At 41.6% G+C, this 72089-nt stretch overlaps 1 protein-coding gene and 1 pseudogene across 1 annotated transcript; both read left to right on the top strand.

Annotated features, from left to right (window-relative positions):
* Positions 1 to 23134: 23134 nt before the first annotated feature.
* On the top strand, positions 23135 to 69883 carry LOC145392247 (DNA-directed RNA polymerase II subunit RPB3-like). Its single transcript, XM_080266711.1, has 5 exons — positions 23135 to 23267; positions 43987 to 44158; positions 62006 to 62186; positions 63665 to 63871; positions 68564 to 69883. The coding sequence occupies exons 1-5, from the start codon at positions 23182 to 23184 to the stop codon at positions 68743 to 68745; spliced, it is 828 nt and encodes a 275-aa protein (XP_080122837.1). The 5' UTR covers positions 23135 to 23181; the 3' UTR covers positions 68746 to 69883.
* On the top strand, positions 65157 to 65761 carry LOC145392041 (DNA-directed RNA polymerase II subunit RPB3 pseudogene; annotated as a pseudogene).
* Positions 69884 to 72089: the final 2206 nt, after the last annotated feature.

Below are 72089 nucleotides of genomic sequence, written 5' to 3'. Positions count from 1 at the left end.
TTTTTTTTTTTTTTTTTTTTTTTTTTTTGTGGCTTCCTCCAGATAGTTTTATTCTGCATACAGTATAAGGACATTTGTAACAATCAACAATGGTAGCATTCCCATCCCCGCACTCACCAAAATCCAACAAGCCTCCAAATTCACGACAAATACCAGACGCTAAGAACGTTCATACATACCTATATTATGAGTAAAAGAATATCCCACTCTACATAACCTTTGTGTTTCGATGGAGTAATTTTTTTAATGGTAGGAGAAGGACCGTAACATCCACTCACTTGATGGGGTGCCACCTTTAGGTACCTCTACACTGTGACGCCACATGATTTCTGGTATTCCAGGAAACCATTTCGTACGCGTGATGGTGGCTGTATAACCAAATGGAAACTAATGGGTGTAAAGGGTCAAGGCACTCCAGCCCGACGTGGTCCATATAGATTAACAACCGATGTACCACGGCTTTATTGCTTACATAATACCGCACAGGAGCCAGCGACTGGTCACTTCCACCATCAATATCTGGGTCGAGTAGCCTTGTCCTAAGTACTTACGTTTCTGATGGGGCAATGAAGGACAGGCTGATAGGCAGAGGGCATCAAAACTTGCATAAAGGGGAAAGGTGCATCTCGTAAACGGGCAAGGAGTAACCCTATGTACAGACTTACTCACTTTATACGTCGGTATCCTTTATACTACTTGTATGTTTTGTCCACCAACTGCATTATTTACTGAAAGACATTTGGTGACGGCCATTTCAAAGCACACATTAACTCTTTCAATGCCTTATTTATTCTAGATACATTTCATTCAGGTGTCTCTTTTCATTATCATTTTCTTTCTATATTTGTTCTTGCCACCCCTTAGACTATGTTTTTCAAATCTACCCCTCGCAGTGAAGGGGTCTAAAAGTTTCCATTCAAAAAAAAAAAAAAAAAAAAAAAAAAAAAAAAAAAAAACTGGTATACATAATATCCTTAGACCATTAGACAAATAGACTACAAATTCCCACAACTTAACAAAATCGTCTGAAGTTGGCTATAGAGAGTTGCCCACACCATTGAGACGGTTAACCCCTTCCATACGACGACGCTTTTTTATAAACCCTTAATTTCCAATATCTAAACATTTCCTTATTCAGCTTTGTAAAGACCCTTCGTGGCAATAATTTCGCCGGGATAAGCAAAGGGCGGATCTCGTAAACGGGCACCGGGTGAACGATATGTGCAGACTTTTGGGACGCTTGGGTGAGGCAACCAAACAACCAAACGTAGCAACCTCGTGTGTGGCTCTCCCCCCCCCCCACTCTCAAATTTTCCTTCCTCTCCTCCCTTACGTATCCCCCTTTTACCCCCGCTTAAATGTGTGTGTGTGTGTGTGTGTGTGTGTGTGTGTGTGTGTGTGTTTCATTTTCTGAATCATTTTCCTTCCTCTCCACCTCCCCTACACCATTCCCTTGTCAGTGAAGCTTAAATCAATCTCTCTCTCTCTCTCTCTCTCTCTCTCTCTCTCTCTCTCTCTCTCTCTCTCTCTCTCTCTCTCTCTCTCTCTCTCTCTCGTGCTTTTTTCCATTTCACCTCTTCCCATCACTACTCCTCACCCTGTCTCGTTTCCAGTCTTTCATATTCCCTCCTCTTCCCCTACTCCTCCCCCTCCTTCTCAGCACCGCTTCAATCTCTCTCTCTCTCTCTCTCTCTCTCCGCAACCATTCATTCAGTCTGTCTCCAAGCAAAACAAAACAAAAAAAACTACCACGCAATGAACTCCTTTCTTTGTAACGACACTGAAAATCCACGTCAAAGTACAGTACAAAATTCAAAGGCACTACGGTCATTAAAGACGTGTCATTCATATACTCCTCCCCAAATTCGCAAGTCAATCTCCCCTCTCTTTTCCGCCTCTGTTGGCAGAATGGTAGCTATAAACGGTTGAATGTGCCGTCAGGTGAAAGAATCCAATCCCACAGTACGCTCTTGTGGGTGATGCCGTCAGCAGGGGGTTCCCATCCCCCTACCTGGCTACGCTTGAGTTTATATATTACGAGGCAGCAGACGACACAAGATGCTCCCAGGATCGTATTTATAGAGGACCCTAACCAATTCTTATCATAAACATATATCCGTACCAGAGCGTTTATTTTCCGTACTTTGTCACTTGCATGTAGATTCTTATATGATTGTGAAATAATTGATAGCTATATGAGTGAAGACAAACTTATATGCAAGCCATTTTCGACACAACTCAAGCGTAGGAGTGTTTATAAATGTGGTCCCTGCTGTCGTCTGCTGCCTAGTCGTTCTGTGCGCGCCAAAAATCAGCCCGCCAAATTCAAAGTACCTAATTTCCTCTTTCCTTATCGCACCACATGCGATAGAAATTCTGTACACCTACCTGATACCTATTTACTGGTGCTATTTTTGACGGTAAGGACGGCGATGCGTGAGGCAGCGACGACGGCAGGGTAAAATAAAAGTGGTATTGATTGGATTAGTGAAGCGTGTGATGGGCTGGTGAAGACGGGACTGTTTGTATCTGAGGGACAGGCCGCGACCACGCCCACCTGCCTCTCTCCTGTCTCCCCACTCCTCAGTCCCCTCTACACCGCAGAAGGGGGAGGGATATGTTGCGTTCATGAAGTGGTTGCATAAACACGATATTCGTTCTTTCTCTGAGGATCTTTATAAGCTTGGCAGACAAAAATTTACGTATTAATAGCCGTTTCATTTTCAGGTATACCTTACTATAAGAGTTCTTCCTCTTTACATATCATACACCTGAAGTCATTACTACTGAATACTAATGAAAGCCGAACGATGGAATTAGACAACTGGAGAAAACACTTGGTAAACACAAATCTGACCATAAAATGAACAATACTTCGGCTCCTATGAGTAACTCAGCTAATTAAAATCGTCCGGAGCAGAATGCTACAGCTGCCCCAACCATAAGATGAATAATGGTGACTTAAAAATCAGGTTCCTCTAACTCCCTCAGCCGAATAAAATCGTCTGGGGTTAGTTGGAATAATGTATCAGGGAACAGGCGACCATAAGAGGTACAGAAAATTATTGAATGATATCAAAATGAACAATAACAAAGAGAATTCAACACCCGCGCCCAACAAAATGTCAAAGGGACGTACATTACATTTGACTTTGACCTTGATCACTGGCCGATTGCTCTCAAAATCGAATTACTGCATTCTTACTTGACCCTTAACTCTTTTACCAACTTTGGTCCAAATCGGATATAAAACGTTTGGTTTGACCTTGCCTTTTGAGCCTGACTTTTTTACTTATTGTTCTTACTAAGGAGTTTCTGAATTTCTTATCCTTTGCTTCCCATCAATCCCTCCAAGTTTGGTTCAGACCGGATAAAAACTGTTTGAATAATAGGGTCGAGGATTTGACCTTGACCTTTGACGACTTGTTCTCAAAACAGAATCCCTTCATCCTTGCTGTTCACAGAACCCTCCTACGAAGTTTGATGGAAATCGGTTGATCATGCCATGTCATCTTGACCTTTGACCAACTGTTCTCAAAAACACTAGGTTAATGTCCTGGTAGACCCTACACTCTTCCACCAAGTTTGGCCCACAGCAGATCAATACTGTTTTAGTTATTTTGTTCTCATTCAGACAAAATGATGGATCCAACTGTGACCTTGCCTTGCCACCTAGACCAGTGACGGTTTATTCCTAGGATCGAATCCTCTCGTCCTTGTCTAACCCTAAATCCTTCCAATACCTTATGTAAATCAAATAAAAACCATTAGAATTCACTTTGCCAAGCGACCTTGACTATTGAATAGTTCTTAAAATCGAATCCTTTACCCTTGCCTTATCCTGAACTTTCCACATTCTTTGGTCCAACTTAGATAAAAACTGTAAGCTGACCTTGCTGTGTCCTTGACCTTTGACCTACGGTTCTAAAAAGCTAGAAGTAAACGCCTGGGCTAACCCTCAACCATTCCACCAAGTTTGGGCCAAATCATATAAAAATGTTCTAGGTATTTTGTTCAAACACAGACACACCGGCCGACTTTCGACCTTTCCCTGTGACCCTCAACTTCGACTGACTGTTCTCAAAACTAAGTTCCTTCGTTTTTGCCTTACCCTCAAACCTTGAACGAAGTTTGGTCAAAATGATAAAAACTGTTAACGTTGACCTCACTAGGTCAAACTTTGACTTAGTCCTGTAACCTTTGTTTTCAGTTTTTGGCTGACCCTCAACATTTCCATCAGGTTTGATGTAGGTTCATATACACGCGCGCGCGCCAACCAAAATAATACCCCTCTTCGCTGTCACCATCGTGGTTGTTGTAAATGAAGAGGTGTATGAGAGTAGGTAAAAGGGAGGAAAGTGTATAATGGAAGGACGACGTATACCTTACAGAACAGGGACAAAAATACCTGGAATACTCCTTTGGTCCTAAGTATACAACAGGATACTCAACCCATTGTATATTTTACCCCCTTCTGGACAACGGCGTCTTTTGTTAAAGTATCTTCAATTTTTTATTAAAGAATTTGTCAAATAACCTTCAATAATCCCTTTAATACTACTAGGGTAATCCCCATAGCAGAGTATATGTATCTGGTAGAAACAAGAGGAAAATAAAAAGGCACTGGAGAGAGAGAGAGAGAGAGAGAGAGAGAGAGAGAGAGAGAGAGAGAACAATCAATACAGAGGCGATAAGATTACACAGAAACAACGACTCAAACAAACCGATATAAATATAAACAAACAAGATCCTTATGGATATACAAGGCACACACACACACACACACACACACACACACACATACATAGACCCAAACCTCAACAATTATACATGTCAGTATGAATGTATTCTGAATGTGTGAATGTGAGGTTAGTAGGCCATTACACGGAACCAAATGGCTTTTGATCACGTGTGTGTGTGTGTGTGTGTGTGTGTGTGTGTGTGTGTGTGTGTGTGTGTGTGTGTGTGTGTGTGTGTGTGTGTGTGTGTGACGTCAGAGACCACTGCGGAGACCCAACTATAGCATTTAATATTGTTGATGACGCGCGTGTGTGTGAGGTCACTAGGCCACTGCAGGGACCGGTTACCTTTCCATCTCCGCTTAATGGTTTTGTCCTTCGTCCACACACACACACAGCTATTATTATTATTTTTCTTTTTTTTTTACTCCTCCACCACTGTGACCTGAATACCACTTTTTAATTTTTTTTTTTTTTCACTGCTAACGATTATATTTAGTTTCAGAGACTTCCATAGAGACTGGAATTAATGGAGACTATTTATATCCCTTCAGTGCAAAAGACCTTCCCCAAAAATTAAGTAAAATAATCGGAGTGTAGATAAATTTAATGTAAAAAAAGTAATGGAATTGAATTTGTTAATATAGAGCCTGTAAGTTACATGTTTTTATTTTTATTAAGCAAGTTCGTTTCTATTTATCTGTACTCATTTACTAACGTAAATACTCATCCAGACTCACTTAAATACTCATCCACACGCTTAAATACTCATCCACACTTAAATTCTCCTTCACTCACTTAAATATTCATCCACAATCACTTAAATACTCATTCACACTCACTTAAATACTCATCCATACTCAAGTAAATATTCATCCACATTCACTTACATATTCATCCACATTCACTTAAATATTCATCCACAATCACTTAAATACTCATCCATGCTCACTTACATATTCATCCACACTCACTTACATATTCATCCACACTCACTTAAATACTCATCCACACTCACTTAAATACTCATCCACAATCACTTTAATACTCATCAACATTCACTCAAATTACTCATCCACACTCACTTAAATACCCATCCACTCACTTCAACACCCATCCACTCATGCCAACACCCATTCACTCTCTTAAATATCCATCCACTCACTCCAGTACCCACTCACTCACATAAATTCTCATCCACATTCACGTCATTACCCACCTACGTTCGCCTGTGTAATCACCCACTCACCTCACGGACTTCTGGCCATTCTCTTCACATGGCTTCGGTTCTTTGAGTAGTATTAAGCTTTTGGTGATAACTGCTGTCGAAACTATGAGGCCATATTCTTGGGGCTTATGAGGCTTCCTAACAACTCTTCCTTAGCGATTTCTTCTACATTCTACACCTTAACATAATTTTGTATGGTATCTAAGCCTTGATTATGCCGAGACCGATTGCATAAATAATACACAGGAGAATTTTAACGTGTCATATATAAAAATAAGTTGGTATGGAAGAGGTGCTAGGAACCGTTCTTAGCCTGAGTTTGAAGGTTTAATAGAAGAGATAAAAAGGAGACGTGGGTCCGTATTCTGGTCCGGCAAGCTCCCTAACATCTTTTCCTAAGCGATTTATTTTGTTACATCTTACCGTCCTCTTCTGTGTTACATAAATATTGCCATACAGTACTTTGTACATATGACGTACAAAAAGATATCAACCAGTCATATCCAAAAACAAATCGCTATGGAAGAGGTGTGAGGAAGGAAGGAAGGAAGTGAGGAAGGAAGGAATAATGAAGAATTACTAACACCATGCCATAATATGGCAATATGACACTGTAGGAGCAGAGGGAAAATAAAGGCCGGGAAGGAACACGGAAATATCAAGGAGAGGTAGAACAGAAGAACAGAAGAGGACAGTAAAGAAAGAAAGACTGTCGCCTCATACGACAAGCAGGGATACTGGGGAAGATTCTTTGCACTCTTTCTCTGGGGGAAGGCGTCAGGGAGCTTTCTTACCAAACGAGTACACAGCCTTCGAATTCCATCCTTACACCCTTCGTGTTCACTCTCACCTTTCCCCTCCTTTCGTCACAGTATATGTAAAATTTCTAAGGTGAATAACTCCAGCCTCATGTCTTGATAATCCATCATCACCTCAAGCACCTCTGGTCAATCTCATTAGGTTAGTTTTTAAAGTCTTGAATAGTAACCGATAATCTATTACAACGTTTATTTTTACAGCTTATAATAACCTTTGGCTTCACGGTGGTGCACAGTGTAATGGGCGGGTAGGGTGTGTATGTGATCACAGGAGAAAGAGGGTGTGGGAGTGATCACAGGGGAAAAAGGGTGTGGGAGTGATCACAGGGGAAAAAGGGTGTGGAAGTGATCACAGGAGAAGAGGGGTGTGGGAGTGATCACAGGAGAAGAGGGGTGTGGGAGTGATCACAGGAGAAGAGGGGTGTGGGAGTGATCACAGGAGAAGAGGGGTGTGGGAGTGATCACAGGGGAAAAGGGATGTGGGAATGATCGTAGGAGGAAAGGGGGCATAATTCCTTAAAATCTAGAACTAAGTTAACTCCATATATAAGTGTAGTAATTCTAAATTCATGTATTTTGTATTTTCACACTCTACCAGGAACCAGTTATCTGCAAATGGGCTAAATTTACTGTGCCGCAAGTCTTTGATAAATTGCCTTTTTAAATGTGCTCTCTCTCTCTCTCTCTCTCTCTCTCTCTCTCTCTCTCTCTAATTCCCCAGTACAGTAAAAAAAAATGTTGGTACCTAAGGTCTCGCTAAAACCCAGGATGCTGATTTGCCAACTGCCCAAAATTACAGCATCAAAATTATTATGGAGAATACGCTGTGATACTTTCGTAACTCCTTCCTGCTCAGATGATAGTCACCTGTAGTTAGAATGAAAGGCGGATTTTACTAGTAACCAAGGAGATGAATTCCTACCTCATAACAGCGACTCAGACTTTCATTCAACCACAACGTAGTAATCAAGGTATGGGAGTGGTCCAGTTCCCTCAGGTGAAAGTAAATTAACCATACCCGTACCTTATTTCAACTTGTAGGTTCGTATTCTCGGCGTCAAGGAAGCTCCCTAACACCTCTTCCTTAACGATTTATTTTCGGATAAGGCTAAGTAATATCCTTTTTTTACAGAATGTATGCAGAGATGGTGATATTGGAATGATTTAAGTAACCCAGAAGACGGCAAGCTGTAATAAGAAAAATAAATCGCTAAGGAAGAGGCGTTACGGAGCATCTTTAACAGACAAGAATACGAGTCTTATGTAGGTAGCTTGTATCGACCATTTAAATCTTTGACCTATCTTCCTCCCTCGACCACTTAAATCTTTGACCTATCTTCTCGACCATTTAAATCTTTGACCTATCTTTCTCTCGACCACTTAAATCTTTGACCTATCTTCTCGACCATTTAAATCTTTGACCTATCTTTCTCTCGACCATTTAAATCTTTGACCTATCTTTCTCTCGACCATTTAAATCTTTGACCTATCTTTCTCTCGACCATTTAAATCTTTGACCTATCATCTCGACCATTTAAATCTCTGACCTACTTCTCGACCATTTAAATCTTTGACCTATCTTCTTGACCATTTAAATCTCTGACCTATTTTCTTCTCGACCATTTAAATCTCAGACCTATCTTCTCGACCATTTAAATGTTTGACCTATCTTCTTGACCATTTAAATCTCTGACCTATTTTCTTCTCGACCATTTAAATCTTTGATCTAACTTCCTCTCTCGATCACTTAAATCTCTGACCTATCTTTTTCTCTCAACCATTTAAATCTTTGGCCTAACTTCCTCTCTCGACCATGTAAATCTTTGACCTATCTTCCTCTCTCTCGGAGTCCAAATATCACACCAAAATATAGAGAGTTAAGTCACTCAGGCAACTATGACTCACTATCACCTCATTACAATTATCTGGAGTAGAGTACAGTACAAGAGTTCTCCCGACCTTGAGAGAGATGATGATACAGTGTTCTTATCCTTTACTCCCTCTCAGATTGCTAGAATCGTCTGGAGTTGGCTGAAATAAAATACAAAGAAAGAACCGACATGAAAGGGGTAATTATTTCAAGTATCCAAGTACATCATTTATCCTTGCGACCTTCAGACTATGTTCAGCCTTGTTTATACTGTCAGACCTGGAGGGGTTAAATAAAGCATTCCTTATCCCTTCAAAGTGAGTGATCTTTCCTAAGTTTAACAGAACCGTCTCTTGGTGGCAAGAATAAGCAAAAAAGTCACTGAACTGAAATTGATACCAGAGTGACATGAAACACCCCCGACTCACCTAATTCACACCTAAGGCTCAGTTCCCCTTCAGTGTCAAAAACGAGTTACCATTAATTCCCTTGCTGAAAGCACTTACACACGCCATCACAGCAGACACAACACTATCACTTCACATACATCACACTTCTTACACATACCCTTCCCGATTCGTACTTCGCAAATACAGTGAAGAGTTAATTCTGGCTATCATTCTCCCTTCAAGGAGAGACAGCGGTCCTGCCATAGACCTAATAATGGGTTGATGCAGACACATATACAAACGGACACCCCCCTCCCTTGCGCGATTCTTTTTTTTTTTTTTTTTCCCTGTACAATGACTTTTGGTATACCCCCTTGTATCCCACACTACCTGACATACTTTATGCATGACCAGAAATAGGCGCAAAATATCTCCCAAATGAACAAGGATTTTGTATTTATATTTGGATGCAACCACTTACTCATGCATTAGTATACAAAGTAACAAAGAGATACAAAAAATTTTAATTTGTAACAGTAAATGAACATAATTTTTAATGAATTATAGGTATACTATAATTCACACTGCCTGTATCTTGAAACATGTTTACATTATGGTGATTCAATCATCTATACAGTAATCAATAATGTGTCAGAGTTAAGCATACGAGTATCATACTCAGACTGTTTTCCCTATTGTTGTCATATTATATTTCAAACAAAAACATTCCTGAAAAATAAAAGCCATATGCTTTAAATGCCTAATATTTTACGCAATTGGGTCTGGTGAATTAATTTCAAGAAGTTGAGGAGTGAACTTCGCATCATGGAGACGCATACATAAAAAGGTGAACACTGTATACCGTTTAAAAAATAAATAAATAAATAAAACACACGCACCAGTACTTTACCTGTTTTCAGCTTTTGTGACTACATTTACGATAATCTCTGAAACACACTACTGAACAGTACTTACCTCAGCTCTTCTGAGACTCCTTCACATGGGGTAGCTAAAGCAGAGGTCTCCAAGCTTCTGCCACACACAGCTGTACAAAAAACTCCATTACACACTAACAAATTTTTTTTTACAGAAATAATTTAGCTATTCAGTAATGTAATACCTGTTCCTATCATCCCTAACCGAGCTAGTGGATCAATGAAATAATGACGCGGCCAGAACGTCGGTATAATGTAATAAAAAGAAGACGGTATTCTGCTAACTAGAGTACTGTACATGCCACTGGTTCTGGTTTTAATATATTTCTCTAATCCACAACCATTAAAATTTTATACTTTTTAATACACACAATCACATCTACAGGCTACTTGAGCACTTACATACAAAAGCACCTTAATAACAACTTCCTACACTAGAGTAAACAAAGGACACACTAATGCCGTACCAGCTTAATAGCTATTACACAATCCAGTTCTGTACAAACTCCATCACTCCAAGGACGTACTTTTTGCTTCTTTTTGTTACCATAAATCGATTTTATTCAGTCCGAGAAGCTTTCTGAACTGGAGTAATTGCCGTAGATATAACCCTGTCACCACTGGGGGTTCTTCTGAAGTATGATAAAATAGTCTGGTGGCTGCAGGAATACCCTGAATCATGCATCGTTTTCGTTTTTAAAGGCTCCAACATGCTTGCATGTGTCGGCCTTGGTCACCTAATGGCGACTCTCCACGCTCCACGATCCATTGCAGCCTCCCTGTTCAGTCCCTAAACCCTGAGGTCACACTTAATGACCTCGTCCCATGTCTTTCTCGGTCTACCCCTCACAACCCCACCCCCAATACTAACACTTCTCACCTTCCTCACCCAATTATCATCCCCCATCCTCTCCACATGTCCAAACCATCTCAATCTACCTCTCTTCATCACAACACCAATACACTCCAGTCCCATCCTACCTCTCAACTCTTCCATCGTAAACCCAGCCCCTCCAGGCCTTGGACGCAGGGACGCACTGCACATCCATCTAATCATTGTCATTTCTGTACGTCTGAGCCGGCGAATATCTTCCTCCTTCACTGCCCAGGTCTCACTACCATACAGCATTACACTCCTAACACATGCTGCATACAAAGACTCCTTAGCACGTAGGGAGAGTCCTCTCAATGTCAGGAGAGTCAAGAGCTCAATGAACTTCTTCCAACCACTTCTCACCCTAGCCACAGAGCTAGGTCCAGCCCCACCTCCAGCACACAACGTATCTCCCAAATAACAAAACTCTTCCACACACTCAAGAGATTCACCAGTAAGTTCAATCCTTTCACGCCTGACAATCTCCACCTGCTCACCCCGACACGCCGTACACATAAAATCAGCATTATCTCGCAGTCTACCTCTGATACCACTACATCTCTTATGCACCCATTTATCACAAACACCGCACAAGATGGAATTAATTCTCACGCCCTTGTGGCAAACTGCACACGGCCACTCTCCCTCGTCTTTGACAGTACCGCCACCAACCTTAGATATCATCACTTTTGTTTTATCTGCATTTACCCTTAAACCCTTGTGCCCCATACAATCTCTCCACTTCCTAAACCTTTCCTCCGCCTCCCTTTCGTTCTCTGCAATCAACACCAAATCATCAGCATACAACAACTCCCACGGGAGTCCGTTTCTAAAGCCACATGAAAGGGCTTCAAGTACCATGATAAACAACATGGGACTCAAGACTGACCCCTGATGCACACCAACATTCACAGAAAACTCATCACTCAAATCTCCATTCACTCTTACCTGGGTGTGAGCACCCACATACATAGCCATAACCACCCTAACCAGCCACTCCTCAAAGCCAAGCTTTCTCATTGCCCACTTCACCACCTCTCTAGGGACTCTGTCAAGGGCCTTTTCCAAATCAACAAAAACAAAATAAAGATCCCTTCTCCTACCAATATATTTTTCCTGAAGCTATCGACCAATGAATATAGCATCAGTGGTCCCCCTACCTGGCATAAACCCAAACTGCATCTCATCAATATTCACTCGTTCTCTAATCATACCTTCTAAAGCTCTCTCCATTACCTTCATTATCTGATCTAAAAGTTTTATACCTCTATAATTTCCTCTTTCCAGGGCATCACCCTTCCCTTTATACACATTTACAATTACACCCTTCAGCCAATCATCTGGGACAACACACTCATAAATAATCCTATTTATCAGGTCAGTGACTAACCTCACCCCTATATCTCTGGTGGCCTTCAACATTTCGGCAGTCAACCCAGACACACCTGCTGCCTTCCCCACCTTCATCCTGTCTATTGCCTCACTCACAGTAGCAGCATCAATCAAAGACTAAGGGTCAGACACTGGATCTGCTGGCTCCAAACCTTCCCTGTCCCAGTCAAACTCCTCATTCAACAACCGGTTATAATGCCCTCTCCATGCATCTTTAATATCCTCACTGTTCACCACTACCCTTCCTTCATCATTCTTCACACACTGCTCACCTATAATATCTCGATTATCCCTCTTCACTTGACCTACCACCCTAAATATCATATTTTTCCTTTCCCCATGATTTAGGTTATCAGGTAATAGTCTCTATGACTCAGACTTTGCCCTGTATACCTCTCTTCTAGCCCTTCGCTTGGCAGCCAAATATTCCTCTTTGCTACCACCCTTCTTCCATTCCCGGAAAAGCCATCTTTTCTCCTTAACTGCAGCTTCTACACCCTCATCCCACCACCAAGTTACTTTATGTCTCGGTGGTCTTCTTGTCCAACCGCATGTTACATCAGTAACTCTCAAGAAATTGTTCTTGAGGGCTCTGTACTGTTCATTAACGCCTCTGTCTACAGCTCCCTGTTCAGCCACCACTCTCCTCAACTCGCTATAGAAGGCATCCCTTACTACTTGGTTTTTCAGCTTCCATATTTTCCTCCTAGGTACATAAGTCCTCTTTTTCATCACTTGTTCTTTAAGCACCATATCACAAATCAATAGTTTGTGCTGCTGCACACACTCCTCACTTCCTATAACTTTAACATCCCTCACTAACCTCCTATCGGCCCTCCTAACCAGAAAATAATCTATCTGACTGCTATTTCCCCCAAGACTCATACGTAATTAACCTACCGTACTGTCTCTTTTCCTAAAATATGTGTTGCACACAATCATGTCCGTTGCCTCCCCAAACTCGAGTATCCTTTCCCCTTCTGCATTCCTTATACCATACACACATCCCACATGCACTCCTTCACAACCTTGTGCTGCTTCACCTACATGACCATTTAAGTCCCCTCCCAAAATCACTATCTCATCATCCCGCATACCACCCACTACACGTATTAAAACATCACAAAATCTACCTTTCTCTTGTACATCCAATCCTGCCTGTGGGGCATATGCCAATATAATCGCAGATATCTTTCTACCCATCATCGGACTGAAATGGATTTAAACAAAAATAACGCTATAACACTGAAGTGCAATACCCAGATATATCACCATGACATTAAGCTCATATTTTTTTTATTTTTTTTTTTCTCTCTCCCTATTAGTCTCCGGCAAACTGAAACACAGCATCTATAATACAAAAGCTCCTGTGCCTCTCTTTCTGAGCATGCGTGCATTGAATGAGCATGTGAATGAATGAGTGGGAAGGGAGGGTGGGTTGGTGGGGGATAGTGGGAAAGCACGTCCATGGCGCGAACAGGTCCACGTGGGATTATAGGTCCATGGGGAATATATCTCTGGAGAACAGAGTAAAAATACGTCCATGCGGGGAAATACGTCCTTTGGGAGAAAAGAGGACCATGGAAAAATACGTATCAGGGTGAAAAATAAGTTCAAGGTGGAAAACTGGCCAATGACGGGGAAATATGTCCATGCTGAAAAATAGGTCCATGGGGAAAACAGGTTCATGGAGGAAAATAAGTCCATGGGGAGAAATGGTCCATGGTAAAATAATAATAATAATAATAGATAATAATAATAATAATAATAATAAAGGTCCACAGGGGAAATAGTCTATCAGCAAAAATAATTCATGGGGATAACTGGTTTATGGGGAATAATGCGTTCCAGGGGCAAAACAGATTCCTGGGGCAAAATCTGTCAAGAAGGGAACAGGTCAATAGGGGAGGAAAGAGGTGGTGGTGGTTGGCACAGAGGGAGGGTGTCGCCGGGGACAGGTTTATGTGACAGTTTCTTTAACATTTACTGCCAAAAGACCCCATCACCTTGCCAGCAATAAAATACACACACACACACACACACACACACACACACACACACACACACAGATCAAATGCGATGTTCTCTGTGGTGTGTCTTAATGAGACCTGATATATCCAAATACCAGTAAATCTTGGTACACGTAGTTCTCGTAAGTCAAAGATGTACTACAAATTTTCACATTTTTTTATACAGTTGGTAATGTAAATTAGGTGAAACTGGCAAATTCAGGTATAAAGGTTATAACTTACGACTGGCACTCTACCAGTAAACTGGCAGGAACTGGCAGATCAGATTTATAGGCTGTAATGGCAATAATTACGGTACTTAACGTTTTTTTTTTTTTTTACACTGATATCTATGGACTTGGATTCTTAACGAATTTTTCTTTTACGCTGCTACTACATTATGGATTTGGACTCTGTGCTTTAACCTTAGGCTATTCAGACCTTTCTGATGCACGAAGGGGTCTTCTTACAGTCGTATGCATGATAGTACAAGCAGGGTATAGCGAAGGTGTCACCAGGACCAGAAGTGTACTAAACAACTGTGCATGTGCGGTCGATGACATCGCGGACGTTCCACCCACCTCAACCTGTGCCGGTCCTTTGTAAAGATGATACATTAAGTGAATTATAAAGCTTAGGGTTCTGCAGGAGAAGAAACTCCCAGTTAGGGGGCAATAAAGATATTATTCTAACCTAACCTACCATCCTTACATAGAATCGGCATAGGGTGAGATGGAAAGAGCGTCCGTGATGTCATCAGCCACGCATGCGCAGTTATCGGTAAATTTCTGATTTACGCAACTCCTTTTCTACTACAGAGGCACTGTTTTACTTGATGTGTGTGTATATGTGTAAAAACAGTATAACTCAGCTTTGATCCGATTTCAACCAAATATGGTGGATATGTTGGTCAGCCAAGGCAAAAACAAATTATTTTTTAGAACACTGGGTCAAAGGTCAAGACTACATGGCAAGGTTAACTTAAACAGTTATGATCCGAATTTGATAAAACTTGGCGGACTGACTGAGGGTAAGTCAAGGACCTGACCTACTGCTTTTGAGACGACTAGGTTAAAGGTAAAGATCACAAGGTAAGGTCAGTTTAAAGTTTTAATCCAATTTTAACAAAACTCCGCAGAAGGCTTCAGGGCCAGGCAAAGATGAAGGGATATGACAAGGAAAATCAGCCAACGCTACTACTCAAGCCGTTTTTAGTTGATTTGGACTAAACTTGGCAGAATGACTCGATGAAGAGGTTCGTTTCTGAGAACAAAAGGTCAAAGTTTAAGGCCAAGAGGCAAACTCGACTTAAATTTTTTTACCGATTTAGGCCACGTTTATTGGATGTGTCGAGAGAGAGATAAGAATGAAGTAACGATACCGAGAATGATGGGCTGAGTTCGGCCCTTGGTAAAATTGTAGGGGATGGGTGCTGCCACTCTCCCAGTGCTCCTTCTTGTTTATTTCAATTTGCCTTACAACCCCAACTCATGTAAGACATCTTTGTTCACTTTTGTTCCATTCTGTTCCCATGACCCGAGGCTTAACAATATGCGGTACCGTACTGTATATATGACAGGGACGAGTGTTTAGTTCAGGTAATGTAGGACACCACATTCTTGCTCATACCAGAGTGGTGCAGTCTGTACTAGCCAATTACCTAATCTCATTGACTTACGTTAGGACAGGTTAGGCTTGTTTAGTTATTAAACTAACACTAACCTAACTGAATCCTAACCTCACCTACAGTACACAATGTGATGAACCAATAAAGATCGCACGCCGTCATGCACCTCCAACCAAAAGCACCTCATACATCTTACAGAAAATGGAGGGAAAAAAATCGGTAAACGACCTTTTTCTCAAAATTGGTGTGGTCTTAATGGCAAAAAAAAAAAAAAATAAAAAAAAAATAAAAAAAAAATAAAAAAGTGTGACTCAAAACGAGAACTTCTTGCAATAGGTTACTGGCAAAACTGGGCCACCCCGACTTGAATGCTGTGTTGACTGTTTACCAAAATTTTACTTGAATGCTTCACGACCAATGACAGCCATTTCTGGATCACGCTTCGTTTTGCTTGCAACCAACTAATTGTGTACTGACGCAGGAAACTCCATTGAAAATCCCTGACGCATGCCGCGTAATGTACATAAGAACATACATAAGAACATAAGAAACGAGGATAACTGCAGTAGGCCGGATAGCCCTTGCTCCGCAGCTCCTAGAAGAGCAATTGAACTACTAGAATGAGATAAGGATTGCAAAGAAGAAGGCTCTCCCCCGTCCTCCAAACTCTCCAGCCGAAGCCGGCAGGAAAAAGAAAGAACACCACGCAGCATAGAAAAACTAGTGTGGACATTTTGTAGAACAGTGTGAAAGGAGAAAATGAGACTATCATAGTGTAACCTGAAAAGGGAAAAGAATGAATTAGTACTGGTTATAAGATTTTTTTTTTTAATACCCACCCCTTATCTGTCATATGCTTATCTAGCCTCTGCTCGAAACTCTCAATGGAACGGGCAGCAACTGCATCATTAGGTAGCTTATTACATTCGTCCACTACTCTATTGCCAAACTAATTTCTACCTATTTCCTTACTGAAGCGGAATTTTTTCAGTTTGAAACTATTACTTCTAGTTCTATCATGTACGCTCACTTTAAATGCCTTGGTAATATCTCCCTTATTTATTTCCTTCATCCACTTAAACACCTCAATTAAGTCTCTCCTGATCCTACGCCTCTCTAGTGAGTGCAGATTTAGTCATTTTAATCTGTCCTCATATGACAGATTCCAACATCATGTATCATTTTTGTCATTCTTCTCTGTACATTTTCTAAAGAAGTTATATCCATTCTATAGTAAGGACACCAAAATTGCACGGCGTAGTCTAAATGTGGCCTTACTAATGCTAGATAAAGTTACAAGATTATTTTTGATGTACTATTGCTCACGCTTCTCGAAATAAATCCTAGGACCGTACCGTATTTGCTTTATTTCTTGCATTAATAAGCTGTTGCCTTGGTTTGAGGTCTTTACTACCCATAACTCCTTTCTTGCATTCTGATTTACTAATTTCTTTGTTATCTAAGTTGTATTTATTATCTCCAGTGGTCTTCCCTACGTCAAGCACTTTACATTTTTCAACGTTAAATTCCATTTGCCATGTTTTGGACAATATATCGAGGTACTTTTGCAAGTTATGGCAATCGTCAGTCGAGTTAATGATACGCCCTATTTTTGTGTCATCGGCAAATTTGTTGATATTGCTAGTGATTCCCAAGTCTAGATCATTTACCTATCTATCTATCTATCTATTGCCAGACGCCTCAATCCCGTTTGGGGTGGCCACAAGCAAATTGCCTCCAAGTCGCCCTGTCCCCCGCCATTTCACTGCCCTGCTCCCAACTCACACCCCCCTCTCTCATATACCTCTCCACCCCATTCCTTCATCTCATCCTCGGCCTCCCCCTCCCTCTTCCCCCCTCCACCTCACTCACATATACTCTCTTCGTCAGTCTTTCACCCTCCATCCTCTCGACATGGCCAAACCACCTCAGTGTGTTCCTCATAACGCTTCCTGTCACATCCACATCAACACCACAACGCTCCTTTATATCCTCATTCGTCAGCCTGTCTCTCCATGTGACTCCACAGGCTCCTCTTAAATAACTCATTTCCACTGCTCTCACTCTTGACTTGTGTCCTTCCAACAACGTCCAAGCTTCACTTCCGTACGTTAGAGTTGGTATCACAATACTTTCATGTGGTAACTTTTTCACTTCCATGCTCACTTCCCTGTTTCTTATCACTGCTTTCAAAGAACCAGCAACCTTTCTTCCCTGCTGTACCCTTTCAAGCACTTCACCCTCCAAACCTCCATCCTTACTCATCACACTACCCAAGTACTTAAACGTACTCACATTTTCCAATTCCTCACCATCCAACCTCGCTGTACATTCACTGACTTCATCTGTCTCAAAGATCATTTATACATATAATAAATAATAAGGGACCGAGTACTGAACGCTGTGGTACACCGCTGATTACTAATCCCCAATTCGACTTAGTTTCATTTATTAATACTCTCTGTTTTCGTCCCTTCAGCCAGGATTCTATCCCTTTTAAGATAACGCCATCTACACTATGTGCTGGAAACATTTCTCACTAGTCTTAAGTGTGGGATCCTATCAAAAGCTTTAAATGTCCAGGTAAATAATATCGTTAGCTTGATCGCAATCTACTGCCTCATAGACCTCCAAGAAGAATGACAACAAGTTTGTGAGACAGGATCGTCCTTGCCTGAATCCGTGCTGACTGTCGTTATATGATTAAATCTTTCTAAGTGTTCCCTAATTTTATTTGCCAAAACTGACCAGCATTTTTCCTACTATTGACGTTAGGCTTATTGAACAATAATTCGACGCAGCTGCTTTATCACCCTTTTTAAAAATGGGCACTATGTTTGCGGTCTTCCAAGCCTCTGAAACCCCCTAAAATTAAAGAATCATTAAATAACGTTAAAAATGGCTGACATTACTCGTCTTTGGTTTCTTTTATAATTTTTGCCTATATATCGTCCGGACCTGGCGATTTTTGAGGTTTTAACTTATTAATTTCTTTCAATACGTCCTCCTTACTAATGGTTATTTTACTAAGAATATTTTCTGTATTAACATAGTAAATAATTGATGCCTGAGGGACCAGGTCTAGATTTTCCTTGGCAAATACTGATATGAAATCATTTTTTAGGATGGAGCACATTTCTTTATCTTCACTGGTAGTGTTACATGATTCTGTTCTGAGTGGTCCTATCCTATCTTTATTTTTCGTACGGTACATCTAATTAACTAGTAACCTTAATTTCATAACCTCGCTTTGCATTCCGTATCTCCCTCTTTACTTCTCTATGTACAGGTTGCGTAAGTGTTCCTCTCCACTTTTATTTTTCTATATATTCATTTTCTTTGGCCTATGAGAGATTTTAATTTGTTGTTTAACGATCTTGGTTCTGAATTATTCGTTCTAAACGATTTTGAAGGGATATATCTATTTTGGTCTCTGTGTATTATATTTACTAACTCATTATATTTCTCACTGACCGATTGGCTACTTGGTACTGGACCTGTTTTAATCCCCGTCACCTGAACTACACTCCCACCTATGACCTGACCTTCCCCAGAGACCTGGCGCACATTCCCACCCATAGAGGTAGGAGTAGGTAGAGGCGGCATATGGGATTAACCAAGGGTAGGTCAGAGTGAGGCCAACAGACCTGACTCGACCAACATGGCGGCGACCTCTTTGACAGCTGTCTGACTTGGTTCCGCTGACCAGGCGGGAGTGTTTTCTTAGTTGCAAACAGAAAAAAATATGTTTCATCTTTATTTATTTATATATCTATTTTTGCATACTAACCTACAAACTATAATTCACTCTAAAGATACTCACCGGTGAAATGTAATGGATGGGTCAGATTTCTTATCTCCTCTTTCATTACACCCAAATGCGGCACAGGTGGTGGGCATTTTTGGAGACTTAGGTTATTTGATGGTGAGTTACAACTTAGGACAGAACGTCTCACACCCACAGCTGAACGACAACTAAAACCAGAGGTAGAATGAAGTCTACTTTGTTTCTGGCATTCTCCCTGAGGAATACCAGGTGGACACACAGCTGGAGGTATTAAAGGCTTAATAATCTCATGGCCACACCCACGGAGGTAGGATTAGGACTCTTACCTCTATGGGCACAGCCATAGAGGTAGGAGTGCACAGCAATCTTCTTCAAGTCAGGTAGGTGTTGCCGTGACCTCTTGACTTGACCAATATGGCCGTTTGACAGTTCTCTGGCTTCACCGGAGCCTTCTCATGCCGACTCTACCCTATTCCTACCTCTATGTTCCCACCCGTTTCCTGCCCCTCAGCTATGCCCTGGGGTTCCCTAATGACCTGGTTCTCCCTAAAGTAACTCGTCTCCCCATGGAATATGGTTCTAAAATAAGTTCTTAATTCGCCAAAATATCCTAGACGGAAATCAGGAATGGTGGAAGGATTTTCAGTAGAACAGACAACTCAAATAAGTTTGAACTTAATTTCTTCATGATCGCTATTACTAAGTCGTCCACCAACTTCTATACCACTAATGACATTTTCTTTATTAGATAAAACCAAATCTAGTATATTATTACCTCTGGTGGGCTTCCTGATATATTGCTAAAGGAAATTATCCTGCACTACGTCTAAAAATTCCTCTGACTCTGGCAGGTTAAGATCCCCAACAATTATTACTAAGCTGGACTGTAAAACCACTGGAAACAATTTTGGGGTCAAAACACCCCTTTTGGAAAATTCAGTCGATATGAAATTGAAACGAGCTCATCTGTGACCCAACTACAACCATCTCGCCAAGTTTCAGGAATCCTTTTTCCAGTCTCAGTCCCCCCCCCACACACACATTACTAGTGTTGTTTGCACACTTTGTGAAAATTTCACCAGAGAAAGATAAGATTTTTGGAGGAGAACAAGCCAATAGCATCAATGCAGTCTGGATTCAGGGATGGGTCATCTTGTGCTCCTAACCTGTTAAGTTTCGGCAGCAGAGTAGACTAGTAGATATTGTACAAGAAAGGGAAGGCTGGGTAGACTGCACCTACCTTGAATAAGACAGCCGATAGAGTGGCACACAGATTATTGTGGAAACAGAAAATCAATGGAGGGGTGCACGGGAAATTACTGAAATGGAAAGGTACTGTGTAGGAAGCGAAATATTTATGAGCTTTTCCAATGGAAAGCAGTGACCAGTGGAATGCCCCAGGGTTCTGTATTAGCCTCGGTCATGTTCTTGATATATGTAAATAATATGTCCGAGGGATTGATATACAGGTTTATTTGCTGGTGATGCCTAAATCATAAAGCGCATCGAAGTGGTAGGCTGTTGCAAGGAATTTCAAAATGATCTGGATAAAGTCTGCAACGGGTGTCAAACTTTCAAAATAGAGTTCAGTTCTAAAAAATGCCAAAGGGAGTGAGCGTGACACGAGGCCAAGCTATGCACACAAGATGGGAGAAGACATAAGTATGGCAAAGGAAGAAAAGGATCTGCGTGATGTGGCTATACTGGATGGCCTATCATCAGAAAAGCACATGAACAGGCTTACCGGAGGTGCTTATGGATTAAACTGGGGAGGATGCAAAGGATAGCCACAAAACTGATACCGAACTTAAGAGATTTGCCGTATGAGAAGAGACTAGAAAAGTTGAATTTACCAACCCAGAGAGAGAGAGAGAGAGAGAGAGAGAGAGAGTTTGATTACGATGTTTAAAGGAGCAAGTGTAATAGCACGAGTGTACAGAGGCGACCTCTTGAGAGAGATGATAAAAGAACAAGAGGTCTTCATTTCAATGTATAAAAGAGTCGATGTCTCAGTGATGTAAAGAACCTAAACAGAGCTGTAGACACTTGGAATAATTTTGAAGAGGTGGTGGTAAAAGCAAAGAACATCCATGTGTTTAAATCAAGGCTGAATGAAAAGTAGGCCTGCTTGTAGGTAAAACGGCAGAACAACAGCAGCGTAGCACAAATCTTATGTACTACAATTGGGTAAACACACACACACACACACACACACACACACACACACACACTATCTATACCCAGGTGGCCGTTTGACTTTGAGGGGCCAACCCACCTGACAAGTAGGCCACACGTATGGGTTGGTTATATGGTTACCAACCAGCATTGTAAATGGTTTCCTGACTTTCAGGAAACCATTAGGCTTGTCACTCAATGTAATGCTACCTGAAATGGAATGAAGGGTAATAAAGTGACAGGAAAGATGGGAGAATTAGAAAAAGAGGAGGGCAGACACAGAAAAAAGAATGATGGAGGTGAAGGAAAAAGTAGCAGCACTACATCAAGTGAGTGGATGACGGTCGCCACCACACATACACACACACACACACCGCTCGCTGGTGCAGTGGTAACGTTCTCGCTTGCCATCTGGTAGACGGGAGTTCGCGCCTCGCTCAGGTTGCGAAAAGTTTCACTGACGAAGTGGGTGGTTACTGTCCCCCTGGAGCAAGGGGACGGGTGTGTGGGTGTGTGAAGGTCACAGCCTTGCCCTTAGATCGGACTATATGAGCTCTCAGCTCCCTTCTGGGAGGGTAAAAGCTGACGATCACGACCATCAAGTGATCCTGGCCGACCCGGTGAATTACACACAGTATATTATATGTTGAACAAATGCTAGGTGGGTCATCTTTGTTACAAGGCTGTTTCCGACTATTGGCTAGGCTTATAATAATGCACGCTTTCATTATTTAATGGATTACCTTTCATGCAGATTCCCTAGTACGCTGCTACACTCTGTTTCTTGAACACCAAGGAACTACGTCACTATAAAGTATCTTCTTACGAAAACTTACGACTCGGCGTGAGGTGCGTGCACTTCCTCTTTGGTGGAAAACAACTAAATGAAGAGGGGGGGGCAAAACTAAATAGTAACCCTTAATGCTTTAACTCCTTAAGAAATATACAGGAAGTTCTTAGAATTAAGAAATATATGCATTTTACTTACTGGTTATGCAATGCAAAAACGTGAAAAACTGAATTACACTAGGCTCGTATATAATCAACAAAAGTTTCGGCTTAACGAGTTTTTCGGAAATCGGAACTTACAAAAAATCATTACGGAGAGCATACTCATGTTTAAAAAATATGATTCTCAGGCACACCAATCACCATATTAAATTATTTGATTTCAGACAGGCCTTTAATTTTTATTTACTTCATAGTTCCAATGTTTTGTACCGGAATTATAGTTGTCGAACTGGTCAAAGCTGGGAGTTCGGGAGGTTTAGTCTAGACTCTAGACTCTAGAGCATTTGCTTCATTTTACCTTGGAAGAAGTATCTAGTATCATTAAAAATGCCGTACGCCAACCAGCCTTCACTTAATTTAATGGAACTTACTGAAGAGAACATAAAATTTTACATCGAGGATACAGACCTCAGGTAAACTTAAAATCTGTCAGATAATTTCCACATGTACCTTAGCCTATTGCACAGGGTTTGCATATTAGCCAGTAGCTGCGTGGAGTAATGATCTCCCGTTTCATTTTTTTTCATGGTATTGCCCATGTGATGAGGAGGATGTACTTTGGTGTTTGTTAACCGTTGGTAACATGAATGTTTAACTTAGATGCTGAATGATCTCCATATTCTTGCCAACATTTCAGGTTTATTATTATTATTATTTTTTTTCAACTAATATCTGTCGAATTATAGCGTACCAGGTTATGAGTAACTCATAATTGACAGGAGACCACTGATAAGCAGGATAAATCATCTGGTGATGGTATGAATAAACCTTACAATTTTTGTCATGGTTAGGCTTGGGGAGATTTTAAGATGGCCACAATAACTAAATGGATGAACTGCAGGAGAGCACCCATTAACAGGTAATGAAAATTTTATGACAGGGATTATCATAATTACAAATTGTGAAACCTAAATTCTGCAGAAATATAATTTATGTTACCAAAATTTGTATAATTCATTCATGTCACCCAAATTTTGCAAAAATAACATGTTACTCAAGAGCACAAAGTTAGGTTTGTTAACATTAGTGGTGGTGTCCTGCACAGAGCAGTAGGTTGATTTGGACCTGAATGCTTTCATCCCCAAATCATTCAGGTTAGCTGGGTTAGATTAAATTAAGTTAGATTTGATTGAACTAGGTTTAAGTTGTGTTAGGTTAGGAGGTACATGGTGAATAGTGACAGAGTGACGCTGTGTAGAATCCACCTAAAAGTTCAGTATGGCAGGTGGCTGCTTGCATGTAAAGCTGGCAGTTTTATAGTTTATACAGTATCTTCAAAATCATGCATTTCTGCAACTTTTTAAAGCCATCCAAATGATAATTACAGTAGGGTATAATTTATTGAGAAAAATAAACAACATTAAATTTTATGCATGGGCGTGCCTCTGCAGTTTCATCAGTTACTTTTTGGTAACCCTCAAGGAGACATAGGACCATTTTATTTCTCAGTGTTCATGTGTTTTTCTTTGCCCTTGCATTTCATTTTTTTTCTTTTTTATAACATTTTCGTACTCCATTTTCAAGTTTTGATGTTCTTTATTTCTTTTAAAAGTGGTGAGGAGTATTTAAAAAGCTTTGGGTAATTTTTAAGGAGACATAGGGTCACCTCTTAAAAATAAAACAAAAAATTTACATACCTTTGAATTGGTTCAGTCACTGTAAAGGTGCCCAGAAGTGCATTTTCGAAAAGGATCCATCAGTAAACAAGGAAAATATGATTACCGTACATAAGTGATAGGTTAGCTTAGGTCAGGATAAATTTGGATAGCCTAGGTCAGCAGAAAATAACTTTGGCTAGGATAGAATAACTAAGGTTGGGTTGTCACATAACTGGGTTAGGCTAGGATAAATAAGCACTGATAAGGATAATTTTGTTCAAAAATGGCATTCTAAGGGTAATCCTTAAGGACAAATAGGACCATCTTATTTTACAGAGTTCTGTTTTTTCCTTATGTTTTCTTTGGGTTATATAAAGCTTTAGTTTAGGGATAAGATTCATTCTAAATTTATTTTCTAATGTGTATGTTTGTATAGGCAATCATTTCCTGTAAGGCTATTATTTTTCTGAGTAATTTCCTGTTTACTGTTAAACTGAATAGCTAGAGCTTTCATGTGCATTGTATAAAAGTCCTAAAACCTGCCTGGGGATCTGCTAGCAATGAACCTACACTAATGTAACAAATTAGGTTGAAATATGCAGAGGTTAGGTCATTTTATGCCTTGGTTAGATCAAGGTTGTGATGGCTTTAGTACCGTACAGGTTTGGGTGGGATTCAGCAAGTTCCCACCATCATGTGTGAGAAAGGATTAATTGTATCGATTGTATAATAGCTTATAAAGGCTCCATCATGCCTCCATGCTTCAGCCTCAGTCACCTGTTGGCAACTTGCCACACTGCCCAATCTTTGGCATCCTCCCTGTTCAGCCCTATCTCTGAGGTCACACTCTGTGGCCTCATCCCAGGCCCTTTTTGGTCTGTCTCTTGCAGCCCTACCCCTGACATTCATACTTCTTACCATCTGCACCCAGTTGTCATCCTCCATCCTTTCACCATGCCCAGATCATCTCAATCTACCCTTACTCATCACAGCATCAATACATTTCAGTCCCATCCTTCCTCTCAGTAAATGAGAAGTTAAGTACCGGTATATATATCAGGGAGAGAGGATAACAGGGCACAATCACCTTATCAAGATAAAAATATCTACATAAAATTCAAGAAGAAATTCATTTGGTAAAGCTTTAGGCTACTTTACATTTTCTGTTGACTGTTTCCTGTATACATTATATAGCTATTTTTATTTTTGTCATTACTATTGTTTCCTTTATTTTCATCATCAGCATCATCATCCAGACCTACTTTCCCGCCCAAGGGCAGGGTGAGGAGTACCAATATCCAGACAGCACAAACTTGCCCAATCCAGTAGACCACTCTTCCATTCACTCATCATTCAAGCCCCCAGAATCCTGGCTTTACCGGATACGCCAAAAACATTCACCACATTCTCCAGCTTCCTACAAACGTATCCGATTGACTCAGTCCGGATGCTGCCATGCTCACAAGGAGTGCCAAAGTCCCTGATCATGCACTTCTCACAACATTCATCCAGCCAGCTCGATCTCTTGTCAGTTCCCTAGCCTCACCGACTTCCAAACCTTTCTTCCTCAAACACTCATCCACCATATCTCTCCACCTTCTCCTTGGCCTACCTCGCCTCCCCCCTCCTTCAAATTCGCTCAGGTATACCATTTTCACCACTGTTGTTATCCATTCTTTCCACATGACCGTATCATCTCAGGACACTCTCTTTGATTCTGGTGTCCACCGACTTCCTCACTCCGCACCTTTCACGAATCACATTATTTCATATCCTATCCACCCTCTGTACTCCACATACATTCCTCAGCAGTCCCATCTCCACTGCTCTTACTCTTGACTTTTCATTTTCGTGCCACACCATAGTCTCACACCCATATGTTAAATATGGCACTAACACTCCCTTATGTAAACCTCGTGCAGCTGCAGCACTCAAGCCTCTGTTTCTTATCAAGGCCTTCATTGCACCAGCTACTCTTCTTCCTTGTGTCACTCTACTTTCAACTTCTTTTGCACATTTTCCTCTCTTTTCTGTCACTGTACCCAAGTATTTGAACTCTCTCACCAATTCCAGTCTCTCTCCATTCACTGTGACATCACACTGGGAGTCACCATCTCTCTCAATAACCATCACTTTACTCTTCTCTGCATTTACTCTCAAGGCATGACACTCATAGACATCAGCAAAACTCTACACTAGCTTTGCGCAGTGGCAGTATCGTGACCAATGAGGTCTTGCCTAAGTGACGTATTTGCTACTGCTATAAAGCTCGAATTGGGAAAAGTTTCAGTACCATCTCAGCACTTTTGCAGCACCTCGGTTTGGGTTACCTTTCCTAGAAGGGTAGTCAAGTCGTACCCCACCTGCTCGTGGTGACCTCGCAGACACCCTGTTTTTTTGTTTTTTTCCATTTCTGTTTTTTGTGCTTTTTTTTTCTTTCGGTTTTCTTTTCTCCTAAATTAGGGTGACACAAACGGGGGCGGCGCTACGCGGGTTTATCCCGGGTAGTATTTTATATACGTTTTGCTGTTGTTGTCATTTTGTTTTGTTTTTTTTGTTCTCCCTTACCATGAGTAAACAACACCAGTGCCTTCGCTGCAGTAGGTCTGTAGCAAAAAGTGCACAAGCACTGAAGTGCGCCTACTGCAGCGAGTGGATTCACATAGCTTGTGAAAATTTGGATGCAGGCGACTATCCATTCATGAAGAAGAGCCACCAGCTGGGCTTTCGCTGGCTGTGTAGCCAGTGTGTTGCACCAGCAGACGAGGTCTTGGCTAGTGGAGGAAGTAGTACCAAGAAGGAGTCTGAAGATAAAGTTATTGGGCTGATCTTTCAAGCAATCAGAGACGTATCAAATAGACTGGAGGCACTAGAGACCAAGGTCTCATCACCCATGGCGGTCACGCAAGATCAGGCCAAGTCATTTGCGGATGCTGTTCGCGGGTCTCTCGTGGGGGGAGGGAAGGATCTGCCTGGGAGCATGATTGAGATCAGTGCTCATGGCCAGAAAAAAGCCATTCATAGTCAGCATGTACTGATTGTGAAACCAGAGAGTGGCGCTGGTGCCCTGACAAATCAGATGGGACCAAAAGACATCAGAGGCGTACTTAACTCGCTACCGGTTGATAGCTGCCTTAAGACCAAGGCTGGTGGGCTGGTAATGAAGTTTCCATCAGCTGAGGCCAAGGGTGAAGCAACTGGGGTGCTGACTGATCATTTTATCTCTGAGGGCACTTTTTGCATATCAGAGCCAAAGAAAATGTTGCCTAAAATGACCGTGACAGGCCTTTCCTCTTCCTTGGATGACTCTGACATCATCCCAAATATTCTGAGAAAAAACAATAAAATTAAGATGCTTGTTGATCGAGGTTGTACCCTCAACCTTCTCTTCACAAGGACAAGGAATGACACCAAAACTGCTGTCTTGAAGATGTCACCAGAGGTGAGATCCTCCATTGTAGAACAGGGCAATTACATCTATGTGGATCTTACAAGATTCCGCGCTTTCGATAGGTTCTGGGTTACACAGTGTCATCACTGTCAAGGCTTTGGTCATACATTTGAGAGATGTTCTAGGAAAAGTGATGAGCCTAAATGCTTCTTTTGTGCTGGAGCCCATAAATCTAAGGACTGTAGTAACAGAAATTCTCCCAAATGCATCAACTGCTCCTCTTTAAGACATCAAGATGCTAATTCAAAGTCACAGTCGGTTGCCCATTTTGCATCAAGTAGAGAATGTCCAATTATGATTTCTCATAGGAATAGATTGATTGAAAACACCAATTTTGATCATTCAAAAAACTGACTACGTCCCTCTTGAACCAGTTAAGGATGGGTCTTTTAAATGTTCATTCTATCCGTAATAAGATAGACTATATTAATGAAACCCTAAATCAGCATGAGCTTGACATTTTGTGCTTGACTGAAACCTGGTTGTATGAGTTTGATATCGATATTATTCATAATGCTTTGCCTAAGACACATTCTATTATTAGTATTCCCAGGCCTGCTGCCAACTATGCAGGAGGAGGCGTAGCACTCATCTACTCGGCTGCACTTGCAAACGTTTCTCTCATTGACTCAGACCTGACCCCTTCTTCATTTGAATTCATGGAAGTATTAATAAATTTCCATCAGAATACCATTAGAATTGCAGTTGTTTATCGACCAGGTCATCCTGGCAGAGATCGAGGTTTTATGGAGGAGTTTGGGCAGTTTCTTGAAGTGTTTTCTCTTAAACCTGGAGGACTTCTTGTTTGTGGTGACTTCAATTATTGGGTTGACAGTCCAGAGTCAAAACCATTTTCTTCAGAATTCCTTGAGTTGATCACCCAGAACAATTTTTTCAATCATGTGAGTAATCCAACTTATGTCTCAGGACATGTCCTTGACTTGATCTTGTCCCCTGTTGGTTGCAGGCTCGTATCAGATGTGGAAGGTGACTCATTTGACCCCCTCATCTCTGATCATGCTCTGATCACTCTTAGTTTTGATGTCCTGAAATCCCCTTCATATAAAAAGGTCATCAGGTTCAGAAATTACAATAATGTTGACCGCCAGTTGATGTGTTTTGTAATTGATCAACGTTTAAACTCCATTGTTTCTTCAAGTCTTTCTTCTGGTGAATTGGTTGATATTTACAACAACGAGCTCAGGTCAATTTTTGACCATTATTGTCCCGAGGTAGTAAAAACAATCACTGTACGTGATAATTCTCCGTGGTATGGTCCATTCATTAATTCTTTGTGTAGACAACGTAGAAGGGCAGAACGTGAGTGGCGCTTGCAGCGGACCGAAGTAACTCGTTTGCGTTATGTTTTTGCGAGAAGAGCAGTCGTTCACACTGTAAAAGCCCAAAAGGCTAGGTATTATCAAAATAAAGTTGATTCATGTGGTGGTGATAAAAAAAAAACTGTCTGCAGTTGTGAACAATTTGGTTGGTCGGAGGAATGTAATTGTTAAACCAACTTCTGTATATGATGCCCAATTGGCGTCTGATTTTACTTCATTTTTTACAAGTAAGATATCTTGCATAAGAAGTGATTTAGACAGCAGTTCTCCTAGTGAAGCGTACTCAGTTGACTTCCAGCCACGGTGCACCGGGGATCATTTGCTTTCAACATTTCATCCGCTGGATGTAAACAAAGTCAAATGTTACATCAGAGAACTTAATAAAACATTTTGCTCACTCGATCCGTGTAACATGTCACAACTGCCTGATGTGTATGAGCATGCTGCAGACTTTATCTGCAACATAATAAATAGATGCTTCTTAGAAAGTAATTTTGTGCAGTCTGAGAAACGTGCTTTGCTTAGGCCCCTAATTAAGAAACCTGGCCTTGATGTTGAGAGCATGACAAATTATCGTACCGTCTCTAACCTGTCTTTTTTATCCAAGATTATTGAGCAGTCCATACCTGATCAACTCTTACCACTACTGGAACACAACAGAGTTGTTCCTGTTGTTCAATCAGCGTACAGAAAATACCATTCAACTGAAACTGCACTAACAAGGATTCAGAGTGACTTGATGGCAAACACTTGTAGTAGGATGTCCTCTCTCCTAGTTCTGTTGGATCTGTCTGCAGCTTTTGATACAGTAGATCATAAACCTATTGTTGGATGATCTGTATTTTTATGGCGTTTGTGATAGTGCCCTTTTGCTCCTTAAGTCGTATCTGTCGGACAGATCTCAGAGAGTGGTTGTTGATTACACTAGCTCTGATTCTGCTTCCCTTCTATTTGGAGTCCCTCAAGGATCAGTTTTGGGTCCAATTCTATTTACTATCTACACAAGTAGTTTATCGTCTCTACTTGATGCTCATGATGTGTCCTATCATTTTTATGCTGATGACACCCAGCTCTATGTTAAGATGTCAGATATCAACGATACTAAGACAAAGCTTGAATCTCTAATGTCTGATATTAAGATTTGGATGGCTAAGAGGAAACTTAAGCTGAATGACGGTAAAACTGAGATCATCATCATCAGAGGAAACAGAAGGGGTGATGACACTGACAATGCCCTGGCTTTGAACATTGGCGTGTCACAGCTGCATCCAGTCAGTTCTGTTCGAAATCTGAGTGTTTATTTTAATTCTAAGTTAAATTACAAAGAACATATTTACAGTAATTAGGTTGTAAGAGGATGTAACTTGCATATCAGAAATCTGTACTCTGTGAGAAAATTCCTGAATAGACAGTGCCTCTTAACATTGGTCCATGCAGTGGTCTTGTCTCGTGTTGATTATTGTAATTCACTGTGGGTTGGTCTTCCAAATAATATACTAACAAAAGTTCAGTTTGTGTTGAACTGGGCGGCACGGCTTATCTTTGGTCTCCCCCCGAGAACCACAACTACCCCGTTTCTGATTGAGTTGCATTGGTTACCAGTAAAGGCTAGAATTGAATTTAAACTGTGTCTTATTACATTCAAGGTTCTTAAGTTTGGTGAACTGAAGTATCTTGCTGAATTGTTAAAACTCCCATCGGCACGCCCGGGTGTGATGTTACGCAGTGAAGATGATTCCTTGCGTCTTGATGAGCCAGGAGCCATTCACCAGTCATCTTTCTCTGATCGTTCTTTTGCATATAGAGCCCCTAGATTATATAACAGATTGCCATTGTCCATAAGACAACTCTCTACTGTTGAATCCTTTAAGAGACAGCTGAAAGCCTTTCTTTTTTCAAAATGCTGTGACCTGGAGAGAGGTACTATGACGGATGATTATAGGGTTTAATTATTGCCACTTTCATGTATATATGATGTAGCTTGTATTATATACAAGAAATGTCACAATTCTTGTAATTGTAAAAATAATGTATGTGTGTTGAGCGCTAGTGAATTCCCAAAAGGAAGAACTGGCGCTTTTGAGAAACAAAAGGCCAGATTATTATTATTATTGCCATATTATTATTACCAAGTTCTTGTCCGGTACTCGCAAGCAGTACTGCATCATCAGCATACAACAAATTTGAGATATTCCATCTATCGCCATTCATTACCAACGCCATCCCTCTTTCCATTACTCGTGTTTTTACTTCTCTCATCACCCCATCCATACATATATTGAACAACCATGGGGACATCACACAACCTTGTCGCATGCCCACATTGAACGTGAACCATTCACTTGGATGCCCATTAACCCTTACACATGCTTCACTGCCATCATAAAAACTCTTGACAGCACCTAGCAGCTTACCATCTACACCATACATGCGCAAAACTTTCCACAATCCCTCCCTGTCCTTTGTCGTATGCTTTTTCCAGATCCATGAATGCCATAAACACCTTATGGTCCTTCTCACAAGCCTTCTCTGCTATCTGTCTCACTGCAAATACTTGATCCACACATCCTCTGCCACCCCTAAAGCCACCCTGTTCATCACTCACTAGGACTTCTGATATCTCTCTATCTTTCTCTATAATAATTCTTCCATATACCTTCCCTACCACACAAGCTTATGCCACGATAATTCTTGCACTCACTTCACTCACCTTTATTTTTGTACAGGGGTACAATCACAGCCTTTTTCCACTCTGCAGGCACAGTTTCACTCATCCATGCCTTTTTACTTATCTCCAACAAGCACTTCATTCCACTCTCTCCACTACACTTAAGCATCTCTGCATACACCTTATCAACCCCAGTTACTTTCCCATTTTTCAGCCATTTCACAGCAGTCTTCACCTGTGCGAGTGTCACGTCTCCTGGCACTGCATTCCTTCTCTGCACACCCCCATTTAATATATACTAAAACCCTGGACTTTACTATAGTAGCCATTAATCTAACAATGTAACTGATGTAATCAAGCTTGAACCATATCTAGGTTGGATCATATTGTGCTGTAGATGGGTTAGGTTACCTTTTCACTAAAGATTAATTACTGTATGCAACAGAAAAGAAACTGAAAGATCCTAAGGTACCCATTGTCTGTCTGTCAACCTATTTATAGCCAGATGCCATAATCCCATAAGGGGTGGCTGTTTGTCTTTGAGTCAGTTGTTCTATGATTAGGGACACTAACCCTCCTTCAACCCACTTGATGACATGTAGGTAACACATGTGGGCTGGTTATTGTTTATGGTTACCACCCAGCATTGTAACTGGTTTCCTGTATTACAGGAAACAGTTAGGCTTGTCACTCAAGGTAAAGTCACAAGAAAAGGAAAGAAGAATAATAAAAAGTGACAGGAAAGATGGGAGAAATAGAGAGAGGAGGGCAGACACAAAAAAAGAACGATAAAGGTGAAGGAAGAAGTAGGCAGCACTACGTCAGGTGAGTGGATGATGGTTGCCACCACCTGCCACAATGGTACCCATTGTCATACTCTATTGAAAAATATTAGAAAAATATTAGAAACACACAGGGAGAAAGTACCATAGTCAGTTGAAGACTATATCAGATGATGACAAACATGTTAACATTTATCACATTTAACCCACAGTGTTAAAGGAAAAGAAGGGGAGGATAGGGGTGGGGCCCCTCCTAAGCTGAATACAATTGTCTAACAGTAGTGAGAATGAAAAGTATGGTGATGACGATGTTTACACTGATTCTTTGGTTATCGCACATAATTGGTACTGAACATGGCGGATGATAATGGAATTGTGCAATGATGAAAAGACAGGATTTATCCTAACTGGTATCAGGTACCTCAGACACATACATGCTGTTGCGGTAAGTATTGTACTGTATCAGAAACACGCGTAGGCATGGTTAGGTTAATAGAAAACGATGAATAGAGCACAATAAGGAAGAAACAAATACCACAGAAATACTTGAGGTATGGGGTTCCAAGGCTAGGGGGTGGAGAGTGTGTGGTCTCCATCACCTGGGATTAACTTTTCAAGTAGGGCCTCATCTTTGAATCCCTCAGAGCTATCAGAAATGACAGACCACATCATCTTTGTTGGCAAAAACCAGCTAAGGTGCGCTATAACAACAGGAGTTCGTTTTCGTTTTTAAAGGCTCCAACATGCTTGCATGTGTCGGCCTTGGTCACCTAATGGCAGCTCTCCATGCTGCACGATCCATTGCAGCCTCCCTGTTCAGTCCCTTAACTCTGAGGTCACACTTAATGACCTCGTCCCATGTCTTTCTCGGTCTACCCCTCACAACCCCACCCCCAGTATTAACACTTCTCACCTTCCTCACCCAATTATCATCCCCCATCCTCTCCACATATCCAAACCACCCCAATCTACCTCTCCTTATCACAACACCAATACACTCCAGTCCCATCCTACCTCTCAACTCTTCCATCGTAAACCCAGCCCCTCAAAGCCTTGGATGCAGGGATGCACTGCACATCCACCTAATCATTGTCATTTCTGTACGTCTGAGCTGGCGAATATCTTCCTCCTTCACTGCCCAGGTCTCATTACCATACAGCATTACACTCCTAACATATGCTGCATACAAAGACCCCTTAGCACGTAGGGAGAGTCCTCTCAATGTCAGGAGAGGCAAGAGTTCCCTGAAGTTCTTCCAACCACTTCTCACCCTAGCCACAGAGCTAGCTCCAGCCCCACCTCCAGCACACAACATGTGTCCCAAATAACAAAACTCTTCCACACACTCAAGAGATTCACCAGCAAGTTCAATCCTTTCACGTCTGACAATCTCCACCTGCTCACCCTGACACGCCGTACACATAAAATCAGCATTATCTAGCAGTCTACCTCTGATACCACTACATCTCTTATGCACCCATTTATCACACACACCGCACAAGATGGAATTACTTCCCACGCCCTTGTGGCAAACTGCACATGGCCACTCCCTCGTCTTTGACAGTACCGCCACCAACCCTAGATATCATCACTTTTGTTTTATCTGCATTTACCCTTAAACCCTTGTGCCCCATACCATCTCTCCACTTCCTAAACCTTTCCTCCGCCTCCCTTTCATTACTTGCAATCAACACCAAATCATCAGCATACAACAACTCCCACAGGAGTCCGTTTCTAAAGTCACATGAAAGGGCTTCAAGTACCATGATAAACAACATGGGACTCAAGACTGACCCCTGATGCACACCAACATTCACGGAAAACTCATCACTCAAATCTCCATTCACTCTTACCTGGGTGTGAGCACCCACATACATAGCCATAACCACCCTAACCAGCCACTTCTCCAAGCCAAGCTTTCTCATTGCCCACTTCACCACCTCTCTAGGGACTCTGTCAAAGGCCTTTTCCAAATCAGCAAAAACAAAATAAAGATCCCTTCTCCTACCAATATATTTTTCCTGAAGCTGTCGAACAATGAATATAGCATCAGTGGTCCCCCTACCTGGCATAAACCCAAACTGCATCTCATCAATATCCACTCTTTCTCTAATCATACCTTCTAAAACTCTCTCCATTACCTTCATTATCTGATCTAAAAGCTTTATACCTCTATAATTTCCTCTTTCCAGGGCATCACCCTTCCCTTTATACACATTTACAATTACACTCTTCAGCCAATCATCTGGGACAACACACTCATAAATAATCCTATTTATCAGGTCAGTGACTAAACTCACCCCTATATCACCTGAGGCCTTCAGCATTTCGGCAGTCAACCCAGACACACCTGCTGCCTTCCCCACCCTCATCCTGCCAGTTACCTCACTCACAGTAGCAGTATCAATCAAAGGCCAAGGGCCAAACACTGGATCTGCTGGCTCCAAACCTTCCCTGTCCCAGTCAAACTCCTCATTCAACAACCGGTTATAATGCTCTCTCCATGCATCTTTAATATCTTCACTGTTCACCACTACAATTCCTTCATCATTCTTCACACACTGCTCACCTATAATATCCCGATTATCCCTCTTCACTTGACCTGCCACCCTAAATATCATATTTTTCCTTTCCCCATGATTTAGGTTATCAAGTAATAGTCTCTGTGACTCAGACTTTGCCCTGTATACCTCTCTTCTAGCCCTACGCTTTGCAGCCAAATATTCCTCTTTGCTACCACCCTTCTTCCATTCCTGGAAAAGCCTTCTTTTCTCCTTAACTGCAGCTTCTACACCCTCATCCCACCACCAGATTACTTTATGTCGTGGTGGTCCTCTTGTCCAACTGCATGTTACATCAGTAACTCTCAAGAAATTGTTCTTGAGGGCTCTGTACTGTTCATTAGTGCCTCTGTCTACAGCTCCCTGTTCAGCCACCACTCTCCTCAACTCGCTATAGAAGGCATCCCTTACTACTTGGTTTTTCAGCTTCCATATTTTCCTTCTAGGTACATAAGTCCTCTTTTTCATCACTTGTTCTTTAAGCACCATATCACAAATCAATAGTTTGTGCTGCTGCACACACTCCTCACTTCCTATAACTTTAACATCCCTCACTAACCTCCTATCAGCCCTCCTTACCAGAAAATAATCTATCTGACTACTATTTCCCCCAGACTCATACATAATTAACCTATTGTCTCTTTTCCTAAAATATGTGTTGCACACAATGATGTCCGTTGCCTCCCCAAACTCGAGTATCCTTTCCCCTTCTGCATTCCTTAGACCGTACGCACATCCCCCATGCACTCCTTCATAACCTTGTGCTGCTTCACCTACATGATCATTTAAGTCCCCTCCCAAAATCACTATCTCATCATCCCGCATGCCACCCACTACACATATTAAATCATCCCAAAATCTATCTCTGCTTCATCCAATCCTGCCTGTGGTGCATATGCCGATATAATCGCAGCTACCTTTCTACCCAACAGAATTTTAACTACCAATATCCTATCGCTTACTCTCAAAACATTCATGACATATTCCACCCATTTCTCCGCAACCATCACACCAACACCTCCATATCCGTCTGTCCCCCCCTGGCAAAGCAACTTATAGCAACAGTGATTACGAAAACCACTATAACTGAGGGATCACTGCACTGTATAATTGTTACAAAGTTTAACCTCACAGTAAGAAAAATCATTAGTGAATTTTCTAGTGATATACTGTATACTGGTGCCACTTAATTATAGCCAATAAAGTGATTCAGACTAAATCTGTAGCACTGAATTCCCTTTATGTCATTATTTTGTGCCATTTTGATGCTGCGACTGTGAGCAGAGCAATAGGCAGGATGCAAGTGGGGAAGGAAGCAGGTGTGTCTGGATTGACATCTGAAATCCTGAAGGCCTCAGAAGATATAGGAATGGGGTTAGTTCCTGGCTTGATAAATACGATTATATATGAGTTTGTTGACCCAGATGGTTGAGTGAAGAGTGTAATTGCAAATGTGTACAAGGGGAAGGGTGATGCCCTGGAAAGAGGATGTTATAGAGGCATAAAGCTTTTTGACAAGATAATGAAGGTAATGGAGAGAGTCCGTGAAGGTATGACCAGAGAAAGAGTGAACATTGATGAGATGCAGTTTGGGTTTATGGCAGGCTAAGGGACTGCGGATGCCATATTCATTGTCTGACAGCTTCAGGAAAAATATACAGGAAAGAAAAGGGATCTGTACTGATCTATACTTTGTTTTTGTTGACTTGGAGAAGGCCTTTGACTGAGTTCCTAGGGAGGTGGTGAAGTGGGCAATGAGAAGGCTTGGGACTGAGGAGTGACAGGTTAAGGTGGTTATGGCTATATATGTGGGTGTTTGCATCCAGGTAAGAGTGAATGGAGATTTGAGTAATGAGTTGTCTGTGAATGCTGGTGTGCATCAGGGGTCAGTCTTGAACCCCATGTAGTTGTTCCCTAGGCAGTCTGGCCGAACAGCCCTGTGAACCCCTTGATGTTTATCACGGTACTGTACTTAAGCCCTCTCACATGACTTTAGAAATGGACTCCAGTGGGAGATGTTGTATGCCAACGATTTGACGTTGATTGCAGAGAATGAAAGGGAGGCAAAAGAAAGATTTAAGAAGTGGAGAGATGGTATGAGACATAAAGCAAAGGTGATGGTATCAAGGGCTGGTGGCGGTACTGTCAAAGAATAGAGAGAAAGGCCATGTGCGGTTTGCCACAAGGGCATGAGAAGTAATTCCATCTTGTGCAGTGTTGTGATAAGTGGGCGCATAAGAGATGTAGTGGTATTAGAGGTAGACAGCAAGATAATGCTGATTTCATGTGTGCAGTGTATCAGAGAGCATATGGAGATTGTTAGGCGGGACAGGATTGATTTTGCTGATGACTCTCTTGAGTATGTGGAAGAGTTTTTTTTATTTAGGAGGCATGTTAAATGCTGGAGGTAGGGCTGAAGCTAGCTCTGTGGTTAGAGTGAGAAGTGGTTGGAAGAAGGTCAGGGTGCTGTTGCCTCTCCTGACATTGAGAGGGCTCTCCCTCCGTGCTATAGGATCTTTGTATGCAGCATGTGTTGGGAGTGTAATGCTGTATGGTAGTGAGACCTGGGCAGTAAAGGAAGAGGATATTTGCAGGCTCAGACTTACAGAAATGAAGAAGTTGAGAGGCGGAAGAGAGAGTTATATGTGGAAAGAAAGAGAGAGGTGAAAAGATTAGTAAGAGAGAGTAAGAAGAGAGTGGATGAGGAATTTGGAAGGAATTTGAGTGTAAAGTGGAGAGACTGTAAGAAAATGTTCTGGAGAGAAGTGAAAAGAGTAAGACAGGGTGGAAGTGAAGTTAGCAGGGGAGTGAAAGATAAAAATGGTAGATTACTAGTGGAGAAGGGAGAAAAAGTGAGCAGATGGAGAGAACACTTTAAGGAATTGTTGAACGTAGAGGATGGAAGTAATGCGAGTATAAGTGGCTGGGGAATGGCTGGGAGAAGGAGGGAGGTGAGAAGACAGGAAGAAATCACTAGGACAGAAGTTGTGGAAGCAATGAAGAAAGTTAAATCGGGGAAAGCCCCAGGAATTGATGAAGTGTGTGGTGAAATGCTGAAGCATGGGGGAGAGATAGTAGTCGAATGGATGTGGAAGATGTGCAGATTGGCCTGGGAGGAAGGTAGAGTCCCAGAGGATTGGAAGTCAGGTATAATTATTCCCTTGTACAAAGGAAAAGGGGAAAAAGAAGTGTGTGGTAATCATTGGGGCATTTGTCTTCTTATTATAATAGGAAAAGTGTATGGTAGGATACTTATTGACAGAGTTAGAGAAAGAACAGAGAAATTAGTTGGAGAAGAACAGGGAGGCTTTAGGAAGGGAAGAGATTGTGTAGATCAGATATTCATTCTTAGATCTTTAGTGGAAAAGTTTCTAGAGAAGGGAAAGAAGTTGTATGCGGCTTTCATGGATTTGGAGAAAGCATATGACAGGGTGGATAGACAAGGATTGTGGAAATTGTTAAGAATACCGGTATATGGAGTAGATGGGAAGTTGTTGAATGCTGTGAAGAGTATGTACGATGGTGCGAAGGTTGCAGTGCGTGTGGATGGTGAACTAAGTGAATTTTTCTCTTTGAAAGTTGGTTTGAAACAGGGATGAGTCATGTCTCCATGGTTGTTCAATCTGTACATGGATGGGGTAATAAAAGAGGTACAAGGTAGGGTAGTGGATGTTGGAGTGGCCCTGGTGAGAGAGGATAGTGTTTGGAAACTCCCTGTACTGTTGTTTGCAGATGATACTGTGTTGTTGAGTGAAGACGAAGGGGAGCTGCAAGGCTTGGTGGATGAGTTTGAGAGAGTGTGTAAGAAACGGAATCTAAAGGTGAATGTGGGGAAGAGTAAAGTGATGGTCTTTGAGAGAGGTGAAGTTAATGAATGTACAGCGAGGTTGGATGGTGAGGAACTGGAAAATGTGAGTACGTTTAAGTACTTGGGTAGTGTGATGAGTAAGGATGGAGGTTTGGAGGGTGAAGTGCTTGAAAGGGTACAGCAGGGAAGAAAGGTTGCTGGTTCTTTGAAAGCAGTGATAAGAAACAGGGAAGTGAGCATCGCAGTGAAAAAGTTACTACATGACAGTATTGTGATATCAACTCTAATGTACGGAAGTGAAGCTTGGACATTGTTGGAAGGGCACAAGTCAAGAGTGAGAGCAGTGGAAATGAGTTATTTAAGAGGAGCCTGTGGAGTCACGTGGAGAGACAGGCTGACGAATGAGGATATAAAGGAGCGTTGTGGTGTGGATGTGGATGTGATAGGAAGCGTTATGAGGAACACACTGAGGTGGTTTGGCCATGTGGAGAGGATGGAGGGTGAAAGACTGATGAAGAGAGTGTATGTGAGTGAGGTGGAGGGGGGAAGAGGGAGGGGGAGGCCGAGGATGAGATGGAGGGATGGGGTGGAGAGGTATATGAGAGAGGGGGGTGTGAGTTGGGAGCAGGGCAGTGAAATGGCGGGGGACAGGGCGACAAGGAGACGATTTGTTTGTGGCCACCCCAAATGGGATTGAGGCGTCTGGCAATAGATAGATAGATAGACAATGATTAGATGGATGTGCAGTGCATCCTTGAGTGCGAGGCCTGTGGGGGGCTAGCTTTACAATTTAAGAATTAAGAGGTAGGATGGGACTGGAGCATATTGGTGTTGTGATGAGAGGTAGTTTGAGGTGGTTTGGGCATGCGGAGAGGATGGGGGATGACAATTGGGTGCAGAACGTGAGAAGTGTTAATGTTAGGGGTACGGTTGTGAGATGTAGATTAACATGACCTCAGAGTTAAGAGACTGAATAGTGAGGCTGCTAGAGATCTAGCAGAAGGGAGAGCCACCTTGAAGTCACCAACGCCGACACAAGCAAGGATACTGGAGCCTTTAAAAAAGAAAACGAAAACAATTTTGACTTCTTTTTTTTATAGGTAATACTGTACAGTACTGTGTATAAGGCAGACGTAGTGCTAAATTAATATCATGTTTTTTTTTTTTTCTGTGATTATGTACAACTTTTTAATCTTAAAGTGTTTTAAAGTATTTTAGTAAAATAGTTTAATACTGTATAAGTAGTAAGTTAGTTAGAAGTGGGTTATATGCCCTCAGAAATGTCTTTCTTACTGTTTATAGTTAGATGTCTTCATCCTGAAGGACACGGTCATGGACAAATCACCTTCACATTGCCTAGTCCTCTGTAACCAGTGATGTGTCTCTCCATCCTGCACCACTTTCATTTATATACCTCTCCACTCCCTCCTTCCACATCTGCCATCCACTCTGCCCCTCTCTCCCTCCACCTCACTTACATACACTCTTTTAGTCACTTCCTTACCAGGACAGCACTCCATCCTGTTATAACTGGGATGCATTTTTGAAAACCAATTGGATAATGAATTTGGTGTTGTAGCAAGTGAAAAAGCAAGAAAAATATATTGGAAAAAGAAATCAGGCATCATAGCAATCATATAGCTAAGTGAGAAGAGTGGAGAAATTGCAAGATAGTGAGAAGAGGACAGAGTATAAGAGCATAGTGGAAGAAAGATTGGGAAGGTATGAGCTAGAGCAGATGGAAGGGGTGGAAGACGTATGTAAGATATTCACGGAAGAGATAAGCGCAGCGTGTGAGGCGGTTTGTGGAGTGAGGAGGAGATGCAAGGGTGTGCAAGGGACAGCATGGTGGAATGATGAGGTGAAACGAGCTGTGGAACAAAAGAAGAAGGCATATGGTGAATGGTTGGCGAGTAGAGGTAGGGGAGAAGATGAGAGAGAGAAGAGAGAGGTATATGTGAGCAGGAGAAGGGATGTTAAGAAACTGGTGAAGGAGAGTAAGAAGAAAGTGGATGAAGAGTTTGGGAGGAATCTGAGTGTGAAATGGAGGGAGAGTAAGAAATTGTTTTGGAAGGAGGTAAAGAAAGTAAGGCAGTGTGAAAGGGGAAATAGTAGGGGAGTGAAAGATAGGAATAACAGATTGTTGGTGGAGAAGAGAGAGAAATTGAGGAGATGGAAGGAGCACTTTGAGGATTTGTTGAATGTAGAGAGTGAGAGCAGTGTGAGTATAAGTGGTTGGGGAATGGCTGGGAGAAGAAGAGATGAGAGGAGGGAGGAAGAGATCAGTAGGTCGGAAGTAGTGGAAGCGATGAAGAAGATTAAGCTGGGAAAGGCCCCAGGAATTGATGGAGTGTGTGGTGAAATGCTTAGGTATGGGGGTGAGATTGTTGTGGAGTGGATATGGAAGTTGTGTAGATTGGCTTGGGAAGAGGGAAGGGTTCCAGAGAACTGGAAATCAGGTATAATTGTTCCTCTGTACAAAGGAAAAGGGGAGAGAGAAGTATGTGGTAACCATAGGGGTATTTGCCTTCTTAGTGTGACTGGTAAAATATATGGTAGAATACTCATTGATAGGGTTAGGCATATGACAGAGGAGCTAGTTGGAGAAGAACAAGGGGGATTTAGGAAGGGAAAAGGGTGTGTAGATCAGATATTTGTTCTAAGATGTTTAGTGGAGAAGTATCTAGAGAAGGGAAGGAAAGTGTACGCTGCCTTCATGGACTTGGAGAAAGCTTATGACAGAATAGATAGGAAAGGTATGTGGAAGGTACTAAGAATATATGGAGTGGAGGGGAAATTGTTGAGTGCTGTGAAGAGTATGTACGAGGGAGCTAGGGCTACGGTGCGAGTGGATGGTGAGGTGAGTGAGTTCTTTGATCTCAATGTGGGACTGAAACAGGGGTGTGTAATGTCTCCATGGCTGTTTAATATATATATATGGATGGGGTCGTAAAGGAGGTACAAGGTAGGGCAGTGGATGTGGGGGTGGCCCTAATGAATGAGGGTGAGATTTGGAAGCTTCCGGTGTTGCTGTTTGCTGATGATACAGTATTGTTGAGTGAAGATGAATGGGAGTTGCAAGGTTTGGTGAATGAATTTGGGACAGTGTGTAGGAGGAGGAAGCTGAAAGTTAATGTAAACAAAAGTAAAGTTATGGTGTTTGAGAGGAATGAAGTCACAGAGTGTGCAGTGAGGTTGGATGGTGAGGATATGGAGAATGTGAGTGCATTCAAGTACTTGGGTAGTGTGATGAGTAAGGATGGAACTTTGGGGGATGAAGTACGTGAAAGGGTACAGCAGGGAAGGAAGGTTGTTGGCACACTGAAAGCAGTGATGAGAAATAGGGAGGTGAGTATGGAAGTTAAGAAGTCACTGCATGATGGTATTGTGATCCCTACCCTGACGTATGGAAGCGAGGCGTGGACCTTGCAAGAGGGGAACAAGTCAAGAGTGAGAGCAGTGGAAATGAGTTACTTGAGAGGAGCATGTGGAGTGACATGGAGGGACAGGTTGATGAATAAAGAAGTGAAGGAACGTTGTGGGGTAGATGTGGATGTGGTTGAAATGATTAGGAGAAATACACTGAGGTGGTTTGGACATGTGGAGAGGATGGAGAATGAAAGACTGACTAAGAGGGTGTATGTAGGTGAGGTGGAGGGAGGGAGAGGGAGGGGTAGACCAAGGATGAGGTGGAGGGATGGAGTTGAGAGGTATATGAGGGAGGGGGGGGTGAGTTGAGGGGAGGGGAGTCAAATGGTGGGTGACAGAGTGACTTGGAGGCGTTTTGTCTGCGGCCACCCTTTGCGGGATTAGGGCGTCGGGCTATAGATAGATAGATAGATAGAGAGAAAGCAATTGCCTGTCTATCTTTATCTATAGCCAGATACCACAGTCCTATAAGGGGTGGCCATTTGTCTTTGAATTTGTGGTTTTTATGGGGGGGGGGTGGCACTTACTTTCCGCCAATCCACTTGTTGACACATAGGGAACACGTCTGGGTTGATTATATGGTTACCATCTAGCGTATAAATGGTTTCCTGGCCTACAGAAAACTGTTAGGCTTGTCACTCAATGGAAAGCCACCTGACAAGGAAAGAAGAATAATGAAGTGATAGAAAAGATGGGAGAACTAGGAAGAGAGGAGAGCAGACACAGAAAAAGTGATAAAGGTGGTGGAAGAAGTAGGCAACACTACATCAAGTGAGTGGATGATGGTTGCAATTGTAAAGTGAAAAAATGGTGCTAAAATTGTTACAGTTGTATAAGCAGGTGATCATATAATAATTGATTGTAAAAGCAAGGATCCACTTGCTACACAGTGAGGGATGTGTTCCAAAATATCGCAACTTTTTCCATGCTTCTTTTAATGTAAGTTGGAGGGAACTGACATCAGCTTTTTAGTTAAATATGCATCTTCAGTATGCAATCTTTCAGTAAGTTACTGTACTATCTATTTATCTGTCCATCTATAGCCAGATGCCGTAATCCCATAAGGGGTGGCCATTGGACTTTGAGTTACTGGTAGTTGTTCTGTAGGGAGGGGCACTAACCCTCTGCCAGCCCACTTGTCGACACACAGGGAACACGTATGGGTTGGTTATACGGTTACCATCAAGTGCTGTAAATGGTTTCCTAGATTATAGGAAACCATTAGACTTGTCACTCAATGTAAAGCCACCTGAATAGGAAAATAGAGTAATAAAACAGGAAAGATGGGAAAAACAGGAAGAGAGGAGTGCAGATACAGAAAAAGAATGATAAAGGTGAAGGAAGAAGTAGGCAGCGCTACATCGTGGGTATATGATGGCCGCCACCTCAGTAGACCAGTTAGAAAAAAGTACAGTATGTCAAAGCAGGCAACCTCTAATGAAGACATCCTCTCCACACTGTCGCTCCCTTCCTATGTCCTGTTTTCTTTTTTCAGTGTGGCCAACAGCATTCGTCGCATCCTGATGGCAGAAACCCCAACCATAGCCATTGACTGGGTGCAGCTGGAGGAAAATTCAACTGTGCTTAGTGACGAGTTCATTGCCCACCGCATTGGCCTCATCCCATTCACCTCTGATGAGCGCATTGAACAGATGCAATACTCTAGGGTTGGTTTGTTTACAGAAAGTTGTCATATGGTGCTTTTATATATATATAATATATACAGTACTTATATATTTATATAGATAGATAGGTTTACAGACAGATAGATAGATAGATAGATTATACTGTGAATATATATATATATATATATATATATACACATTTATATATCGGTGGCTGAATCGGTAGAGAGGCGGCCTGCAGTCCTGATGGACCCAGGTTCGAATCCCGGCAGGGGCAGGGAACAGTTTAAGGATTTGAATTTCATAAAAAGCAGACTTTCCTTATCTACCAGATGACCTGCCAATATGTTGTAAAAATACCCTCACTAGTACAGTACCAATACACCAGTCCTGTATGAGACAGCCCTAGCATGTATTCAATATGGACGGTGGGTGTTAGCGCCGAAGTGGTGACATGTGGAGGTGTAGGAGGACTACCAGGCCTTGAGATAGGCTGCTGCCTCCGAGATATAGGCCCTGAAGCCTTTGCCCAGAGTTGACATATAAAAAATATATATATATATATATATATATATATATATATATACACACACAGAAATTGATTTAACACTTTGACCGCTTATCGGGCCATCGATGTACCGAGCAGAAGTTTCCCCCTCAGTGTATTGGTACATCCTTGGCCCGAATGTCCCTTTTCAAAAACTTTTGAAAACGTGAGTATATAATCAATATTTATTTCCATTTGCATTTATTGAAGCTACAGATGTGCTGCAATGGTATTATTTAATACAAAAATACTTATAAATAGGTAAGTTATTGATTAATAATCAGCTAAAAATTTATTTATTTTTCATTCATCATTTTTTATACAAAATCAGTTTTCACACAATACAGTTAGCTCAAATGCATTATAATCAATATCATAGAAAGGCAGGTATCAAATATAACACTTGTGAATGCATTTCTTGTATAAAAAGTAAAAAAATCAACACTCGGTTTTAGAAAAATTGAGATAATATTCCATAAAATAAAACATAGTTCCAAGATGCACATGAAGCCTTGTAACAATTTATAAACAAAGTAAATGAATTACATAATGTAACAGTAAGTAACTGTAAAGGAAAATACTGCTAAATATAAAAAAAATCTGTAAAAATTTTAAACCTTATGATAAATGAAGGTTATATAAAACATACAAAAATAATTAACTATTACACTATATGACTCGTAATTTGCAAAACTGAATATCCAAACATCTAATTTTTGCCCTGTATTATATAACCTATTAGTATGAAGCTGCATGCTTTTCATTGAAACATGAAATACAAAGGTGGGGTTGTCCATCACACCCAACACAGAAGGTTGATACTCTCCTTGCCTTATTGGATGCCGCCTTGTATCCTTCTCCAAGTGATATCTTTTCGTAACATCCTCTGCATCTTTTCCTGGTGTTCTTTTTTGGTCCATCTGCCTCCTGAAGAGTGTGCTCTGTTCTTGTGCCTGATATAGTAGAGGTTCTCCTCCCTGATTTGATGTTTTCATGAGGAATGTTTTTGGTTAGAGACAGCACTAGTGACTCGGTGAAGCTTCTTAGACATATTGTCTTTCCTGAGCAGTAGTATTTATTGTAAAGAATTTGAGCATTAGTTACTGATATCCCAGCTACCATTTCCAGGGCTAGCTTTCTGTACCACTTTTTTGATTGCCGTAGTGGCGAGTAGTAAGAATTTAGTTGGTCAGCAACATCAACACCTTTCTTTGCTTTGTTGTACTCAAGGACACTTTCTGGTTTTACGATGTCTTCCCCTTTCTTATTTTTCTTTCCACTTGGAACTACATCTTTGCTATGTTCAGGCACTGTCGACAGTGTAAAAACATCTCTCTTGTCTTTCCACTTGTAAAATTTTACACCTTGCCTGTTTTCTGCTGCCTTCACTTCTCCTTTCTTCAAGTTTGTTTTTACTATTTCTTTGCACAGGTATTTCCTGTACGATCTAACAGTTCCACATATGTAAGTTTTTTTGGTCAGAAGATACTCTGCCAGGGTCACTGAGGTATAATAATTGTCAGTATAGATGGTACATCCCATACCTAACATATTTTCACATAATCTTACCACAAGTGATTCAGTTGCATTTAGGCCAGGAATCTGAAAACTCTTCCCTTCATGAACCTCCATATTCCATGTGTATCCTTCAGGTGTGCAAGCCTTGTATAACTTCATACCATATTTGTTAGCTTTGCCTGGAATATACTGTCTGATACCTAATCTTCCTCTAAAAGGTACCATACTTTCATCTACAACAATTTTGGAGCCTGGTTTGTACACAGCTTGAAAATTGTCAATCAGTAGCTCAATCAGTGGTCTGACCTTGTATAATTTGTCTTGAGAATTTTCATGAGCTGTATTGTCTACAAAATGTAGAAATCTATAGAGAAGCTCAAACCTTTCCCTTGACATAAGCTTTGGTACAAAGGGATCATCATACGAATTACTTTTAGACCAATACAGCTGGATTTCAGGCTTCACAACTAATCCCATGTAAATTATTATGCCAAGGAACTTCTTTATCTCTTCTCTATTGGTGGGTTTCCATGAAACTAGTCTTGATCTACGTGTTACTGGTCCTTCCTCAATTTTTTGTTGTGCATACCTATTTGTTTCACGAACAATCATATCAATGATTTCATCAGATACAAACAAAGCATAAACATCAATTGGCTGCACACCAGTTTCATTATCTACATTATTTACATTAATGGTCATTTCTTCCTTCCCGGTAAAGGCATACATGCGAGGTTTTGGAGATACAGACCCCCACTCAGATGCAGATGGGGTGCCATTATCAACATTACTTCCTGTGTTTGAAGCATCTCTTTCTGGCTCTTCACCTTCATCAACTTGCTCTTCATCTTCAGATTCATTGCTTTCATCTGTTACGTCATCCTCTAGTTCATCTGAATTGGCAAGAAAATCTGAATCATCTGAATCATCTGATGAAGTTGATGACAATCCATAAAAGCTGACCGTGTCCATTTCTGGTGGAAAAAAAGGGTAAAAAACCCTTATAATAATGTTACACATAGAAATCAACATAACTGACAGAGAGAGAGAGAGAGAGAGAGAGAGAGAGAGATGTGCAGCTTATTGAAATATAAGACATATTTTATAGGTACTAACAGGTATATACATTAGAAAATACACATTTTTCTAAAGTAATGAAATGGTACATCAATGCACCAATTCGCAGAGCAACAAGATATCATCAGTAGGTCGCGTATTGGTACCCAGATGCACCGAGGCAACCTCGGTACATCGATGCACCAATACGCGAGGGGAGAAAAATATATTAGTGGTCGGCGATTCGGTATACATATGTACCACGACTTTTACTGCTCTAACCAATGCACCACCCTCTAAGAGTGAATCATACCTCCTCTTGCTCCGAAAGTCCAACGGACACTGGCTGGGGAGCGAAGTGAAGTTGACGCTAGGAGGGCGAGAGTGCAGGGTTGCCAAACGCGGCGAACGTGTTAAGGGACTAAATGGGGAATCAGCTTGTCCCTTACTTGAAAATGTGCCTTACTTGAAAATATCCACTGTTTTACCACATATAAGGACAATCTTATTATGAAAAGCAATGATTGTTTCACTTATCTTACTTATATATATGATTATGAATATTATTGTACAGGTACTGAATAAAGAAACATATTAATGTTTCAAGCAGAGAACTTTTTGAATGGTCCTGTCCATTTGTCAGGTAGAATATGGAGTCCCTTAAATCCGAAATCCCTGAAATCGAGGTTTGAGTGTATATATATATATATTTATATATATATATATATATATATATAGATAGATAGATAGATATACAGTATATATATATATATATATATACAGTAACCCCTCCAATATCCGGATCAATAGAGCCATCGGTAGGTTCGGATATTGGTCTTGTCCGGATATTGGGCCCCAGCTTATGGACTTGTACTTACTGACCCTAACACAGAGAAACACCTATACAACTCCCTCCGGACATGCATAGCACCTATTTAACACCCAAATCACACCAATAAGGCACATAAATGACTGAAATAAATGCAATAGAAACATAAAATGTGGGTTTAGAAGTATGTTCATACATTAATAAACATTCTGGTACTTATGGACTCTAACCGAACCTAACCTAACCGAACCTAACCGAACTCTGAAAAACACATTCCTACTGCACATGCATGAGGTAAGTTTAGTATGGAAAGAAGTACAGTATGACACTTTCTGGTAAGTATAGTATGGGAAAAAATACAATATGAAACATTCTGGTAAATATAGTATGGGAAATAGTACAACGTGAAACATTTTGGTTACTTACAGCAAGTCCCTGGCCACCTCGATGAATAACCGCCTCCTCTCAGACTCTGACAGTAAGAACGATTTCCTGAAGCACTTGCACTACACTCTTCCTGAAGTCTTGCACTGAACTTAGTCAATAACACACACAAGTCCGTTCTTTTCACAGTGTTCACTTTAGTCCAAATAATGTTCCATTAAATTTAAGTGTTGCACATTAACTTTTCCCAAGTTTTTTTAAGTTTCCAAAGCCAAAACAAAGAAGGTTAGTTACGTTAAATTTCTTTTCTACTTAGTCTTTTCTCCCAACTTGAAAACCTTAACACAACACACCGTTTTTTTCACTGCACAACACTCAAAATTCCCGTGTGGTCTAGTGGAGAAGTTCTTGCTGTTTATTCACTGTCAGAGCCCGAGAGTATCACTGGCAGGCGTCCAAGGGGTGCATCGGTGGGTAGTGGTGATGGCGTACCGACTACAGAAGACTCTGAAGACAGCCGCAAACTCACGTTGAGCGGTGACTCCACTGTAGCTGATGTGCTGGGCTGTGGCTCGGAGCATGAGGGCCTGTCTTGGGGAGGCAACGGAGTGGAACCAGGGCTTGGCACAGCGGGGGTCACGGGCCTGAAAAAACTGTCAATCGTTGACTGACGCAAGGACCGACGATTCTGGCGATTGATGATGCGCTGCCGGAAAGCACGCACTTCCTCCACGAGTCCCAAGGGCCCCATCTCCCTGTCGCAGTCCGGGTGTTCCAGGTAGTCTAGGACGAACTCTAGATGTTCCCGGAGTGCGCTCAGCTTGGGGATGGCTGGAGTAGTGTCCTGCTGGGCGGAGTCCGCATCATCATCGCCTTCGTCGTCGGAATCTTCAAGTTCGGGACTGACACCAGCAACCGAAGACGCGATCTCGATATCAGACAACGTCTGATACCCAGGATCGCCCTCGTCGTCGTCCAACCACTCACGAACATCGTCCACATCAACATCTTCGCCGTGCGTACGTAGCCATGCATGGAAGTCATCCACGTCAAACCCTAGGAAATCGTACTCCACATCTGTTCCGAGAAGCTGACGAGACCAACCATTTTCATGAGTTTTCACAGGGACTTCCTTCCATGCACTAGCCCAGTTGTACAGCGCAGACTTGATGTTGTAGCGGCGAAGGTTTTCCAAAGTCCGCTTGCCTCGAGTGTCACGTCCTTCCCTGCGCTCGTCCTCGTCCTCGAGAACCACCATCACCTCGTCCAGGAACTTCCGACGGTACAGGCGCTTTGTTGCCACGATCACTCCTTGGTCCATTGGTTGAATGAGAGCAGTCGTATTAGGTGGCAGAAACATGCACCTAATACGGCCATTCTCAGCAACCAAGTCCTTGTCGCACGGGTGGGCAGGTGCATTGTCGAGGAGAAGGAGAGCCTTTACCTGGTCGCGAGGAATTCCCAGTGTCTTCGTCTGGTAATGTATGACCTCCTTGACGAAGTGATGGTGAAACCAGTCTTTGAAAATCACAGCTGTGAACCATGCTTTCAAAGAATGGTACCATACGACAGGAAGGACATCCATCACCCCACGAAGGCACCGAGGCTGCTTTGCACAGCCAACAATAACGGGCTTAAGCCGGTGCATGCCGTTAGCATTGGCACAGCACAAAGCAGATATCCGTTCCTTAGGAAGCTTGCGGCCAGGTACACGCTTCTCCGTCTCATCGGCGAGAGTGTTCGTTGGCACCGAGCGATAGAATAGGCCAGTTTCGTCAGCGTTATAGACTTGACCGAGAGTGAGGCCCTCCCTGTCGATCAAGCCTTTCACCTTGTGCCGAAACTCGTCCACTCCATCCTCGTTAGCGTCCAATGCTTCGCCATGTGCTTTACGGTTAGTAAGGCCATGTCGCAACTTGAACGCGAAGAGCCAACCCTCGGATGCCTTGAAGTCTAGGGCGTCGTGAAGCCTTGCAAACTTCTCAGCAGCAGCCTTCAGCTCCGTTCCACGTACTGTACCATCACACCAGCTGCACGTTGCTGTCGATACCAAATCAACGTGGAGCGGTCGATCTCTGCATACTTGGGGGTAAACATAACCTTCCTCTCCACGTTGCGTTTGCTTCTCGACGAGAAGTCAGCCGTGTACTGCATGAGCTTGTCTCGGGAACGCTTGATATCGAACAAAGTCGACCGGGCCAGGTTGAACTCGCGGAGAATGCGAGAGGAAGACCAACCCGCATCAACCTTCTCCAATATCTCCCGTTTCTTCTCCAGAGTCAACACCACTCTCTTCCTTTTCTCAGGAGGCGGGGCCATCATCACACACACTAAGAGTAGGGCAGAGAGCAGCAGGAGGCCTTGCAGCAAGTACGGCACCACCACAAAAGCGAGCACGTGGGCAGCCATGGCGAAGAGCGTAGGTCTTGTCGCGGTGAGAGACAGGCGGGAAGTGGGGAGGATGCAGCGGCGCTCTATCGGACGTCGGAGGAATGACGAACCAAAACAATGCTCTCACGCGGCGCGCGCGGCAAGTTCAAATTACGGACGGCAAAAAATCGATTTTTTTTCCAATTTTTTTGCATTTCCGGACCATTTTGAGAATGTTTGATCCCAGTACGATAAGGTTCGGTTAGTGGGGATGTTCGGATATTGGGCGTCCGGATATTAGAGTGATTACTGTATATATATATATATATATATATATATATATATACCGTATATACATATATATATATATATATATATATATATATACCGTATATAAATATATATATATATATATATATATATATATATATATATATATTATCTATCTATCCATCTATCTATTGCCAGATGCCTCAATTCCGTTTGGGGTGGCCACAAACAAATCGCCTCCACGTCGCCCTGTCCCCCGCCATTTCACTGCCCTGCTCCCAACTCACACCCCCCTCTCTCATATACCTCTCCACCCCATCCCTCCATCTAATCCTCGGCCTCCCCCTCCCTCTTCCCCCCTCCACCTCACTCACATACACTCTCTTCGTCAGTCTTTCACCCTTCATCCTCTCCACATGGCCAAACCACCTCAGTGTGTTCCTCATAACACTTCCTATCACATCCACATCCACACCACAACGCTCCTTTATATACTCATTCGTCAGCCTGTCTCTCCATATGACTCCACAGGCTCCTCTTAAATAACTCATTTCCACTGCTCTCACTCTTGACTTGTGTCCTTCCAACAACGTCCAAGCTTCACTTCCATACGTTAGAGTTGGTATCACAATACTTTCATGTAGTAATTTTTTCACTTCCATGCTCACTTCCCTGTTTCTTATCACTGCTTTCAAAGAACCAGCAACCTTTCTTCCCTGCTGTACCCTTTCAAGCACTTCACCCTCCAAACCTCCATCCTTACTCATCACATTACCCAAGTACTTAAACGTACTCACATTTTCCAATTCCTCACCATCCAACCTCGCTGTACATTCACTGACTTCACCTCCCTCAAAGACCATCACTTTACTCTTCCCCACATTCACCTTTAGATTCCGTTTCTTACACACTCTCCCGAGCTCATCCACCGAGCCTTGCAGCTCCCCTTCGTCTTCACTCAACAACACAGTATCATCTGCAAACAACAGTACAGGGAGTTTCCAAACACTATCCTCTCTCACCAGGGCCATTCCAACATCCACTACCCTACCTTGTACCTCTTTTATTACCCCATCCATGAACAGATTGAACAATCATGGAGACATGACACATCCCTGTTTCAACCCAACCTCCAAAGAGAGAAATTCACTTAGTTCACCATCCACACGCACTGCAGCCTTAGCACCATCATATATACTCTTCACAGCATTCAACAACTTTCCATCTACTCCATATATTCTTAATACTTTCCACAATCCTTGTCTATTCACCGTGTCATATGCTTTCTCCAAATCCATGAAGGCGGGATACAACTTCTTTCCCTTCTCTAGAAACTTTTCCACTAAAGATCTAAGAATGAATATCTGATCTACACAACCTCTTCCCTTCCTAAAGCCTCCCTGTTCTTCTCCAACTAATTCCTCTGTTCTTTCTCTAACTCTGTCAATAAGTATCCTACCATACACTTTTCCTATTATGCTAAGAAGACAAATGCCCCTATGATTACCACACACTTCTTTTTCCTCTTTTCCTTTGTACAAGGGAATAATTATACCTGACTTCCAATCCTCTGGGACTCTACCTTCCTCCCAGGCCAATCTGCACATCTTCCACATCCATTCGACTACTATCTCTCCCCCATGCTTCAGCATTTCACCACACACTCCATCAATTCCTGGGGCTTTCTCCAATTTAACTTTCTTCATTGCGTCCACAACTTCTATCCTACTGATTACTTCCTGTCTTCTACTATGTATATATATATATATATATATATATATATATATATATATATATATATGTATTCATTCATTCATTCATTGCCAGACGCCATGTATCGCAAACGGGGTATATATATATATATATATATATATATATATATATATATATATATACAGTAACGCTGGGTGGTAACCATATAACCAAACCATACGTGCTCCCTACGTGTCAACAAGTGGGTTGGTGAAGAATTAATGCCCCTCCCCAGAAAACAAATAACTCAAAGTCAAATGGCCACCACTTATGGGATTGTGGCGTCTGGCAATAGATAGATAGATAGATATTGCCAGACACCATAATCCCGTAAGGGGTGGCCATTTGACTTTGAGTTAGTTGTGTTACGGGGAGGGGCACTAACCCTCCACCAACCCACTTGTTGACACGTAGGGAACACGTATGGTTTGGTTATATGGTTACCACCCAGCGTTATAAATGGTTTCTTGGCTTACAGGAAACCATTTGGCTTGTCACTCAATTTAAAGCCATCTGTAAAGGAAAGAAAAACAATAAGAAGTGACAGGAGAGATGGGAGAATACAGTATATATATATATATATATATATATATATATATATAGAGCTGCAATTATACCGGCATATGCTCCACAGGCAGGATTAGATGAAGCACTCTGAGAAAGATAGATTTTGGGATGATTTAATTCGTGTAATAGGTGGTATGCGGGACGATGAGATAGTGTTTTGGGAAGGGACTTAAATGGTCATGTAGGTGAAGCAGCACAAGAGTATGAAGGAGTACATGGGGGGTGTGCGTATGGTATAAGGAATGCTGAAGGGGAAAGGATACTCGAGTTTGGGGAGGCATCGGACATGATTGTGTGCAACACATATTTTAGGAAAAGAGACAATGGGTTAATTACGTATGAGTCTGGGGGAAATAGCAGTCAGATGGATTATTTTCTAGTTAGGAGGGCTGATAGGAGGTTAGTGAGCGACTTTAAAGTTATAGGAAGTGAGGAGTATTTGCAGCAGCACAAAGTATTGATTTGTGATACGGTGCTTAAAGAACGAGTGATGAAAAAGAGGACTTATGTACCTGGGAGGAAAATATGGAAGTGGAAAAACCAAGTAGTAGGGGATGCCATCTATAGCTAGATGAGGAGAGTGGTGGCTGAACAGGGAGCTGTAGACAGAGGCATTAATGAACAGTACAGAGTCCTCAAGAACAATCTCTTGAGAGTTAGTGATGTAACATGCAGTTGGACAAGAGGACCACCAAGACATAAAGTAACTTGGTGGTGGGATGAGGGTGTAGAAGCTGCAGTTAAGGAGAAAAGAGGGCTTTTCTGGGAATGGAAGAATGGTGGTAGCAAGGAGGAATACTTGGCTGCCAAACATAGGGCTAGAAGAGAGGTATACAAGGCGAAGTCTGAGTCACAGAGACTTTTACTTGATAACCTAAATCATGGGGAAAGGAAAAATATGATATTTAGGGTGGCAGGTCAGATGAAGTGGGATAATCGGGATATTATAGCTGAGCAGTGTGTGAAGAATGATGAAGGAAGGGTAGTGGTGAACAGTGAGGATATTAAAGATGCATGGAGAGAGCATTATAACCGGTCGTTGAATGAGGAGTTTGACTGGGACAGGGAAGGTTTGGAGCCAGCAGATCCAGTGTTTGGCCCTTGGCCTTTGATTGATGCTGCTACTGTGAGTGGGGCAATAGGTGGGATGAAGGTGGGTAAGGAAGCAGGTGTGTCTGGGTTGACTGCTGAAATGTTGAAGGCCTCAGGCGATATAGGGGTGAGGTTAGTCACTGACCTGATAAATATGATTATTTATGAGTGTGTTGTCCCAGATGCTTGGCTGAAGAGTGTAATTGTAAATGTGTATAAAGGGAAGGATAGTGCCCTGGAAGGAGGAAATTATAGAGGTATAAAGCTTTTAGATCAGATAATGAAGGTAATGGAGAGAGTTTTAGAAGGTATGGTCAAAGAAAGAGTGAATATTGATGAGATGCAGTTTGGGTTTATGCCAGGTAGGGTGACCACTGATGCCATATTCATTGTTCGACAGCTTCAGGAAAATTATATTGGTAGGAGAAAGGATCTGTATTTTGTTTTTGTTGATTTAGAAAAGGCCATTGACAGAGTCCCTAGAGAGGTGGTGAAGTGGGCAATGAGAAAGCTTGGCTTGAAGGAGTGGCTGCTTAGGGTGGTTATGGCTATGTATGTGGGTGCTCGCACCCAGGTAAGAGTGAATGGAGATTTGAGTGATGAGTTTTCCGTGAATGTTGGTGTGCATCAGTGGTCAATTTTGAGTCCCATGTTGGTATTTTGTTCTTCTCTTGGGGGGAACTGTTGTTGTGGGCTCGTGGCCTTTGGTTCCTTCTTCCTTGCATAAAAAAAAGAAAAAAAAATTGAAGCCCTCTCCCATGACTTTAGAAACAGACTCCTGTGGGAGATGTTGTATGCTGATGATTTACTGTTGATTGCAGAGAACGAAAGGGAGGAGGAGGAAAGGTTTAGGAAGTGGGGAGATGGTATAGGGCACAAGAGTTTAAGGGTAAATGCACATAAAACGAAAGTGATGATATCTAGGGTTGGTGGCGGTGCTGTCAAGGACGAGGGAGAGTGGCCATGTGCAGTTTGCCACAAGGGCGAGGGAAGTAATTCCATCTTGTGCGGTGTTTGTGATAAATGGGTGCACAAGAGATGTAGTGGTATCAGAGGTAGACTGCGAGATAATGCAGATTTTATGTGTACAGCGTGACGGGGAGAGCAGGTGGCTTGTCAGGCGTGAAAGGATTGAACTTGCTGGTGAATCTCTTGAGTGTGTGGAAGAGTTTTGTTATTTGGGAGACATGTTGTGTGCTGGAGGTGGGGCTGGAGCTAGCTTTGTGGCTAGGGTGAGAAGTGGTTGAAAGAAGTTCAGGGAGCTCTTGCCTCTCCTGACATTGAGAGGACTCTCCCTACGTGCTAAGGGGTCTTTGTATGCAGCATGTGTTGGGAGTGTAATGCTGTATGGTAGTGAGACCTGGGCAATAAAGGAGAAGGATATTTGCCGGCTCAGACGTACAGAAATGACAATGATTAGGTGGATGCATGGTGCGTCCCTGCGTGCAAGGTCTGGGGAGGCTGGGTTTACGATGGAAGATTTGAGAGGTAGGATGGGACTGAAGTGTATTGGAGTTGTGATGAGGAGAGGTAGATTGAGATGGTTTGGACATGTGGAGAGGATGGGGGATGATAATTGGGTGAGAAGTGTTAATATTGGGGGTGGGGTTATGACGGGTAGACCGAGAACGACATGGGACGAGGTCATTAAGTGTGACCTCAGGGTTAAGGGACTGAACAGGGAGGCTGCAATGGATCATGCAGCATGGAGAGCCGCCATTAGGTGACCAAGGCCAACGCATGCAATCATGTTGAAGCCTTTAACCCCTTAACTGCGGGGCGTCACTTTCGTGACGCTCGGGCGCAATGGATCATACCGCGGGGCGTCACTTTTGTGATTCTGTGTTATTTTGAATGATTCCGGCCTTTCAAGTGGTGGCTTGTATCATCTATCAGTACTGCCAGTGTCTAACACTAGTCAGCACTCCAAATCTCATCTGTACTCCCATCCATTTTTGACATTTTAGCGATTTTCCCCCCTTCCTGACTCCCCTCCCTACCTCCCCTCCATTACCCTGTCCTCTCACCTCCCAGGCCGCGCTGCGCTAAGCAAATCTACCCCGGATTTTTCCACAGATTTCATCCATTGAAATAAGCCCTATGCCCTATACTTATACAAAATAATATATACAAAAAAAAATAAGGTAAGTGATAGTTGTATACACCAGGAATTGGCTAATTATCACCTGACAACACCTCACATGCATTCATTCACTACATTACCACGGTAATTTCCCCTTTGAATTATGCCTTGTAATCTATGTCTGTAATAAAAATATATGTCAGAAAGGAAGGGAGAAGCCTAAGTGACATTTACATTCACCTGGAACTACCTATTTCTTTATGTATCGCCGAGATTTTCTACCAATAATTTATTAGCATGTAAGTTAGCAGCTGTCATCCTCATTGTCTTTGTCAACCCTTGCCTTCTCAGATAAGCCGCGGCATTTAGTTCCTTGTCCTCCGCTGTGGTCAAAACATGTCGCACTCACGCCCCGCCATTTCTGCCACTTCTGCGCCCATTGCAAGGGCCCCGTGACCTCTACACTCAGAAAAAGTCGTGAGGGAAGCAGGAAAGGACTAAGTGACTCTGGAATGGAATGTGAACTAGCGGAATTGTCAGTGGTGATGATGGATAGTGATTTTGACCCTTCGGGGGAATCGTGCAATGAGCCGGGTGAGGAAATCGTGCCAGAAAGTGCTAGTACGAGTGCTTCAGTGTCGAAAGTTATCCCTAGCTCCAAGGGAAAGGAGCCGTTAGTGCAGCAAGGGAAGGAATTTGGGAAGTGAGTGAAAAGGCGGCGTGTTAGCCCCAGAACAATGGCCCCGTGTGACCCAGCCCGCCATGAGTCCCGAGTTGATTCACCTCCCCGTTCCCCAAGCCCCACTTCACTCATTTCTTCCTCTTCTTCTGCTGAATTATCTCTGGAGTCTTCGTCGTCGGAGTTACCACCAGCATCAACAGTGAAGGCAGGCCGTAGAGGAAGAGGTAAATCCCTGACCTGTAAAAGTAGAGTTGCTACTAGAGTAAGGGCTGCTAGTGCTGTACGGCAACTCAGGGTCAGTGCGAGTGACCTTGAACGGGGTAAATCTCCCTCACAGCCACCCACCACCCTCACCCATCCTATACCGCCACGACAGGGAATCCTGGACGCCTTCGCATGGACGGAAGGGTCCGATTTTGTGCCAGAACATTTAGTTTTTGATGAGAGTTCCTCAGGAGTACTGCCTGCCTTCACTCTTGATGATGATGCTCAGTGTGTGGACTTCCTTTTGGCCTTCCTAGATGACGAAGTCATGCAGCACATATGTGATGAGACCAACAGGTATGAATCACAATGTGCTGCAAGTAGTACAGGTGCAGCCAAGATGCAAAAGTGGTCCATGCTGGGAGTGCAGGAGCTGTATGTGTTCTTTGCCCTCATGCTTCTCATCCCACACTCAAAGAAGCGTGAGTTGGAAGAATACTGGTCCATGGACCCCTTACTACCCTCACCCACCTTCAATAAGTACATGGCCAGAGATCGCTTCCGGAACATCATGGGAAACCTGCACTTTGCCGACAACGATGTACCTTCCCAAACCGACCCACTCTGGAAGATCCGGGAGTTTCTGAGTAGAATGAAGGATAAGTTTATGTCATTCTTCCACCCCTTTCAGAAGGTTGTCATTGACGAATCCTTGGTTTTGTTCAGAGGATGTCTTCGGTTTGTACTGTACATTCCAAGCAAACGCCATCGCTTTGGAATCAAGTTCTTTGTACTGTGCGACTGTAAGACGGGGTACATCCTTGACATCGTCATTTATTCAGCCAGCACTGTCGATCTAGATAAAACACACCCCCTTGGCTTCTCAGGCTGTGTAGTGAAAGTGCTCCTTGAAAAGTATTTTGGTGGGAATCATGTGCTGTATACAGACAACTATTATACAGCACCGAAACTTGCCAAATACCTTTCAGAGCACGGCATTGGCTCCTGCGGCACTGTCAAAAGGAATCGTGCCCACTTCCCTAAATTCCCAGAGGCAGGAACCTCGCAGTGAGGAGACGTGCACCTACGCAAGTCTGAGAAGATGCTGGCAACACGGTGGCATGACAAGAGGGTCGTGCACATGCTCACCACCGTACATAAGGGGGAAATGACAGACAGTGGGAAGGTCGACCGTAGGACAGGCAAACCTGTGATGAAATCTGATGCTGTGTTAGACTACAATATCAACATGCGGCTGGTGGACAAGTCCGACATGATGATTGGTGAGATCGACTGCCTCAGGAAGAATACTAGGTGGTACAGGAAAGTTTTTCTGCATCTCATAGACATGACGATGCTGAACGCCTTCATCCTGTACAAGATGAAGGTCAAGCCACCCAAGTCCTTCTCCCTGAGGTTGTTCGCCAGGACTTGTGTTCAGCAGCTGCTGGAAAGATATGATAGGGTGACAGCAGCAACTCCAAGGCGCCATCCAGTAACACTTCCCGACCGACTTGAGCAGAGGGCGTATATGGATCGGCACAGACTGGTGCTAATGCCTGCCACAGGCAAGAGGAAGGCTGCGATCCGCAAGTGCCAGGTGTGTGCACATACCACCCGACGCACACCTGAGCACAAACGCACCTCTTGGCAGTGCGCTGATGCCAGGTTCCCCTCTGTGTTACCTGCTTCTTTGATTACCACAGCCAGAAGCAGTTCTAAAAGTGCAAGTGGGAAAGGAGAGTAATGTGGAAATAATGTGTAAATAGCAAGTGAAAGCAATGGATGTTCAGTACATATGATTGAACAGTGTATAATAGTTTTATCTTACTGAAAGTGACAGTGAATAACATAGTATAAGTAAAATAGAAGGGTAAATATTGAAAATACAATAGAAAATGTAAATAGTAATGTAAGTACAGTAATTAGTAATATAAGAATATGAGCACAAATGCTTTATGTTATAACAGTGAAAGTGAATCCGTGGCTCTCTACGTATTTTACTGAATGAAAAATTGAATGACTTCAGTGACAATAAACTAATACTACTGAAGGAAACTTATGGATAAAAACTCCAGATATATATAAGTGTTATATAGTAATAGAAATATAAAGTGTGAGGGGTTTTATGAATAATAAATGACAGAGTACCAAGAGCGAACTAGCGCAAGTGGGAAGGTCATACGCGCTCGTAATTTTCATTGCTTTCACAGTGGTTTTTTTTGTGGAGTATGGATCCCAAACTACTTGATAATCATAGAGTAGTGTTTATAGTGTTAATATCTGGCTGTGGTAATCATATTACGGGTTGTCGGGAAGTGTAAAGTGGAGACTTCGTTACCCAACTTCAGAGGTCTCCACAAGTCCTACGGTAACTGACGAAGGCTCAACAAACATTCCAGGAGAAAGCTGAAGGTATGTGCCATAAGCATATGTAATTTTAATATTCTAGGACTAATAACTGATTTTTGGCAAATATTTTTTGAGGGTCTGTCGGAGCCCGAATAACACCGCGGGACACACACAACGTTGGTAAACATCCCCGCGGTGTAAGGGTTAAAAAAAAACGAAACGATATACTGTATACTGTATATATATATATATATATATATATATATATATACAGTATACAGTAATCCCTCTAATATCCTAACGCCCAATATCCGAACATCTCCACTAACCGAACATAATCGTCCCGGGATCCAATATTCCTAAAATGGGCCAAAAACCACAAAAAATTCGAAAAAAATCTGACTTTTTTCCCACCCGTAATTTGAAATTGCCGCGTGGCGCCGAACAGCTGTTACACCATGGTCCCTTCACTCCTTCCTTCCTCCCCCCTCCCTCCTCCCCTGTCAGGGTTGCCATTTGGTATTTTTCATTACCAAGTGTGGGCCAATTTGGTAATGAAAAATTCATTTGGTAATGAATCAGAATAATGCATTACCAAATGGATTTTTCACATGTATGAGGATACACAGGATGGAGATGGTGGATTGTTTGCTCTCTCTGATTAATTTGGTATATATATATATATATATATATATATATATATATATAATGTGATATGCAAGGAAGATGAAAGTGAGGATGAAAGCCCACAAAACCATTCCCTTCTAAAAAAAAATAAATAAATAAATAAACAAGAGATAAAAATTAAAGTTCTGTTTATTTGGATGGCTGGACACATTGTGCTTAAGACAGGAGGTCATAGACAGAAGGAAATACAGATAGAGGAAGACAGTTCCAGAGTTGACGTGTATACATGAAGGACTGGGAATACTGTATTGGTTTATTCTTGCATTATTTTTTTTTTTTTTTTTTTTTTTTTTTTTTTTTTTAAAGAAACATGGTTACCAAAGGTTTCATTGCTAACTGTAAAGCTGATGTACCAAATTCCCCAGTTTATACCACCACATATAGTGAAAGGTTGTGATATATTGAAACATATCACAGACATAGAACAGGAACATACTGTATTGTATTTTGTGGTAGGTGGTGGTGACCATCATCCACTCACTTGATGTAGTGCTGCCTACTTCTTCCTTAGCCTTTATCATTCTTTTTCTGTGCCTGTCCTCCTCTCTTCCTATTTCTCCCATCTTTCCTGTCACTTCTTATTGCTTTTCTTTCCATTACAGGTGGCTTTACATTGAGTGACAAGCCTAATGGTTTCCTGTAAGCCAGGAAACCATTTACAACACTGGGTGGTAACCATATAACCAAACCATACGTGCTCCCTGCGTGTCAACAAGTGAGTTGCTGGAGGTTAGTGCCTCTCCCCATAAAACAAATAACTCAGAGTCAAATGGCCACCCCTTACGGGATTATGGCGTCTGGCAATAGATAGATAGATAGATATTGCTTCAAGCACATCACACCAGTAAGGTGTATTGTACTGACAGTTACTGTCGTGTGATTACATAATTATAATGTGTTGGGTCATATTTATCTACAGTTGCACCTTAGTAAATTTTAATTTTACTTGCTGTTTGGTAATATTCCTTTGGGTTGTATATTGAATAGTCTGAAGAAAATGCACCACAGTATTTACCACCATAACTATTAGACCCCTACCTATTATTGCTGTGGAAAATGGTCTGTACATTTGTTCATCCACTTTTACTTATCAGATATTTTTATCATTTGACAGCTTTTTTCCAGGACCTCAGTGACAGAATAAGACAGTTCTGTATTTGTATGTCCTTTCCACAGCAGTTTTTCATTACTACCACCATATTCTTGTGTTAATCTCTTATTACACCTTCGCATTCAAATTGGAAGGATGGCAGTTTTGGGTCAACGTACAGTGGACAGAGTGTTATTAGTTTTTTGCGATGTAGGCACTGTTGCAGCTTGAGTGTGATACAATTGCTTACCTTGTTTTTGACGATGGCTTACCTTGTTTTTTGACAGTTCTGACACTTTAATACTTTCTCTTTCATTGTTTGTGGATCCTACCTTACCCCATCCTTAGGTGGGAAACAGGGTCAAGATTATGATGATGTTGACAACCTAGTTTTGTAATGCATCAGGATTGCTCGTGCACTGACTACTGCCCAGAGTGTTCGGTTGAGTTCACGCTGGATGTCAAGTGCCAGGATGACCACACGCGTCAGATTACCACAGCTGACCTCAAGTCCTCGGATGCTCGAGTTATTCCTGTCACGTCTCGCCACCGAGAGGATGAGGCCAGCGAGTATGGAGAGTCTGATGGTGAGCAGAGAGTGCATAGTTTATGGTCTAATAACCCCTTCAGCTTTTTTTTTTTTTTTTTTTTTTTTTTTTTTCCCCTGAGTCTTGTTAGAAATAATAGATCAGAGATAAATAAATGATGGTGCTACCACCAGATGATTTTATTCAACTTATGACAGCTTTCTAGTTAAATGAGTTACTGAAGACTCATCCAACTTGATTCAGAAAGTTTTCACGGGAAACCAAAGTCATGTGGTATCAGGAAGAAAATAAAATGAAACATATCAGTGGAATGCAGTGGTTAAGTAGATAGTTCAGGAAGAGATGGTGCCAAGGTATTTTGCAGGAAGAACAATGCAGTGCTTGTACCAATCCCCATTAAACATCATCATCATCATGGGAAGTGGTTAAATGTGATAGACAGGAACAGAAAAATGTTTTGTAGCTTTATGTAAAAGGAGATGGAGACTGAGTATGAAAAGAGGGGGATGTGTGGTGATCCCATGGCCATTCATTGGTAGGTTAGATGGTGGTATGAAAGTGGTTGACACTAAGGTCAGGACAACTCTAGTAGTAGATTCCAGTTAACACTTTTTTTTTTTTTTTTTTTTTTTTTTTTTTTTTTAAAGCAAAAAGTGAGTTGTAAAAACCAAAGAACATTAATATTATCACCATTAACTCATGGTCAGGACAATTCCAGTAGCTATTTTTTACTGGCTAAAGGCAGAGGATGTATTTAGCTTGAGGGTGAATCACAGGAGCATGACAAAAGTGTTAAACTTGCTGTGGTGAAAGAAGGTGTGTAGCTGTTACGAGAGGGCAGAAGATAGACCACTGTAGTTCATTTCATTGTGCAAGTGATGCTATATTGCTTGCTGATGGTTGAGTGGAATTTTGGAGGCTAGTATAAGGCTCATGGGTGGCAGTGTATGAGAGGAATGAATAAAAAGGAAGTTTATGTATATGAGTGAGAACAGTATGAGTTGGAGAAAGGCCAGCTTGATGATGGAAGAGAGAACGACATGGAAATAGGTCATTTGTTTGTGGCCATCCCTCCCAGGATTATAGCATTTAGCTGTAGATAGATCCTTAATTGCTTCTATCCCTATTAATGGTTTTTTATTTCTTCCTGTGTCTAAGTGATCGGAAGGAAATGTTTTGCAAGTAACATAGTCAAAATCTGATGTTGAGTTTGACAGACAGACAATACTTCTCATTGTCCCTGGCCAACAGTATATATTTTTTGGTATCATAAACCAGGATTCCAATGGCTTGAATGATGTATGAATGATTGTGTTGCCCATTTCACTAGGCATTCTGTTGATAGCTCTCCCACATTCATACTTTCCATGTTTCTGGGTCCCTCCTCTCCCCATCCTTAGTTGGGGGGAAAAAAAAGTCAAGATAATAATAATGATGATTACTGTAAATTTCTGCCTACAGAGTATCATTGTAGTGCTGCATTAGGGTAACTTCTTTCATTATACTTACTTCAACAGATATCCTGCTAGTGAAGCTGCGTAAAGGCCAGTCACTGCGACTGAGGGCGTATGCAGTGAAAGGGTTCGGGAAGGAACATGCTAAGTGGAACCCAACCAGCAGTGTGGCCTTTGAATATGACCCTGATAATGCCCTCCGGCACACACTTTTGCCCAAGCCGGAGGAGTGGCCCAAGAGCGAGTATTCCACCTTAGATGAGCATACCCGTAGGTAGAAGGGGTGTTTTTGTGTTGGGGGAATGTGGTGATTCATAGATCTATCTATCTGTCTGTAGCCAGACACTTTAATCCTGTAAGGGGTGGCCACAAACTAATTGCCTCCTTGTTGTCCTGTCCCCCACCATTTCTCTGCCCTCCCCCCACGTCACACACCCCTCTCTCATATACCTCTTCACTCTATCCCTCCATCTCATCCATGGCATCCCCCTCTGCATCATTTACATACACTCTCCTTGTCAGTCTCTCACTCTTCATCCTCTCCACATGGCCAGACTACCTCACTGCATTTCACCTAACACTCTGTCAAATCCACATCCATACCACAGTGCTTCTTCACTTCCTCATTTGCCAGTCTGTCTTTTCATAGGTGAAGGAGGAAATGCAGTTCTTACTTGTCATATTTAGATTGGTGAGTTAAAAAGAATATTGGTTGGTAAAGAACTATTGGTTGATTGATAACTATATTCAAAAGAATGTTGGGTTGCAGCATAGTACAGTATACAGGTAGCATATCAGTTCTTTTGCTTTGTTTATGAGTCGGGATGTACACCAAAAAGTAATTATTAGCTACTGAGGAGGATTATGATATTATCCTAAACAGTCAGTTCTCCTGATTGTTGGGAGTGTGTATGTAATAAATTTAGAGTGTGAATTGTTTAGTAGCATGGTGGAATAATATGTAATTCTTTCTCTTACAGTTCAGCGTTCGTACCTGTCATATATAAGCCCGGCTGTTTACAGTACAGTGCAATAATAAAAATATACTAATAATGCTTAATGAAAAGCTTTTTTTTTTATATATGAATAATTCATTTTCCAGGCTAATGAGCATTTTTCATTACAGCTGAAATATAGTACATTTCCATGAACGTGCAAAAAAAATCCACGTCATGTAAGGGTGTCATCAAATAGTAACCTTGAGTTTCAGTACCATTTCCTTGATATCTGGAACCATTTCACCCCTCTTGCATATATACAAAGGGAGCCACTGTAACCATCCCAAAACTCTAGCTAAGCAGCATTACAAGCACACTTAGCCAGATTGCGATGCTGCCACCACACTTTCTTGCTTCAGTGCAACACAAAATAACTCACAAAGAATCCAGTGTACCCTCACTGTAATGTAGCCTCCACACCACAAAACACTTTTTCATTTCATACACCACACTCACAAAACAAACAGTCCTTCAGCATAACCTCAGCCAAAGGTCTTTAGGAGTGCTGGGCTACAGTGGCTGGTTTCTGGTGGATGGTCCACCAGATTAACATCTAGATGAGCCTGGGTTCGCAACTGTAACAGCAACAGCACTTCTCCTTGTTTCCTCCACCCACATGTTCCTCATTTGATTTTTCACAAGTAGACTATATTGCTAGTGCACTCCCACCCTCATTCTTTCCCCCCTAATTACACTCCCATCACTAATCCTCATTATAAAGTCACATATTTTGATGTTCTCTTTTGCTGTCAAGTCAACAGTACATTACAAAAAAATTGCTTTTTGAAATTTTAGTGTAACTGTAAAGCTGACTTGCCTGTATCTTGCAAGTTACAGTACCTTTTGTGTGGAAAAGATTTTATTTTGCAATACATCTCTGTCATAATGAGGAATGCCTGTACTCCCTTCCCATATTCCTGCATACCAGTGATTCCCCCTCACAGCTCAGGCCCCATTTGATCCTACTGGCAAACCCAACAAGTTCTATTTCAACGTGGAAACCTCAGGAGCACTCAAACCAGAGAATCTGATCCTAATGGGTATCGCTATCCTCAAGAAGAAATTGTCGGACATCCAGAATCAGCTAACCATGGAGGCTCAGACTGATGCCCTGGCTATCAACTGAGACACACTAACAAAGAGGTTCTGTGTGCCCAAGTGAGAAGGGTTTGAATAACATGATTTACAGCAGTACCTATAACGCAATGTATGGTTCTACTTGCGATTTTAACATGATTTACAGCAGTATTCATGAACGCAGTGTGTGGTTCCATTTGCGTTAAGTTTGATTGTGTGGGATTATTTAACCTGATTTCAGAACTATTTACAGGACTACCTATGAACACAGTCTGTGGTTCTATTTGTGTTCTCATGTAAACATGATTTGCAGCAGTGCTTATGAATGCAATGTATGGTTCTGTTTGCATTGAGCTTGATTTTCTTGGAGTTAGTAACATAATTTACAGCTATCACTATGAATGCCATTTATGGTACCATGTATGTTTAGTTTGATTTTTAAAAATAATAAAACATGATACAGTTCTTATGAATGCAGTTTGGGGTTCTATTTGCATTAAATTTGCTTTTGTAGAACTGAATAATATCCTTGAATACGGTTTGTGGTTCTGTTTGTGTTAACTTTTTTTCTTGCTTCTTTTTTTTTTAGTGATTAACCCTGTGAGTCTTCAGGTGCTGTTCTATTTATTCTTTCTTTTAACCCTCACATGGTTAGGATAACTTGAGTATTGTATTCCAGCTAATAACAGATCATTTTATTCAGCTGAGAGTGAATCATAGGAGCCTGAGAACTATAGGCCTACTACTGATACCATGAGCCCTTTCATAGTTGAAAGAACTTTATTATTCTGTTCCAGTGAACATTAGTCAATTTTATTTAGTTGAGTGAGTCATAGGAGCCAGAGGAGAGTTAATGAGTACCACTCTGACTACAGACTGATACTGTTTTGTTTTTGGGTGAAAAATTATTTAACACCTTCAGTATGTTGATGCCTCTTTTGTTTTATTTCTGCCACCAGCAAGTGATTTTATCAAACCGGATTTTATTTAACCCATTCAATGCAATGGCATCTCTTCCCAAGTTATTCTTAATACCACCCATGAAGTTGGTAAAGCTTTGGAAGAATCCCACATGCTGGGTGTCCTCGAAGCTTAATAAAATCATCTGACAATAATAATATTAAAGTTGTCATTGTACTGAAGGAACTGACTGATTAGTAGCCCCATCAGTCAAATAATGTACTGGGTAGTTATTATTTTAGAGCTTTAGTCTTGCCAGTAACAGGTTTTTTCATTTTGCATAGGAGGGGATATTCTTAGCTCCATCATAACAAGATATCTCACTTAAGAAAAAATAAATGGGGGACTCGATGAAAATGAAAATTACGTCTTTGGATTCAGAGGGTGAAGGATAGTGCAGAGGTTCTGAGAATTGTGAAAATTGAGTACCGTAAATAGAATATTTGTGTGCAGTTTCACAATAATGGTATTTTGTTGCAAGTGATGATGACTGTAAACACAACAGAACAGTGTCTGTCACACTGCTACCAAAGCTTCACGGAATATTTTGCTATTGCTGCAGCCTTTACTGTCCCATCAGGAGTTTAGAAGCCCAGAGCTAGGCTCATTCCAGAGATTTAAGCCAAGTGACTAGCCACTCATAACTGAGTGGCAAAGTGAGCAAGTGAGCCCCCCCACCCACCATCTCTAGGATTTAAATCCTTATTGACCACATCCAGTTGGAATGCTTTAACCCACTAGATTACCCCACATCCACATACTAACTGCTGTATGTAGTTACCACCTAGTGTATCAAATAGTTTCCTGAGTTTCAAGAAACCATATTTGTATTTTATTCTGTGTAGTCACTTAAAGGTAGCACTGTATCAAGTGAAGTGGATTGTGGCTGACCCCTTATAGATGTTGTATTTTTATTTTTTCTCTGGTGTCTTTCACAGCTATCCTTTGAGATTGTACACCATTAGCCATTTGCCCTCCTTTGTATTTATCATTTATTTTGTACAAATCAAGGGCACCAATCACAAAGTGCCACATGGTTTAAAGTTGTGTGAATAAGGGCAGCATCTTCAACCCTCAAGAGAGAGTGCAAGACAAGAAATTATATTCTGTACATATTATGGATGCCTTCCTATTATTTTATATGGGTTTATTATTACTGTATTTAGGACTGTTACTAGAAACAGAAATCTTTCTGCATGCCTCTTGGTTATACTTTAAATGACATACTACAAAGCTATGTGAAAGAGTTGTATGCAAATCCTAACATTAATTAAAAGCATCAGTATTCTTCAGCTAAGCACATCTAATTTGAACATTTTTTTGTTTTTTTTTAAATGCAGTAATTAATACATCTTATTTTGAGTGTGTTTAAATTACAGAGCAAGATACCTAAAAGGTACAATTCGTACAGTACTAATTTTTTGTGTGTGTTAATAATTTGTTGATTGTAAATACTAACCACGCAAGAATAACATCTGTAAATGTGTCTTTATATGTGAATGTCGTGCTTGAAATACTTCTATTTCATCTAATCACTGTTTTATTGGTGAAAGTATTTTTCTTTATTATACTGATTGTCCATTTCAGTTTCCTCTACAATTAGCCAGTTTATATTTTTCTTTTGATTGTGTGCTTGAAAATCTCTATTAGTTAGCTCCTGTACTGTACATATTCATATATATACAGTACAGTGGCAAATGATAATGTCAGTCCACTTTTTAGTTGAACAGTTATGAATCTCTTAAATAGTGCTGTACTCTGAAAAAGTTTATTAGGATCTGATGATTGCATTAGTAGGTTCTGAGATTGTTTGTTTTCAGTCTTGTTATTTACCTCAGTAGAGTGAACCAGTATTTATGCCCACAACTGTATGTATGTGCTTCAGTACTGTTTATATGCCTGACCTGATTCACTCTTCTAACCACAGCCCAGGCCGAGTTTGACCCAGCTGGTAAGCCCAACAAGTTCTACTACAACGTGGAGAGTGCGGGATCCCTCAAGCCAGAGAATATCATCATGATGGGCATTGCAGCACTCAAGAAAAAACTCTCCGACCTCCAGAATCAGCTCAGCATGGAGGCACAGTCGGATGCACTGGCCATCAACTAAGACTATCTTAAAATACTGTAAATCAAGAATGACAGTGAGTTTATATTAGAAATCTTCAGACCTCTGCTTGTACAGGAAGTCCTTGTTATGTGTTGCCCATTTTGACTTTTTTTTTCTGAATATAAGTTAGTAAATTACAGAAAAATTGCCTATTAAAGTTCCATTGCTAGCTAAGCTGCCTTGCCAGTTTCCTCCAATTTACAGTGTCAGTTGTGTGGAAAAAGTAGTCACATTGTGGAACGTATCACCAGCATAAAACAAGAACTCACTGTATTTGTGTAGGACAGAGTAAGTTCACTGTTATTTAGAAATCATTATCCTCCTCCTCATCATCATCAACATTATACAGATGTGATGCATATGGCCATACATTGTAGATGGAGTAGGAAGCTTTGTAGCACTTCTTCCTTAGCAGTGTAATTTGTTATATTACATCTAATAGTCTCAGGTGCATTATTTATATGTTCTATATCAAGATAGTTTGCATCATTTATGTACAATAGAGTATTGAGGTGTAATGTGCAGAATAAATCTCTAAAGAAGAAACATGAAAGCTTCAAAGCCACTTAGAACATGACTCTTGGGAACACAACCCAAACCTATAATGAGAACTGCCTGTATAAGGGTAGTATTCTGTACTCCCAAGCTGAAGTACTTAGCCTCATCTTCATGATGTATTTTCCAGTTTCTTCATGTTAGCCCCAGATAGTTTTATTGATCTTGGGAGAGACATTGTGATGTGAAGTGGTTAGATATAGCCTTTAGTAATCTCTTCACTATTAATGGACTCAAGCAAAGTGAAGAAAACTGAAGATAGCAAGACTGAAATAAAGAAGTTCACTACACTGATTCAGAGTTAATATTGTACATCCATAGAAAAGAGTGAGTTTTAATGTAGTGTATACTTGATATATTGCACAACTTTCTCACACAGCATTTAGGGGATTCATTAAACTGTACAGAATTTTTCATTTATTCCAGTCATTTCTGAGTACTTAATTGTATAGTCATAGTGTAATCACCAGTTATCATTTATATAATTTGTTTTACATAATTATTTGCAAGTTCATACTTCACTGTACGAGTACATGGCAGATACTGTGTCTGTTGTAATTCATTTTAATTTATTTGTTTTGTCAGTCATTTTGGATATGTTCTGTGTTTGAGTTTACCAGTGTATGGTGGAACAATAAAGGAACAAGGAATTTTTCATTTAATTTTGTTTCAGCCATACCTTCATTTTTTGTTAAAATATAAAGAATTAGCACCAAGGATACTATGTGCTATACTGTTCAGCCCCAGTTGACTTAATGAAATAGGCAGTGTTACAGTATTACAATATGCTGGACATCACACTTTGTGAAACAAATTACCTGCTTAATCTTTGCAGTGTTCAAGGCACATTAGGAATTTTTTTCTGGCATCCAACTTATTCTTCAATGGCACAGGGTAACTTTTGCTAGTAGGTGCGTTTATTTTAAAAGTGTTATCAGTTCCTGGCAAGAGAGTGTTAAGATCTTAGTGACTCAAAACAGCAATATGAGTAAGTAAAAACAGTAACAGGCAATCCCATATTAATGTTTTAAAGGCGAAGGGGACTCTGAGATCAAGCTAATATAGTCCAGATCATTTAAAAGTAAGAGAACAACCTACTTTGATGGCATATTTTACATGAATAAAATCCTTGTCACCTCTCACTGGTTCTAACCTTTGTGCATCAAGAATGGTCTCCACCACAAACTAAAGTGCTCTACCACTACACCTACAAAACATATTGTGATCTAATTGCAAGAAAGTGTGAAAAGTACCCTGAGATGAGATGGTTTGGCCATGTGGAGGGTCTTAGATATTTTTTTAAAAATAGAGACTGCAACTGTACAGAAAATGGCAACTGGGTACCTTCAAATATTTATGCTGTGTGATGAGCAAGGACAAAAGTTCAGAGGGTGAAGTACATGACAAGTTTATCTATCAATTGTCAGATGCTTTCATCATGCAAGGGGTGGCCACAAACAAACTGCTGCCATGTTACCCTGTCCCCCGCCATTTCACTGCCCTGCTCCCAGTTCACACCCCCTTCTCTCATATACCTCTCCAGTCCATCCCTCCATCTCATACTTGGCCTCCCCCCCCCTCTCCATCTCACTCACATACACTTTCCTCATCAGTCTCTCACTCCATCCTCTCCACATGGCCAAACCACCTCAATGTGTTTTTCCTAACGCTTCCTATCACATCCACATCCACACCACAATGCTCCTTCACGTCCTCATTTGTCAGTCTGTCTCTCCATGTGACTCTACATGCTCCTCCCAGATAACTCATTTCCATTGCTCTCACTCTTGACTTGTGTCCCTCCAACAAGGTCCAAGCCTCACTTCCATACATTTGAGTTGGTATCACAATACTGTCATGTAGTAACTTTTTAACTTCCATGCTCACTTCCCTGTTTCTTATCAATGCTTTCAAGGAACCAGCAACCTTTCTTCCCTATTGTACCCTTTCAAGCACTTCACCCTCTAAACTTCCATCCTTACTCATCACACTACCCAAGTACTTAAATGCACTCACATTTTCCATTTCCTCCTCATCCAACCTTCCTGTACATTCAGTGACTTCACTTCTCTCAAAGACCATGACTTTACTCTTCCCCACATTCACCTTTAGATTCCGTTTCTTACACACTCTCCCAAACTCATCCACCAAGCCTTGCAGCTCCCCTTCGTCCTCACTTAACAACACAGTATCATTTGCAAACAACAACAACACACGGAGTTTCCAGACACTGCCCTCTCTCACTAGGACCACTCCAACATCCACTGACTTACCTTGTATCTCTATTATAACCCCATCCATATACAGATTGAAAAACCATGGAGACATTACACATCCCTGTTTCAATCCATCCTTCGAATAGAAAAATTCAGTCAGTTCACTATCCACATGTACTGCAGCTTTAACAACCTCATACATACTCTTCACGGCATTCAGCAACTTCCCATCTACTCGATATATTCTTAATACTTTCCACAAACCTTGTCTATCCACCTTGTCATATGCTTTCTCCAAATCCATGAAGGCCGCATACAACTTCTTTCCCTTCTCTAGAAACTTTTCCACTAAAGATCTGAGAATGAATATCTGATCTACACAACCTCTTCCCTTCCTAAAACCTCCCTGTTCTTCTCCAACTAATTTCAATGTTATTTCCGTAACTCTGTCAATAAGTGTCGTACCATTTACTTTTCCTATTACACTAAGAAGACAAATGCCCCTGTAATTACCACATACTTTTTCCCCTTTTCCTTTGTACAGGGGAAAAATTATACCTGACTTCCAATCCT

This window comes from Coenobita brevimanus, chromosome 21 (genome assembly GCF_032717465.1).
Source record: "Coenobita brevimanus isolate Jiangsu-jjx chromosome 21, ASM3271746v2, whole genome shotgun sequence".
Taxonomy (NCBI): domain Eukaryota; kingdom Metazoa; phylum Arthropoda; class Malacostraca; order Decapoda; family Coenobitidae; genus Coenobita; species Coenobita brevimanus.
The sequence above is the reverse complement of the archived record's forward strand: the minus strand, read 5'-3'. Positions and strand labels throughout refer to the sequence as shown.

What these genes read in the sequence shown, in the direction of transcription:
- LOC145392247 (XM_080266711.1), top strand. Translation starts at nt 23,182, where the DNA reads ATGCCGTACGCCAACCAGCCTTCACTTAATTTAATGGAACTTACTGAA. An exon ending in ATCGAGGATACAGACCTCAG is followed by an intron (nt 23,268 to 43,986) that starts GTAAACTTAAAA and finishes TTCTTTTTTCAG; the next exon opens with TGTGGCCAACAGCATTCGTC. An exon ending in AACAGATGCAATACTCTAGG is followed by an intron (nt 44,159 to 62,005) that starts GTTGGTTTGTTT and finishes GTAATGCATCAG; the next exon opens with GATTGCTCGTGCACTGACTA.